At 47.1% G+C, this 58,898-nt stretch overlaps 7 protein-coding genes across 7 annotated transcripts; 5 read left to right on the top strand and 2 right to left on the bottom strand.

Moving 5' to 3' along the window:
- Positions 1–9,533: 9,533 nt before the first annotated feature.
- Positions 9,534–11,640, top strand: F5J12DRAFT_787658 (uncharacterized protein; the record flags this gene model as incomplete). The annotated part of the gene is made up of 11 exons (XM_051743681.1): positions 9,534–9,576; positions 9,624–9,714; positions 9,748–9,791; positions 9,846–9,923; positions 9,974–10,453; positions 10,657–10,782; positions 10,875–11,035; positions 11,089–11,190; positions 11,215–11,406; positions 11,438–11,514; positions 11,598–11,640. 11 exons carry the CDS (start codon positions 9,534–9,536, stop codon positions 11,638–11,640), a joined length of 1,437 nt encoding a protein of 478 aa, XP_051594185.1.
- Positions 11,641–25,875: 14,235 nt separating this feature from the next.
- Positions 25,876–27,266, bottom strand: F5J12DRAFT_92363 (uncharacterized protein). Its single transcript, XM_051749342.1, has 2 exons — positions 26,667–27,266; positions 25,876–26,610 (listed from the first exon to the last, which is right to left on the bottom strand). Exons 1-2 carry the CDS (start codon positions 27,117–27,119, stop codon positions 26,257–26,259), a joined length of 807 nt encoding a protein of 268 aa, XP_051594184.1. The 5' UTR covers positions 27,120–27,266; the 3' UTR covers positions 25,876–26,256.
- Positions 27,267–30,058: 2,792 nt separating this feature from the next.
- On the top strand, positions 30,059–30,654 carry F5J12DRAFT_92332 (uncharacterized protein). Its single transcript, XM_051749340.1, has 2 exons — positions 30,059–30,151; positions 30,391–30,654. The coding sequence occupies exon 2, from the start codon at positions 30,402–30,404 to the stop codon at positions 30,618–30,620; it is 219 nt and encodes a 72-aa protein (XP_051594183.1). The 5' UTR covers positions 30,059–30,151; positions 30,391–30,401; the 3' UTR covers positions 30,621–30,654.
- A 25-nt stretch (positions 30,655–30,679) lies between these two features.
- On the top strand, positions 30,680–31,145 carry F5J12DRAFT_787655 (uncharacterized protein; the record flags this gene model as incomplete). Its single annotated transcript, XM_051743680.1, has 3 exons — positions 30,680–30,723; positions 30,775–30,841; positions 30,921–31,145. 3 exons carry the CDS (start codon positions 30,680–30,682, stop codon positions 31,143–31,145), a joined length of 336 nt encoding a protein of 111 aa, XP_051594182.1.
- A 6,142-nt stretch (positions 31,146–37,287) lies between these two features.
- F5J12DRAFT_787652 (uncharacterized protein) lies at positions 37,288–39,270 on the bottom strand (the record flags this gene model as incomplete). Its single annotated transcript, XM_051743679.1, has 10 exons — positions 37,288–37,308; positions 37,361–37,427; positions 37,476–37,491; positions 37,567–37,672; positions 37,697–37,725; positions 37,979–38,208; positions 38,306–38,492; positions 38,606–38,723; positions 38,973–39,140; positions 39,205–39,270. The coding sequence occupies 10 exons, from the start codon at positions 39,268–39,270 to the stop codon at positions 37,288–37,290; spliced, it is 1,008 nt and encodes a 335-aa protein (XP_051594181.1).
- Positions 39,271–40,109: 839 nt separating this feature from the next.
- On the top strand, positions 40,110–41,762 carry F5J12DRAFT_92216 (uncharacterized protein). Its single transcript, XM_051749310.1, has 10 exons — positions 40,110–40,200; positions 40,273–40,436; positions 40,486–40,509; positions 40,562–40,734; positions 40,794–40,813; positions 40,926–41,114; positions 41,165–41,303; positions 41,349–41,415; positions 41,483–41,485; positions 41,553–41,762. Exons 2-10 carry the CDS (start codon positions 40,278–40,280, stop codon positions 41,631–41,633), a joined length of 855 nt encoding a protein of 284 aa, XP_051594180.1. The 5' UTR covers positions 40,110–40,200; positions 40,273–40,277; the 3' UTR covers positions 41,634–41,762.
- A 3,924-nt stretch (positions 41,763–45,686) lies between these two features.
- On the top strand, positions 45,687–46,733 carry F5J12DRAFT_871364 (uncharacterized protein). The gene is made up of 5 exons (XM_051747119.1): positions 45,687–45,756; positions 45,821–45,940; positions 45,989–46,037; positions 46,086–46,274; positions 46,324–46,733. The coding sequence occupies exons 3-5, from the start codon at positions 46,034–46,036 to the stop codon at positions 46,365–46,367; spliced, it is 237 nt and encodes a 78-aa protein (XP_051594179.1). The 5' UTR covers positions 45,687–45,756; positions 45,821–45,940; positions 45,989–46,033; the 3' UTR covers positions 46,368–46,733.
- Positions 46,734–58,898: the final 12,165 nt, after the last annotated feature.

Raw genomic sequence — 58,898 nt, 5'->3', positions numbered from 1 at the left:
GAAGTGCAAAGCTGCCACAAAAATGACATCCCATCAATCCAGACATCGATCCCATGCTAGGAAGGCAACAGCAGAAACTGACAATGATGAAGACATTCCCACTCAAGGCCAATCGAAACACAAGCCTCATCCACCATCAGATGGACTATATGGTCACACTGCCATAGCTGCCAGAAGGATGCCTTCCCCCAACCCCCATTCCTGCGACTTGTGCTGCAGATGCAAGGTCTGATGCTACAAGAACCCCAGGAAGTCCTGCTTCCCATGTGATGGTCGCAAAATTTGATGTAGCCATGCCAAAGGCAGGATTGCTGCTCCAACTTGACAGAATCCATCACAAGCCAGGGGAAAAAAGCAAGCTCAAAGTCTGTCCCTGACAATGGAGGCCCGAAGAATCCCAAAGTCCAAAGGAACATCCCCCAAAGTGACATGTTTCAATGGCTTTCCAAAGCCATCAATGCTGGGGTTGGGCCCTCCAACCAGGGAGAGACAATCCCTGAGGGATCTTCACTCAGTATGTTCACAATTTCATGTATTTATGCTGACTCAAATTTTATTTAGAGATTTATATTCCTGCATTCAAATGCAGGGATTCCCACCCAATCCCAGCCACTGTATGAGCAGGATTCAATCATTGAGGCTGGTCCATCCATTGCACAGGAGGTAGAGGGATCTATGGCAGCAGGTACATTTAATCAATCTACATTTATGCTAATTATCATGGTTAACCCTTGTATTCAAAGCAGACACCCACCCATCGAACAACAGCAGCACCCATCCAACTCACAACCACTGCAACTCCCAGTGCACTGTCACCTGTCTGTGCCCCAATCACCAAGGTGTCACAAATGTCCAACACAATCAAAGAGTGAATCGAAGATTTGGAACATTGACTCTGTGATGCTGAGGCCCACTGCCAATACTACAAGGATTGAATGTATGATTTCCAAATACAACAGGACAAAACCATGCAGATGCTGGACAGGATGGCTCACAAGCTAGAGGCTCTGCATATTCGGGTATATGGACAAGCATTGGGTGACAATCTCATCAATCTCTTAGGGCCTCTGGCAGATGAGACAAGGGTGGATAGGACAGCAGGGTGAACTGAGGCCATCTATCATTTTACTCCTCCATGGCACATACAATGTCATTTTGTATTTCCATTTTAATTGACCACTCATGTGCCACATCACATATTCAACCTTTATTTAAGAGTGAGAAAAAGACAATAATGGCTAGACAGCCAACAGAATTGCAAGGATAATCTCATTCTACTAAAACAACTGCTAATGTATCCTGATAGGTGGAAGCTTAGCAAATGCATGGCTTTTTGACATAGAATAGTTAACTTGAAACTTAAAAAATGAGATAGCAGGATGGTCTCATTCTGCTAAAACTGGAGCTGATGGAACCTGATAGACAGAACCTTTGCAAATGAATGGACTGTGTGCAATATGCAATAGCAACCTGCCATTTGACACAAATGCAATTAATAGTCTGATTTGGCCAACACATCTGAGTCTGCTAATACAGCTGCTGATGAATCCAAATAGATGGACACCTGGTGAATGAGCAGGCTATGCTATTTACAGTGCTTCACTTGAGAGTTACAAAACAAGATAATGGCTAATAATAGGATAACAATGCAAAGAAAGATGTCAGCCTGCTGAAAACAGCATTCTGTGGATCCCAATAGATGGAACCCTTCCAAATGAGTGGCCTGGGCAATATGCAAGGTTGATATGGACTGTCTTGACCTGCTAACATGGCATTCGATGGATCCTGATAGATGGAACCCTTCAAAATGAGTAGGACTGTGCAAGATGCAAGGCTGAGAGCAATTGGTCATTCAGATGCAAATGCAAAGCAATATTCTCATTGTGCTAATGTAGGATCCAAGGTATGCCCACAGGTGGGACATGTGCAAATGAGCAGATTGTGAGATTTGCAAGGTTCAATTCAGGGAAAATGTTGCATTCTGCTATTGCAGGAGCCAATGTATTTCAATAGGCAGAAGCTTGGCAAATGAGCAGATAAATATTTCTCTGCAGATGGAAATACAACCAAGGGCATTCAGCCAGTCACTAGTGACCAATTCACCCTCTGTAGTGAGAAATGAGTATTCTGTTTCCCAACAATGGTTTGTTGCTGTTCATCTCAGCCCATGGACACATGAGCCTTTCAAGACAAACAACATACATACTCATGTCATACCAGACATATCCACAATGGAAATAAAACATGCAAAGGTGAATGAATGGGCTAGCTTGCCACTGGACATCTCCTGCAAAGTACCCACTGACCTGCCCATCAGCTACAGGGTGGAATGCAAGGGCAGGGAATGGAAACTGCAGGTTCACATTAAGCTAACATTTAACTACAAATCTTCCTCCAGAACAAACTGAATATCAGTCACATTCATGGCCTGCCATTTGCATTCGGCATGCTCAGCCAACCTCAAATACATCATCCTCTGCCTCACTGCATAACTCTGCACCCCAGGAGCTCCAATAGTGCTGCTTCCCATCTGTATCTTATGCCATTCTTTTGCTTGAAATCTGAAGAAACTTGTAGCCCATTGAAATTCTGATATTACGAGCTCTTCCTCTTCTTCACAATGATCTTTGATGGATTTTGCTTGCAGCCAATGAATGCAATAAACTAATTGAAGAAAGTTCATCAACCTTAAAGCACTGTTGAACAGTAAGGTCAACATACATTCAGACATCCAACTCTTTGATTCTGTGTCCTGTGGGACATTGATCGACCAAAACCATGGAAGATAGGTTCCATGGTGCTCCTGTGCATTTTGGGAGAAGGCTGCTGTCTGCACAGCCAGGTCTTCTTTATGAAGCTCTTGATAACATCCTAAGATATCTGCACCCATGCCAAGTACAAGCATGGCATCTCTGCATTGATTATAAATTGTGGCCTGTTGTTTGACTGAGACATTGATAGTGTGGATCATATCCCAGGCCCAAGTTTTCACAGAATAGCTCTTAGCTGTGTGCACCACCCCCCAAAAGACAGCCACCTTGTCTGCCAATGTAAGATGGAGGCCCATGTAGTGCATCATTAGCTTGACCTGTGTGAAGCTTCAGCTCCATTTCTGCAAGATTTTGAAGCCCTCAAGCTTGACATGTGTCAATGCCAAGAGTGGATGGAAGTGGCAATTTGTCCTGCAGTCCTGCCAGGGTTCCACCTGAAGTGGGCAACTCATCCCCCACATTGTCCAGCCAACCTTCATCTGAAGCATAATCCTGCTCTGAATCTGCATCAAGAAACATGGTCTGCTGTACAGATTTGCTGGTGGAAGTGTTGGAGCCCACTTCAAGGTGCAGCTTCAAGTAAATCGTGGCATCTGCAATAAAACCTGATTGTTCAGATGCAATGCAATCAGCATGGCATGCCATAGCCAATTTTTTCAATTCCAATGCCCATTCCCTGACATCCTTTCTGTCCATGTGAAGTGAGGTTATGGCCTCTTCTAAGCATAAACTGCATGCTAGCCAACTAGCTGCTCCATGTAGGCTTCCACTGGGTCCCAGTTCCTCCAATAATGCTAGTTTGATGGCATGCACTGTTGGTGCTTCTCATGATATGTCAGTATCTTGCATTTATCCAAAAAGGTGGATGCTATACCTGCCCTTAATTGAACTTTGAAGATGTCCATGACAGATGGGTCATTGATGCAATCATGCAGTGCATGAATCTCTTGCATTGCACTAGCTGTTTCACTGCTCTGCAGTCAAGGCTTCATCTAGCTTTATATATGCCTGCCTCACCAATGGTGCCTGCTGCTTGAGCTGCTTTGAGCTTCCATGATAGGCTATCCACTTAATCTTGGATGTCAGAGAGTGTGCTGCAAGTGGATCCTCAGACTAACCAATCTGAATCATCTTCATGAAGTTGGAATCATTCATCTGGAAATCCAGCAGTTCTTGGCAGTGTGGTGAGGTCATCCCATGTGCAGATGTGGATGCCATATTAAGGATGGACCACAATGTTTCAATGATTTCTCATGTCTACCCATCTGGCCCCCTTGATGAACAGCAGGGCATACCATGCATAACATTCCTTCTTGTGCCCATGCACATGCCATATGCCAATTCCAGGGATAATCTGAAGTGACAACAGGATATCAATCATCTCACTTCAACCCACACACTTCTGCAGATTTGTCATGTAGGAGCAGTTAATGTCATAGAAGCAAACCACTTGTTTGATCCCTTCCATATTGTATCCCAATGCATTTGCCAAAGAGTAGTCCATGTTCAACTGTCTGCAGTGCCATCAGTGGGTGTCAAAATTGACGATTCAACCTCATACCTTTCTCCTTTTTGGAAGTCAACAACACAATGTGGATAAAAGCATCTGTGCCATGTGCATGCAGTTGCCCCAATTCCAGTCACATGAAGCTTTCCCTGGGCTGTGTTTGCCTGACTGATAGCTCTGTGGTTGTTGCAGGTGGATTTCTGTGCCTGAGCTCAGATCATGTTTTGCATGGGTTGAATGAATTCATACCTCTGCAATATGTGGAGTGGCCTTCAAATAGTGTGCATAGTGTGGATTGGTCACCATATAACCTAGTCTGTCCATCAACCACACCTGATCTTCAGATTTCCACTCATGCATGTGTTCTGCTTTAAAGTTTCCATCCATTACTACTGTGCAGGTGAACCACCAGCTGGAGAAGGTCAGCATATGAGGATTGCATTATTGGAGCCGCTTACTGGTCCAAATCCTCATTAGTATCAACATTTATTCCAGGCTGGGGGCATGCTGCACAAAATAATGCCAGTCCACCTTTCTCTGCTGACCTGGTTGTCCTGCAGGAATCCATTCCATTTAAGTAGCTTGAGGTATCACCATTTCTGCACAACCCATAGAAGCTCACAGTATCTATCCTGATTGACCCTTCAGACATTCCAACACTTGGAACCAAAATACCAAATCTTACTGGAACTAAGGTGTGGAAACACACTGGATGTGATCTGATGCAACTTGCTGTAATAGTTCATACTGGATGTTCCACATTCCAGGTTGTCCCTCAGGAAGTCATCCAGAACATGCAAATGTGAATGCAGTGCTTGGCTTCTTGAATGTTGAGGGAAATGGTTTGGCTCTGAGTAACTGTATGTATTGGGTTTCTGCAGTCTCACATTCACACCAATTCACTACAATGAAATGAACACCTGTGACATCCATGATGGTGAGATATCTTGACCCCACTGGAGGATGGAGGTGCTTTGGGTTTTCTTCAATATCTTCCACATCTTCCCATTCTTGATCATCCATGGGCAGAGGTTCACCTGCTGCTTGCTGGGCTTGTGCAATCACATGGGGACAGGGTGCTCTGCCATGTCCTAGGTGCATCTGAATGCCAGTCTGCAGGTCTTGATGTGAATGTAATTCTGGGCAACCAACTGATCTCTCACCATGTGGAGGGCAGATTCCTTGTAGAAGTCCCCTGTCCACTGTTGGATCCTAGTGGAAAGGCAGGCTCTCATGACTCTTCTGGCAACATTCTGTGCAGAATAGATAGGGGCTGATGCAAGCAATCCAGGACATCTGTATACCCCATGTCATTGCCACACCAGGTGCAGTTCCTTGGCTCTGGGGAGGCTTCCAGCTCCAGGAGTATCTTCAAGAACTCCCCCTTCTGTGGAACCCATTCATGGATGTAATCATTCTGCATCTGACACACCATGTGAAGTCCACTTTCAGGTTGGTGAACTGCTGCATACCTTTTTCTGCAGTAACATCAGTTGCTGGACCAGTGGGCTCATGCTTTCATGTCCATTGAAGGCTGAATCCACCCATGCATCAAAGTACTTGTGGGAGTGAGACCTTGAATGCTTGGATGGTGAGGATCAGGGAGAATGGACAGGGGTTGTTGGATCTGGCTGTTTGATCACAACTTCTACCAATCATGATCTATATCTACCTCCAGTTCTCTGAGTCTTGACTTCCAGCTGCTTCACCCGATGGCCTGGGGTAGGACCAATCATTCTCATACCATTTTGAGTGCTTCCCTTGGCCATCTGGAGGTTGCTGGTTTCACAGTATGAGGTCAGTTGTTAGAAATGCTACTGCTAGTGCAAGTCACTTTATCATTTAGCTCTATTGATGTCAGTACCTTAACACATGTCAGGGCATAAATACAAATGCAACTACACTGGGCCTTGCACAATGCATGGTGCTGCCTTCTTATTACTGCTCAATCCCTGCCCGCACATTCCCTTCCTGCTGCAACATTACCTGGGTGCTTTGCCTGGATTATGATGGTGAATTTGGATGCTATATTAGCTGATGAAGGTGAAATGAGATGTTTGGTATCAATATAAGTATGGATATGATTGAGGAAGCCAACTGACAGCCTGGATGCAAACCAGGAGCTAATCCACCTTTGGGTGGGATCCTGTCAAAGAGATCAGCCTGATCAGATATTTCAGTCACTTCACAGAGGTCCAAACAAATTCCTTGGCATGACTGCACTAGTACTGAAATGCATTGAGACCAAACAAGGGTGCAAAAAAACTTAGTAGCCAACCATCTATTGTACACCATTATATATCATACCACATCATACTCCATGGAGTCCCAGTATGAATCAGATGCCTGGGATCAGATGGAAAGAGATGATGCTGATGGTGAGCAAGACATAAAACCATCAGATGTGGGGGAAAGGGAGGAAGAAACATTTGAAGTGGAAGAGTTGGAGATCCTTGGGCACTGACACCAGGAATGGAGGCAAGCAGGGAAGAAGAAGAAGCCTGCAGTTCTGCTATCCATATGGGAGGAGATGCAGTGATTGGACAGGATCACAGAGTTGAGAGGGAGCAAAGTCCAGACCAAGTGCAAGGTATGCTCTAAAAGTTCTGATTTGGATGCTCACAATTCAAAGCACCCTTGTAGCTAATACAAGATTGGTTGAAAAAGCCCCTCCAGTCAAAGAAGCCCCACATTACCCTTAGATCCAGTTACAAATACTCTGTGCAGGCAGTGGTCTGTGAATTGTACCAAGAGCAAATACAGGAGAAGCTTGCAAAAATGAAAGTAGAAGAAGGTGATACCCATGGAAGCAAGCAGATCCAACAGTATCAGAATGCATTGACAGCTTTTATTCAGGATGACCTGATGGAGGAACAATTGGCTGCAGCTGAAGATATAGTGGAAAGGTGGAATGGGCAGGAAGGCCCCATGCCAGAGACAAAAGCAAGGTGTGATTGTATGAGGTCAACTTCCCAGTCTTCAATTTATCCTGGTTCCAAGGAATGCAGCCAAGTATGGGTACAAGTATGTCTGAAACTTTGCGATGGAGATGTGGAGGTATTGCAGAATGTGCATAGTGTGTATGGCTGGGTGGAAAAATGAGGAGGGAACTATACAGGTATGCACGTGAGTCCACCATATTCTCCTCTAGGCCTAGGTAAGACTCATGCAATGACAGTATGGACTTCAATAATGAAATCGTGGATGGAATCCCCTTCAATGATGTCTGCACACTGGAAGGAAGCTGGAAAGAGTACCTTGGGGAAACATTTGAGGAACCAGGAACACTGCCCGAGCATGATGGCAAGTCAAGTCCCAAAAGTGCTCAGAAAAAGACAGTGGCCAAGGCAACAAGGACCAGCAAGGTTGACTCCATGAAATTGGTGAAAAATGCTGATGGAGAGATTTGGATAGGAGAAATTGCAGGCCTTAGCCAGGACCAACTAAAAAAAATGGTTTGCAGATTTGTGACTGCTCACTACTGTGAGTGGCCAGAGTATTTAGTGTCCTCAATCTCTGATGAGTGCTATCAGGATTAGCATGCAGAAATCCCTCATCAGCAGTGCCATTCAAGAATTTTGGTCATCATCAAGCAGAAATGATAGCAGCCCACCATCTTCCTGAAGGATTTACCTTCAACTGCAACCCAAGTCACATGTGGATGACAACAGCTACCCAGCTGCTGTCCTTTTGGCACAAGTGACAGGAATCCCATCCAAATGATGTGTTTGGATTTCAGGAATGGATCAATTGATCTGGTGAGCTGCAGCCACTGGTGGATAGAACTTTGGTACCCCTCCAGGTTGTGAGGCAGCAGAAATACTGAAAGACACCTGCCCCAAAATGCAAAAAGAATCCTGGAAGGAAAAATGTCAAGGGCAAGGGTAAAGTGCAGGAAGAGGGAGTGGCAGATGATAGCATGGATGATAGTGTGGACAACAGCATGGATGACAGTTTGGATGATCACAGCAAGGCTGAGGCAAGCGATGTTGGAACAGATGGTCCCTCCACTAAAAAGGTGCACCATGTGTGATTTTCATGCATGACAGATCAGCACTAATGTGATTCTGGTCTTCAGGTATCTGGCAGGAGGCAAAACTGTGCCAAGACACCATTCCCTTCTCATTCCTGCTCAAATCCCCCACCAGCTGATGGTTCCCATAGTGAGTGGCTCTCTGCACCTCCAGCCCATGCAAAGACCCTGGTGCATTGTCTGCAGAATAAAGTGCTAACTGACTATAACGGGCAGGAAAGAAACAGCCATGATTCCGATGATGAAGCTGATGAAGACACTTATTTGCCCACCCTATCCAATTCAAAGAAAACAGCAACATCCCTGAATAGTGAGCTTCCCACTGTAACTTGTATTCGCAGCAAACCCCGATCTGCACTCAGGGAATGAGTACACAACTGAACTACAGGACCACTCAGAATACACAGATGAAGATGGATTGGAGAGCATTCCTTTCACTGACCACCCAACTGAGGATGGGGTCAACAAGCAGAAAAAAAGGTGGAAAGCTGAAATCTGCCCTGAAGCACACACACCAGGCAAGTTCGGTCATGTTGAATCAGCTGTTATGGCTAACAAGTTTGCACTGTATATTAAGCAGGCTCTGTCAGAATCAAGTGAGCCAGACATGAATCAATGTTGACCTGGGGCCAAATACTTGTCCAAGTCTGACCATAATGGATCTGTGACCACCAATGCAGCATCTGCAAATGTGAAACAGGGCATCCCTGGGAGCACCTGGAAGTCACCTCGTGTCAGAAAGGCCCCTGCAAGGCCAGATGCAGATGTTCCATCTCCTGATGCAAAGAGATCATACAAGCAAACAGGCAGCAATCAGAAGTGGAAGTAGTTGTTGAATCCCTCAAACAGTCAGAGCAGAAACCTTTTTTGGAACTCATGTATGGTCTATAGAGGGCTTAGCCTAGTGTGACACATTAGAATACAAGTGTATGGCATGTACAGTAGCTCATGACACCATGGTGGTTGTGAGAGGCATCTTTGATATCAGAGAGAGGGATAGTTAAGCAGGACGGTTGAGCACGACAATTGAACAGAGAGCTGAGCAGGACAGATCTACATATTGGCCATGTGGAAGTGACTGGTAGCTATCTATGTAGGGAGATATTGCTGCTCATCTCCCATGTATTGCTGTTACCCAAAATTTGGCTCTGTCTGCCATTGTTCCTACAAGTTTAAATCTTGATTGATCATCAACCTATCAGTGAACCCATCATTGTCAAATATGTCCACCGAACAGTCCTGCCAAGTTTATTTCCATCATCAAGGTGAGGTTGTCTTCATTGTTGGATCCAGCAACCTATGCCATCCACAGCTAATGTAAGACCAATTGAGCCAAGGCAATCTAGCTCCCATGTGAAGCAGTCCAAAAATCTGGAGGAGATGCTAGTACAACTGTGTGAGTTGTGAGAGCCAGCCCCTCTGCCAATTGTCTCAAGTGGAAGGGTGGATACGGTGGGGTCGAACATGGATATTGTGGCCAGTGAGTGAACATGATCTCTCTCCAAGCTAAACAACAAACATTCTTTCACTATAGATTCATGTGAAAGCTTGGTGGATCAGTTCCTGCAGGAAAGGGAGCCAACTGCTCTGGCAGAGGGCAGAATCACAGCTGGTGAGTTGGCACAATTGCCCTTCAAGCTAACAAACAAACTAATTTTCTAGTAATAGATCCACATGACAACTTGATGAATTGGTTCCTGAATGAATGGGAACCAACTGCTCCCCCAGTGGATGGTATGAACATGGATCTACTCAAGCAATTGCTGAATGTGTGGGAACCAGTGGCACTGCCAGTCATGCCCAAGAAATTAAACAGGATGGACAGGTCTTCAACACCTGCACAAGATGTTACTATGCAGGTCGATTTTCTGGAAGACTTGCAGAATGTGCAGGAACCATCTCCTCTGCCTATCACCTGCAAATCATCATATCTGAGGGACCAATCTCCTCAACCTGATTCTCTGACTAACCTGCTTGCTCAATTGCAGGATATGAGGGAACCAACACCTCCCCCACTCATTTCAAATGTGCCCATCAAATCTTTTGACTTGGCAGCAGATGAGGACAATGGCACAAACCATTTGACTTTTGGCATGCCTGAACAATCAGAGATGAGGGATCTTTTTGAGGAAATATGCAATGGTGAGCATTTATTTGGTTCTATTCATGTGATCAGTGATATCCATCGATTATGTAGGTGAACTTCCATCTGCACAGCAATCTCTTCAAATGGAACAATGAGGATTGGCACCTGTTCTGCATTGTGATCAAGGTATGGGCATGAGCTTAATCTGATACACCTTTGACATTGATAATTTTAGTCCTGCACACCTTACATGCCACAGTATCTCACTATTGTGGAAACACCACTCCCAGTGACATGCCGTTTGATCCCACCCTCGATAGGCACCTTGTGCAGGCTGTGAATGCCATTGCGAGAGAATTGGGCACAGCTGCAAGGGACCAGTATGGTGCAGCCTCTCAGGGCCTTTGACTTGTCAATATGCTCAATTTGATGGAAGTCATTCATTATCTGTGTTCTGCCTTTGAAAATTGTCCCAAGCCATTCATCACCAGCCAATCACACCCATCTTGCCAGTCTGTGGTAGAGATGGGTATCCTCTACTTGGCATTCTGGATCGAGGTGGCCTCTGTACATCTGAAGCAGACTGCCCATATCATGGGATGGCTGTGCATTGGTTTGCAAACCTAGCAATGGACTTGGTAGGTTTTACATCAATTTTTCACAATGTGGGACTGATACATAATTCCTTCAGAATCAGCTTAATAGCTTGATTCTGGTGACAGTGTTGCATGCCAGTTATACTCCTCCCCTCCCAGCATGCTACCATGTGTACCTCAGACACCAAGATGATGAGGTTAGCTTCCACAATCAAATGCAGCTAATTCCCCTTAGTGCATTTAGCATAATCGACAATATCAGCACCATCATCCCACATTGGACCCCACATGCAGCTGATCCCAATTCTGGCTTTGCATTCCCTTGGTGGCTATATCATTCAGAGGAATATGCAGTGGATTCCCAAAGATTGCAAGGCAAGGGATTGTTTTCCATGGCCTGGGATTTTTTTAAGGTATGCCATGTATTCTCATTGCTGCAAATAGTTGATGATGGCCCAGGGCTTATGGCCATTGCCTGAGGTGCAATCACAGACTGTCTCAATGGACATATTGAGGAGCAGGTAAACTACTGCATTGAAAATATTTGGAAATATGCTGATGTTGTCAATGGTTGGGGTCAACAAATTGACCATTTCTACACTAGGTGGTGCACATTGTGTGGGTTGTTGGGCATGCTGCTTCAATAGTTTACATGTTTTTGACTGTGGAGTTGGTTGAATATACATTGCTGTGAATGTCAATCATTTATGAGATGCTGCCCATTCACATGATGTCTGAACCCCTGCCCATCCCCACAATGTCTGACAATCCACCCATCTGCATGATGGCCTGAGTAGGTTTATTTTTTTTGCAGTTTATGATGCACAACCTTTAGCTCTGAGTACCTGCCCAATCTATGATGTCAAAGCACCTGCCCATTTGCAAAATCTTGGAAACACCACCCATCCAAAGTTCAAAAGCCAGCATATCCTAATAAAATATGAGATCCACATTGCCTACTAAATCTTACATTAAATTTTGCAGCTTCAAATCAACAGTTCCCCAGTTGCAACTGGTCTAGGTAGTAGGTCATCCATCCACAGTGATTGACACACGGGAATGTGCACTGACTGATGTACATTGGCACACATGTAGTATGCCAGGCATGCTCTGTCACCATCTACAGCTCCCACCCCATGCTCCAATGCTGAACCTGAAAATGCAATGATCATCCCTGGGTTGTAGTGCAGCCACAGATTCAATGTTGGAATGACAAAGTCCAAGGGCAGGTAGTCACCCACAGTTACCAGCATGTCATACCATGGATCCCATCCATTGATATCCCTGTGGTAACAAGTTGCCTGATTCACCATCATGGACATGCTGCTATATGTGGAGATCCATATCAGCAGTATGGAGCTCATATCTGAATCTGCCTGCTGTTCTGCCTGTTTTCCAAGGCAGATCAATGCTTCCCTGCCATCTGCATACATTTGCAGATGGATGACATGCAGGATCACAGATAACAGGGCATTGGTGTCAGACATTTGGTCAACCCATTCCCTTGTAGAAGTGTTTTCCATCCTGGATTTGAGCAGCTGTGAGGCTTCTGGGAAGCCATTTTGGGGCTTCAAGACAGATGAGCGCTCTATTCACAAGGAAATAAATGATCACCCACCCCATGACCCTGTTGAAACCATGCAGGTGACAGGTTGATGGCACCTTTCAACTCAGCATTATTGCAGAAATATGACTCATCCATCTGCCATGCATGTGGGGAAGCCTTTATGCCCTCCCACAGTGGTTCCCTCAGAAGATGAAGGCAGTTCCATATGTTGGCCTGCCAGTGCATCAAGTCAGTAGAATATGAGATTCTCCATTCCCTTACCCTTCTTTTTGGGCTGAGAGCATCTGGCAAATACCAAATGTGGATGGTGTTTGAGTCAGTCACCAGAATGGATGGCTCAGTCACTTCCACATATCTCTCAGCAGCTTCTGCATCACAGGTTTTTCCACCCTGATTTTTCCCAATGTTGACTGTGGAAAGATGAAAACTTCCATCACACCATTATGATGGACTTACTTGGGCAACAATAGGCCTGTGAGATTACTGATGATATGCAATCCACTTCACATAACACTGGAAATGGAATTGATATATCTGGAAGGGTGCAAGGTCCACTAAATACCTCCTCTTGAAATCTGGCTTTCATGTATGACACAATGCAGTCTGTTAGTTCCATTCACCATCTGTGGGGGGTTTAAGACATGTCTTGCATAGTATTCATGCTTGGGGTGGATCAGGTCAGAGTTGTATAGTGGGCGAGCCACTTGCAGCTTGTTGGAAAATTATGGCATGTCAGGATGCTTGCCTCAATATTTTGCTGTGATCTGATCAATATGTTGTGACACTATACATGCTATTGGTGTTGGGCCTGTCTTATGTTGCAACAGGGGTGGATCTTACTAGATGGACCTGTCCTTGTTTTATGGTGATATAAAAGATATTACTGAAGGGCCTGTCCATACATTATGACCATATAAATAATACTGCTGAAGGGCCCATCCTTATGTTGTGACTGCATAAATGACACTCTGAAGGGCCCTTCCATATTTTGTGATGCTATAAATGATATTACTGATGGGCCTGTCTTTATGTTGTGACAGGGGTGCATCTTACTAGATGGGCCTGTCTATGTGCTGTGATGCTGTAAATGATATTACTGACAGGCCTGTCTTTATGTTGCGACAGGCATACATGTTGCTATTGATGGGCCCATCCATGTGTTGTGACTGTGTAATTGATATTACTGACAGGCCCATCTCATGTTGTGACAGGGGCATATCTTACTAGATGGGCCCTTCCATATGTTGTGATGCTATAAATGATATTACTGATGGGCCCATCTTTATGTTGTGACAGGGGTGCATCTTACTAGATGGGCCCATCTATGTGTTGTGACACTGTAAATGATATTACTGATGGGCCTGTCTTTATGTTGCAACAGGGGTGTATCTTACTAGATGGGCCTGTCCATCTGTTGTGACAATGTAATTGATAATACTGACTGGCCTGTCTTTATGTTGTGACATGGGTGCATCTTACTAGATGGGCCCATCCATGTGTGGTGACCCTGTAAATGATATATATTGAAGGGCCTGTCTTTATGTTGTGACAGGTACATCTTACTATGGACAGGCCCACCCATGTGTTGTGATGGTATAAATGATATTACTGATGGGCCTGTCTTTATGTTGTGACAGGGGTGCATCTTCCTGGACATGCCTGTCTATGTGTTGTGACACTGTAAATGATATTACTGACAGGCCCTTCCATATGTTTTGATGCTATAAATGATATTACTGATGGGCCCATCTTTATGTTGTGACCATGTGATTGATATTACTGATGGGCCCATCTATGTGTTGTGACACTGTAAGTGATATTACTGACAGGCCTGTTGTGAGTCAAAGTGTGGTTCAGTGGTGAAAACCAACCAAAACCAACACAAAAGACAAAAAGAGTGAGTGGTGGTGTTCCTATGCAGTACCTAGATAGTATAACCTGTTCTTTGGGAGGGTTTTTGTGAGCTACAACACTCAAAGACGAGTGCTGAGGGTTGGGGGTGCTCTTGATGATGAAGAAGCAGGAATGTGAGAGAATGCAATAGGGTAGACTTCTGTCAGCCTACAGAAGGATGGATGATGACTTAATTCGATATCCTAAGCTGCACTGAGCTCAGGGAGGGCTTGGAGTGAAGTATATTGATGATAGACAAGGATAAGCAAAGTAGATGATAGTTAGACCCTTAATAAAGTCTCAACTATTGAAGCTGCTGAATGAATTACTGAGTGATGATAAAATGTGAGCAAGAGGGGCTCTCTGATGTCTTTTTTTTTTGCTATCTAAGTACAGTGATTTATATACAGTACAGGGGTGTTGCCCTTGGAAAACAAGGTGCAAACACTTGGTAAGTGATTGGTAACTGATGAGTAAGGAATGTAAGTGATGGGTAATTGTCTTGGAAAGCATTGGAAAGCATTGGTAAGGATTAACAAGCCAAAAAGCGAAGAATCAGTAAGCAAAGTCAAAAGATTGGTAAGTATTGGCAATAGGTGAGTCAAAGACAGTCAGAATGTCAAAGTATGAGTCAAGTAATGTCAGGAACTGGGAAAGCACACTGGAATCATATTAGGGGGAGGCTGTGCATGTCACATCTCAAAGAGATCACTTCTAGGCCAAGGTGGGATGACAGAGAGGCAGTGCTGACCTGATGCTGATATAGTACATCCAAAAGTGGACAGGGTGAGTCAGATGTCAACAGGGGTCAAGCTTTGGGGGTCTGTGGGGTGACAGGAGCATAGGGGATCACAACTTTCCCCCCCAAACCATCCTCTCAGGGAAGTAAATAAAAACATCATGAATGAGGCTCTGTTGGAAGAGAGGATGAAGGGGGAGTGTCCTCTGCTGTATCTTGCAACAAGGAGGCAAGATGTGCATCATACTCATCATGGATGCAATCAGGGAGAGTGGAGAACAGTAGATTATACTGTAGCTGTCACAATCTTGGAAGAATGATGGACAAGACTGATATGAAGACATTGCAAGGAGCAGGGAGGAAGGATCCATATGCTTCTTGTACTGGAGAGACTGAAATGACCACATAAGACCTTTCCAAGTGAATGACAGACCTGAGGTGACCAAAGAACATCCTCCTAGAGGTCATACTGACAAAAAGAACATGCTGTCCAAGCTGGATGGGCTGAGAGGGCACAGACGAGGGTGGGATGTACCTGGATGCTTCAGTATGGAAGCTGGTAGGAACTCCTGGTAGATATATGTAGCCATGGTCCCTAGCAAAGGGGACAGGCAAAATGATTGATGTAGAGGCAGCCATATCAGAAGAATTTAGCAAAATGAGTGTCTTTTTGGAGGGAGTGCTGTAGAAATGTGTGGAGTGTGCAAATCCTTTCCAATTTTGGAAGGTAAGATTGCATGGCTGAGCACTACAAGCAAGTGTGGGAATGGTCTTGGTATCTGCAGAAATGGCAGAGATATGTCGAAAACTGGAATGCTGTACACAGGTGCTTAAGAATTTTAGCCAGCACTTAACTTGCTCCCATTCTTTTTCTCTGGCACTGATGACTTGTTCTTGTGTGAGGGATGACTGCTGACATTCCTGGCTGTCCTGCTTTGTGTGAGGGCTATGGTCTCAATCTCCATTCATCAGCTGTATCCATGTCCACCTCACCAAACACCTTTGGTGTGTGACACTGTCTTTATGTTGCAACAGGCATATGTGTTGCTATTGACAGGCCCACCCATGTGTTGTGACCATGTAATTGATATTGCTGAAAGGCCCATCTTTATGTTGTGACATGGGTGCATCTTACTAGATGGGCCCATCCATGTGTTGTGACCCTGTAAATGATATATATTGAAGGGCCTGTCTTTATGTTGTGACAGGTACATCTTACTATGGATGGGCCTGCCCATGTGTTGTGATGGTATAAATGGTATTGCAGAAGGGCTCATCCATATGTTGTGATGCTATAAATGACATTACTGACAGGCCCATCTTTATGTTGTGGCAGGGATGCATCTCACTAGATGGGCCTGTCTATGTGTTGTGATGCTGTCAATGATATCACTGATGGACCCATCCTTATGTTGCAACAGGCATACATCTTGCTATGGATGGGCCCATCTATATGTTGTGACAGGGGTATATTATCTCAAAGATGGGCCCTTCCATATGTTGCCAACTCTGTAATCTATCATAGATGGGCCCCTCTTTATGTTGTGACCCTATAAAGCATATGACAGGTGGGCCTGTCCATATGTTGTGACCTTCTTCATGATACAATAGGCAGGCCCATCCATGTCTTACAGTAGCTTAGCATACTTACTTGGTCACAGGCCCATCTATATGTTGCAGCATCTTACCCTCCACAGGCCCATACATATGTTGCTCTCACTATAGGCCCTCAGGCCTGTCCATGTGTCATGGCTAATCTATTTAGATGGGCCCATTGCAGGGTCTATATAAGTGTTGGCATTTTGGCATGCAGGCTACCTATATGTTGTGACTAAATGGACTACATGGGGTCCCAGGATGGCCTGCATGGCATTGGTGGTGGGCCAGCCCACATGGCAGTGTTGCTGGGATGGCTAGCATGGCATTAGTGTTGGGCAGGCTTGCATGACAGTGTTGCCAGGGGTGAACTCAGGGGCTGAGCCCATCCATACCTTCTGGGGACACCCAACTCTGGGCTTACCTGGGACTACTCATATTGCAGTGGCAACACCCTAATCCCACAGCTGGCTTGTACCCCATGATGACAATTCTGACCTCTGCCCAGCCATTCTCCATAATGACTCCTACTCTTGGGCTCAGCTGTATGCTATGGTGACATGCATTTATTGGGCTCTCCCATAGTCCATGATGACACTTACTCCCCAGCCTGCTTGTAACTGACAATGACAATTCAAACCACAGCTGCACCATTCCTCATGACAACATTTCCTCTCAGGCTCAGCTGTACTACATGGTGACACTCATCAGTTGGGCTCTCCCATACTACAAGGTGACAATAGGTTCATGGCTCTCATGTAACACACATGCACAAGCCATACATGGGCTCAACCTCCACTGGCCCATCACTGATGACCAATTGTCAGCCTCTGCTGACCATCTCATATGGCCTAACCAGGTGCATGGGCTCATCATGGGACATCCCACTGCTTTCCAGAGGGGGGGAGGGATGTCCCAATGTAGCCTTAGAAGCTATTGTGGGACATCCCTCTACTTGCCAGATGGGGGGGAGGGATGTCCCAATGTAGCTTTAGAGGCTGTTGTGGGACATCCCACTGCTTGCCAGAGGGGGGGGAGGGATGTCCCAAAGTAGCCTTATGAGGAAAATGTGACCAGTCCTAAGATTGAACCAGTGACCTCCCAGGTGTTTACCAGGTACTGCAACCACTGAGCCATATGGTCTGGGTACTAGTGTCAGTAGCTTGGGGGCTTAGACTAGCACTGTGGGAACAAATCTCCTTGAAGTTAATGCACAGAATGCACCATCTCCAATGTGGTCCCTTCATCTGGCCACTTTTGGAGTGCAAAAGCAGTGCACACCCCCTAGGGTCATGCAAATGGTCTGATTGCCTTTTGACCTTGTGTCATGTGATGGATCAGGATTTACTGCTGTGTTTCCAGGAGGCCTACTATCAGTCACCTTGTGTCCATGTAACTCACATGATCTGGACTTACTAAGGATGCTGCATGACCCATTGTACTGAGCATGCATGGGTTCCAGCTGCAGCTCCTAACCTGATGAAAATGTGACCAGAGCTAGCATTGAGCCAGGGCCCTCTCAGTGTCAAGCAGCTGCTCTGACCATGGAGCTACCTTGCATTGGATTCTCTATGGTGCTTGTAGGATTAGTGCAGATTACTACTTCAACACCTTAGAGGCTGCTTTGGGACATCCTTCTGGTTGCCAGAGGGGGGTGGGATGTCCCATCCCAGCTTCAGGGGGCTATGATGGCACATCCTCCTAAGTTACCTTTGCATACCAGCACAATGCCCCATGACAACCTCAGAGGCTCATCTGGGACATTCTGCCCTCTGCAGATGGTGTTGCAAAGGTGACCAACACCATGTTCTATGTGGGGGACTTTGAGATATTGGCTTGTCACACAAGTGTTCAAAAACCATTTACTTCTTCCTTCATACAGTACAAATTGCTTGAGGTATAGACACAAATTGATTGAATTTATTATTGCAATTTTCATGGCAAATGTGGAGGCCCAGGTGTGTCATCCCCCTGGCAACTAGTGAAATGTCCCAATACAGCAGAATTAACATTGCAAAGATGTACATGAAATGTACTATTGTATACTACTATGCATGGTGGGAGGGGAGGGGATGTAAAGGTTGAAGGATACTTTGTGGATTAAACCTGTCAGAGGAGCAAGGGGGCTAGGATTTCTGCAGCTATTTCAATGCTAATATAAGCTGCACTTTCAGGAGTAGGGACCCCTGTCACCCAAGGCAGTCTTGGGATATCCCAAGTAATTGCATTTGAATGGATGGTTATGTGGGAAACCCCATCTGTCCCAGGGCCTAAAATCTGCATAGCCCTGGGACATGACCAGATGTCCCTGGGCAGACCTTGGTCTGGGAGGCTATTAGGCTGGATGGTTTGGAGAAACTATTCAGCCTAAATGCTGATGAAAAATGGTTACCTGAAGTGCCAATGGGTTTACAAGTAACTTATAATCTATGTCAGTGTCACACTTCTGACATGGCAGCAGCCTGTTCAGGCTTGTCTGGCCATTGTCTGGTGTCAACCAAAGAGTCAGGTAGCCAGACCACTCCCAGTTTCCAGAAATGGATCATTCAATGACAATGTTCATCCTGTTCCCATGTTAGCCTATGTCAAATCTGGAATGTTAGCTTTGTGATTTGCTCAATTATTCTGCCTACAAAATTTTGTGCCAGACTGATAGCATGTGGGCCCTCTTAACCAGTAAAACCAGGCATCAACAATGACTCTGATTTCTGCAGCCCTACATCTCTGGGAAAACCTAGGAGTCAGACCTTGGGTGGAAATGACCACCTTTATTGTGAGTAATCAGTTTCCTTTGTTGTTATTATGGAACCAGTGGGAGCTTTCCAGCCAGAAGTGCAGGGGTGACAATTCAACATTGCCACCAGCTGGCTGTATACCATCATGGCACCCCTGCACAGATCAAGCTTTTGCACTCTCATGGTAAACCTTACCTTGGATCTCCACCAATTTATATGTAATAATATTATGTATACCCTTATGGGCTCATTGACATTGCACAGGGATGCTGGTGATAGCATTCTTGGGTCAACAAATGCCCATTCTCTGGTGCAGTATGAGCTATAAGAGAAGATGACATGCCTAATTCCTGGACATCAAAGTCCACCAACCTGTCCCAGCCAATGTGTGGGCCATGTGCTCCCCAAATGTTGGAACTCTCAAACTCAGGGCTGGTCCAGACACTGGTGTAGGAATCAGTAATTGAATATACCTAGAATTAGTAATTATCAGTTGATGGCTGAGTATATTGCTCAACCCAAAAGGGAGGTTCTGTTTTGAGAAAAGAAGTGTAGTGAAAAGGTGAAAAATGCGAACTGTAAAGGATACTTAGCTCTGTCTGTCCAATAACTCTTGCCAGTCCTCCTGGCCCTTTGGGTACTCCCCAAAGTAATAATTCTAACTTCGAAAACTCGCCAAATTGCAAGATGAAATCACCCTACTGCTGAGGGCCTCTGACATGAACTGCTTGTCTGGCAAACTGAACTCGTGCGAAAGCACATGTGCTTAATCAGCAACACGGCTGCTCGCCACTAAGTCCAGTGGTACAAACACAAAAACAAGGGCAACAAATAAAACACAAGTCCCCCAACCCCTATTTTCTTCTGACCAAGACAACTTCTCCTAGGGAACTCAAACCTGTTCCCTACACCAGGTATGTTGTCTACACAGTCAAGTACTTGCACTGGCTGACATGTAGATATACTGCATCCTATCTTTCAGTCAATGTCATCAAGCTGTTTCAAGCAAACAATCCAACTGTATGTGGCTTGGATCTGTGTAGATTGGGTGAATGTTGACATCTTTGAAAGAACCAATATAATAATTGTCCACCACAACTCTGCCTCTACCATCAAGGTGATTATGGAAATGAATGCTTAGATTTTGTCACATGTGGCACCATGCCCAAACATTGCAGTGCTGTCCATGACATCAGACATATGGTCACATAATGTCAAGATCACCTGTCACTGGCAAAACTGTGGATGTCGGGTGCAGTGGCACAATTTCCTCTGTCATATATGCACAGTCCACTTGGGCCATGGGCAGAGAGTAAACCACAACTGAAATTCCAGTACCTCTTTTGGGGGTGAGTTGTTGCAGCAGTTGTGTAGATTCAGACTTGACAACAATACCCATATAGACAGGTGGATGCAAGGGCTGTGGTGCAGATAGTAATGTAGGAATGCATATTTTAGGCTTCACCATAAAGGCTGAGAAGTAAAGGTATAACAGGTACATTTTTTGACAGCAGTGCCATGCAGCATTGTATAGTACCAACATCAGTAGACCACTTTGTGAGCTGGTAGTCCTAGGGAATCTGTCCAGTGCTGGACAGCTCTGGACAGCTCTGGCCAGCAAAAGTGATTTACTGATGAATGGTAAATGTTTGTAACTATATGCAAGGAAAGTGGATGAAAATAGCCTTGTTGTCAAACAATATAACATATATTAGTGGTGCTCAAGGTGGCTTTGGAAGTGCTCTGGAATTGCACTCTGACAGGCCACTGCTGCTATAAAATTTGACTCTGATGTGCCATGCCCTGTGGCACTGCTTGACTAGCAATACATGGTAGTTACTTATCCTGGAAGATACATGTCAAATAACATATCAAACTCATATTAATGCATTGTACATGATCAATAAACATCTACCCATCATCCAAGAGCTACCAGATGCCCCAGAAATCTGTCTGCCAAGATCTGCTCAAACAGCTGGATGAGACTAGCCTTCATGTTGTGATAGCAAGGCTTGAAAATGCATGATGTGGAGTTGATGGTAGCAGCTCGGAATCTATGTCAACATTGCTGAGTTCAGGCTCCAGCTCCCCCACAACTCTCTTCTTCATCACTCCACCATCACCAGTCACTCCAATCCTGTCAGATTTCGAATCCAGCGCCTCTGATGACACAGACTCCACAGCTGAGTGTGATGGCATTATGCTCAGCTGCTAAATGCAATCACAGCTCTCAGAGATGAAGTAGAGCATGTGTGTATCCTTGAGAGACCTAAGATGCCAATGATGTGGGCATCTCAGCTGTGCCTCCTCAAACATTTTGTGGATCATCAGCCCCACCTGTTTCAAAAGTGCCTTCATGTAGACCCACCAATTTTTGATCACATTCTGGATCAGATTAGTGGACACACAATATTCCAAAGCAATTCTGAAAACCATCAGCTGGCAGTCGCAGTCCGGTTGGCAATCTTCCTTTTCTGCACAGGGCATTATGGAAATGTGGCATTGCCTGAGGATGTAGTGCAGTGGGCCAGTGTTAGCATTGGCTCAGTTGTCAATTGTACAAACTGTGTGATGGTAGCTATACTGGATGAGCACAATAGATTCATCAATATTCTGTCTGAAGACTTGCAGGAGATGGAAAGAGCACAGGTTTTCACTGAGTCATGCACCTGTTCAGCCTGGAGGAATGGCATGTTTGCCACTGATGGTTTGAGTATTCCCCTCTTTGAGAAACCACATATCTTCAGGGAAATGTTCTATGATAGAAAATCTAGGTACTTGTTGAACTGCCAAGTGTGTACTCAAACACTGAGTGTGAACAGCAGAAGAAACTTACCGAGATAGCTTATTGTTTTGCTGCACAATCTTCTTGTCATGGACTATGGACTTGGACATCTGGGAAGTGTCCATGATGTGTGGGCCTTCCAGGGGACTCGCATCACTTCAAACCCTATGCAGTTGATTCCACATGATCATTGGACATGGGCAGACAGTGCATACCCATTGGAGATGTGGTGTGTTGTCCCCTTCAAAAAACCTAAAGGTGGGAGATTATCTCGAGATCAGAATGTGTATAACAAGTGCCTTTCAAAGGTATGCACCTAGTTTTGCCACAGTACATGGGCTAACAGCTTTGGAAGATCCACATATGAGTTGAACATGCATTTGCCACCTTGAAAGGGCGCTTTCAAAGCCTCTGTGAAGTGTGCCTGAAAATCTGGACAGAGAATGATATGAAAGTCACAATTTACTGGGTGCTTTGTTGCATCATCCTACACAACTGACTGGGTGGTCAACGAAGGAAGCAGCCTTGATGATGGGGACAGAATTGCTGCAGTGGAGGCTGTGGAGACTATTGGTCAGCAATTTTGAGCAAAGCTATTGGATCAGTTGTTTCAACATCTTGGACAGGAACAAACCCATTAATGGCAGTTGTGGGAGATGGTAGTATTAGCAAGATGAAAAAAATACATTCACCATATGTACATCTTGTGAGAGAATAGCAGAAACATGAATATGACATGAGTACATAGTGGGAACATGCTGGAGATGGATACAGTGGGGAAGTGTGGGTAAAAACTTGGCCACAACAAGATAAACCTATGCAGCAGGAGGGGTTGTGTCCAAATCGGCCTTCATGAGTTTTGCAAGCTCGATTTTGAGGCAAAGCATCTCTGCCTCACTGTTGAAGGTGATTTCTTGGGCCTTCATCAGCTGGATGTTGAGTTTCTTTGCCTCCAACTCCAATTCAATCTTAGTTGCCATTTCCACCTGCTCTTTCATCAATTCCTCCTTCCTACAAAGATATTCCATCTTGATCATATAGTGTTTAGTCTTCCCAGAAGAAGAAGCCACTAGCAACTCAGCTTCATGACTCAAGTTGATGACCTGGTCTTGAAACTGAGACTTGCCATGTTTAGTTAGTGTCAAACTTGGCTTCATCGAACTTGTCTTTGATGATGAGTCCCAGAGGGACTGGCTAGGTTTTTGGGAAGAGCTACCAGAGGAGTCAGATGTTGTCATAGAGGTGATACTTGCAGATGAAGGAGGAGGGCAAAGATATGGTGAAGACCAAGAGAAGGCAATTCAGCTATCTGATGAGGGCATACAACCCCTTCACAGGAGGGAGAACCTAGAGGGGAAATGAGTGTCACTTGGCATTGAAGGCCATTGTAACTATCAATAACTTATCAGTAAAATTTCATTAACATTGCTCTGAATGAACATGAACATACCTTGTCACCCTGCACAGATGTGGAGTCCATGTTGACATCAGGGTACTCATCACCACCAGTCTGCTCATCCCCAAACCCTGGCATTGCCTCATCAAACCCAGCTCCACCATCTTCTTCACCCTCATTAGTGACTTCACCACCAGCTTGAGATGGCATGTCCTCCTCAGCTTCCTCAAGTTCCCCCACTGTCCCCCCCACACCCATGCAATCACCTGCAATCTCAGCCCCAGAACCCAAAACATTCTTCATACCAAGTGTCTTGTTTTGGATAACCACTAAGAAGCCCTCTGCATGGTTTTTGTTTGGCTCAGAGTTGAAGGGCTCAGGATCAAACAATGGGTTCCCCTGCCAAATGGAATGTAAGTTGTCATACCAAGGAAAACTGTTGAGAATGACATCTGTATGTACACATAAGCCCCTGCATTCTTGTACATCAGTCATGTAACATACCATGAAGATTGGCAAATTTTGGATGGCCAGGTATGATGCCTTCCCCTGACTGTTTCAATCATGCATGGCACTTTCAATAGCTCACTTTCAGCCTAGATGATCATTAGTGAATCCTGGGTTTATCAGATGATCAGAGACTCACATATTGAGATGGTTGCCCACACTGACTCAAAACTTGGCAGCACTCACTGTGTACATGTCCTTGTAGACACTGTCATCCTCAAAAACAGCTTGGGCAATCATCGCTTGGACCTCCTTCTTGTTGTGGCCCACCAGTCTCTCAGTTGAAGTAGATGATAATGATGGGGGTAAGTTGCCTGAGTTTTTGTCACTGAAAAGAATCCTGCAGTTAGCAGGATGGCTAAGAAGCCACTGGACAACTATTTCAGTATGAGGAGTATCCCAATTGATGTTTTTTGGCTGGGTACTTTCCATTGAGGAGTCAGCCACTGGCTACTTGTTGGATGTTGGGCCCTCCCCTTTACTCCCACTCCCAGGTACTTGTGAGGACAATCCACCACCAGTAGTTGCAGTTACAGAAGGCCTTCCTCAGCAAGCTTGTCCACTCAATGAAGCCATGGGTTTTGATAAGAGTGACTGCAGGCAAGCAGACTGTCGAGGGTGTCATCAATAGGGAGGCATAATTTTCAAACTCCATCATGGCATTGCTCTTGAATTTGCCACTTCCAGAGTGCTTCCAGAGTGCTTCCAAAGCCACCTTGAGCACCACTGTTTTCTTGGGTGTACTGCAACAGGGGTTAGTAATTGCAAATGTGTGCACCACCAAGGACAGTGGACACATTTTTTGATAGTCCACGCAATTGATCAATTGCGAGATCCGACATGGTGATTTAGTGTGTATAGAATATCAGTGGCTGTAAATCTTCTTTATCGTATACACCCAACGTTCACTCCCTTGATGTCGGCCTTGCGTTCGTTGGTATTGTGGTTTTCGCGCAACACACTCGGTATTACCGAGCCACCCCGAGTGGCGAAACCTCGTTTATTAGGAATATCGATGTCTTTGAAAGGTAAGGAAGCAGTTTAATGATTGCCCGTTTCGACTTTTGCATTACAATCGAAATGGCAATGAGTGCTGGGAGGATATTACATGCGGGACAGTGCCGGAATGGCATTAGGCGTAAGGTCCGTGGCATCAAGATTTTCCGTGGATGGAAAAGCTGTGGATGTGAGGTTGATGGGAAAGGTTTCACGCGTCACATTTGCGGAATCCACTCAGGACACAAGTGGCGACGAAGGAAACAAAACCGAGTATGTATGTACTGAATTATATTGCGTTGTAGAGTGGGATAGTTGATAGAAAGTTTGTAATCGTGCCTACTCTTGCAGACACTCGGACTTGATGCGAATCCGCATGATGTATTGATGCATGATGCCTGATGATGGTTAAGAGGTCACACAAAATGTACATTTCCGAGATTCATGTTGCAACAGGGGTAGCTATGGTCGTGCGATCAGCGGATCGATCGGATTATGAATATGTATGTCGCTACCGAGTCGCGGAGATAATTAACGTCCAGTTCTGTTTGGCTTACAGACGCTCGGCCTTGTCTGTTATCCGTGGTGCGCTGCTTGACCCCAGTGTCTCGAGCGAATAAAATACAGCTGGAATAAGAAAAATACGTGGTGTACTACCGTTGCCTGATCAACGATACAACGCCATGCTGTGCCCTGATGGTGCAATGAAGGTACTCACGAATGGGTGCTAGGTAACGTTTGCTATCATGCCCCCTTTCCCTCTTCTCCCAAAACGGGGCACCTGCAACTTACACACTCGCAGTTCCATCACGATGCTCTCTCCCCTCACCACTCTCTAGACTACCTTCTTCTTCATAGACGACATCACGAGCCACATCTCGAGTACGCTCCTGCTCACGTCCCTGCTCATCCGACGCGGGTGGACTCTCTAGACCGCGCAACCCGAGACCCGGAAGGACGTCCAAAGCGGATGAACTGCGATCGTCATTACCACCACCGTGGTTGTACGTCCGAGAAGTTGGCTCTGGTTCGCTTGCTGTCCATCATCTTCATGTGAGGTGCGTTTCCAGTCTTTTTCGCGGTCGTTTACTCTGCCTTGCCCGGGCCGTCTTTCGTGTCCTCTCCCCCTCTCGCTCCTTCTCTTCATCCCTCCCTTCCCTGATGGCGTCTCCCGTTTCCCTCGCCGTTTCTGTGTCCCTCGTCGTGCCGCTCACCCTACCATACCCCTGTAACGTCTTCACGATCGCGCCAAAATAAACAAAGCCCAAGAAGAAAAAGGCTGAGATGAGCACCCGGGGGCCAATTGCTGCGTTGGGGCTGAGTGGGGAAGGTGTGACTGGATCGGCTGTGGAACCAGAGTGCCATACAAAGGCGAGGATAGAGGCGGTAAAGATATCATGAACCTGCGTGTATGCGTAATGAGAAAGGAGGCAGGGGAAGAGAGAGGGGGGAGTCGCACCAAGCCAACCATATCCTGGGCAACGCCAACATTACCGAGACGTTCAACAAAATGAGTGTTGTGGTTCTCTGTGTCTCCTGTGCCCAACTCGTGGCCTTGTGGATGCTTTTCATAGTGGCGAATCGGATGATGTATACGCATCCGCACAAGAGGGACATGAGTACGCAGGTGAGTGAGAGGAGTGCGGTCGTGCATACGAGGGTCGTAAGCCATTTCTTGGTTTTTGGAATATAGATAAGATGGCTCTAAGAAATCATGTGATGAAATGGGTGTGGGACGTATTGATGACCACTTATGAGAGTAGTAGTGCGGAGATGATGTTGAGCGTCTTCCATTCTCAGAGGGAATCGATGAACGACTCCTCGGGTTCAGTTTTCGATGGTCACTTTTCTTTTCGGTCGTTGTTCCGTTTCCTCTCTGATGCGTGGTTCTTTCCGCACGTGGAACTCTCATATGCAAACGCCCTCTTTCGGTCACGGATGTTTTTCGTGTTTTCTTTTCACTCTCTGCCTTTCTTCGCCCTCTTCGCACGTATTCAGTTGAGGCGGCGGGTTGGAGTCAACGGTCATGTGCTTGATGCTCATGTACTTATACCTCAGTCATCGTGTCTACGACGCTGAGGTGAGTACAGTAATCCCCTGAGGGCGCGTACACTCACTTACGTCGTATGGCGTGCCCGATAACGTACTGTTAATACAGTCGTTGTGTCTGAGTGGGAGGCCATGTTCAATGCCTGGGCCATTATCCTGCGTAGTCACCTGCTCAAGAGGTCTACTGGTACAAACGGTGTGTCGCGTTCACAATCTTGGCGGTGAAATTCTCACTGGATATTCCTGCGCATGGCCAAGATGGGTCGAGAGCGGGATTAAGAGTGCTGTGATCTCGACGAGACGATCACGCCGCAAGATGAGATAGTAGTGGATACGTTGACGCATAGAACTGAGGAGGGGGGATAGAGGGGATCGGGCAAACGTGGGTCTTAAAGGAATGGGTGGTGGACTTGGGATTAGGACGTGCGCTAGGGGTGTCGATGGGGTGTCTTTCATTGAGTGAGTCTGCTCTTGTGGGTGAATCGGTCACCGGGTCTCCCAGCAACCGTATTTGTCTTGCCAGCGCTTCCCTGGCATTATCCTTCTACACCGGTCTCCTTTGCTTTTTGCATTCTCGTAGTTTAGCTCGTCGAGTCACAAACTGCCCGCATCGACTCACGTGGCCCTGCGAAGCTTTTACCTAATAACATGCTCTACGGCAGTATTTGCAACTGCTGTCTACAACTAGTATAGCTGTACACCAACGCCCCGGTAGTCTGGATACCAGATCCGTCTAATGAGGCAAAGCAACTCCATAGGCAGGCTGGTATCCAGACTATGTCAGTGGTTTGTGGGAGTGCCTCTCTGCTCGAGGGGCTTGACCTCGGAAAACACGTTGAATAGAGTGGCTCGACAAATGGCAGTTTACACGACGGTGGCATCTGCATTTCAACTTTTGCTCAGCCCCATGATGGCCCACGTACTCCATCTGAAGTAATTATCATCAACAATCTTCCAGACAGTGATGGACTGTGAAGTGGAGGGCTACCTGAAAGTCTCGAAGGGTAGGAAGTTATAATCGTTTAGTCGTTTGTCACATCCACGTCCGTGTAGGTGCAAGTACCATATTGATATAAGCAACAGGTATCACACCCTATTCACCCGGAAGACGCTTCGTCGTACCGCTGGCATCTCCGAGTGGCCAGCGTTGCCAGTTCAACCGCACTCCAATGGTACAGGCCTCTTGTTATATTATCGCGATACACTTAGGATGGGCGGTATGTACGACGACACAAAATTCTCTGGTGCGAAGGAATCAGATTGCCGCGAGATGTGTGGGTCACACCGTCGAAGGACCATTTCCTCCCAGTGCATCTCGTCGTGCTCCTGCGTAAATAGGTCAGAAACTTGTTCCGCTCATAGCATTTATGAACTTGAGTGCATGTCGCTTGGTGCTCAAATAGTCATTGAACCTGAGCGGAAATACACGATTAACAACAACCTTCGCAGTGAACGTCTTCCTGCGGAAATATCCAGGCCTGCAGTCTAGCTTTGCCCTCGGTTGCTCACATATTGACATTGACCGGTGACGCCTATGAGGACACTACTTAGGCGAACTGACTGAGGGACTCAGAAAATTACCTGATCATGTGATGCGTTGGAGATTGCTGCGATCGCCTGCATACAATCTCACCGAGATCTAGATCTTTCAGGAAGTTTCTTTTCCGCCATGTGGCGTGACCACTACTCCGGATCCGTTGTTTCTCGCTTTTTTATCATTACTGTCGAGCCTTCCCATGGTAACAGGGTCGTACACGTGCGTGATAGGTCTCCCTAAATTTTATCGTATTTGATCCAATTTCCAGCACCGATCTGTGGGGACGCTGTGTTTTACGATACTCGAGCCCTCCAAAGAGCCAAACATGCGCCTGGCAAGGTGCAGGGCAACGCGCTTCGCATCAAATGGGTCACATTTCAGTTCCCCGAGTGGATTCTTCGAGACTCATACTCTCAAGGGACAATCAATATCCTCATGGAGCGTAAGCCCGTGTATTGCTTGACACTAATAGTATCGAGGAGATGCGGCAAGTGTAGTAATATCAAGTACTGCCCGTTTGTAGGGGGAGGATTGATGAACAACTCTTACGTATTCATCTTACACCTGGACCCATATTGACGGCGATTCGTTCTTCAGAGACAGGTAGACTCCAAATGTCATAATCTACATCTGGAGTAAGATCCATCCGTTTGCCAGTTCCTGCCTAGATTATTATGTTCATACCTGTCTAACTGACATCTAGATCCTTGAATCACCCTGCAACGGTCGAAGAGCAAGAGAAAATTATTCGCACGCGATTAGAGCAGTGACAATATATGAGGAGTCTAAGGCTGCAGCTTGCTGTGAGCGACCTGTCAGAAGCGGAGGCCGAGAATGACTATCCTGTTGCGTTGTCAGGTAATGGTTCTGTTCTTAATGGCTGTGCTCCTTGTGACAGCTTCCACGACCTACTGACCCTAATAGATGTCGAACTCCCCTTGCCATCATATCTGCGTCGCAACCGAGGAATCTGGTACTCGGACCACTCCCAGTTCCCCGTAATGGATCATTCGAGATTTGATGCTTACGTTGTTCACCTTGTTCCAGGATGATGTCAATATAGAAGGTAGGCTGGGGTAACCTTCGCGATTTGCTCAATCGTTCTGTTAAGACACTTATGCGACTCACCACCAGTGGCTGGGCCTCATAAGCGTACGGCATCTAGTGAAACCAGGCATGATGGCTCCATTTTCTGCAGCTGTGCAGTCGCAGGGAATCACCACCAGTGGCGGGCCTCATAAGCATTCAGCATCCGGCGATACCAGGCATGATGGTCCCATGTTCTGCAGCTGTGCACTCGCAGGAAAACCCAGGGTCAGGATTCAGATGGAATGAGTAATAGACGTTCCATGTCTATCGTAAGTTTACCCTTAGTTATTGTCATGCAGCCACTTTCCATGGTAGGAGGGATGCTCGGCTAGGTCGGCGGCCTCGGAATGTAGCCTGGTGACTGACCTGTTGATTCGAGGTCCTTTTTTTTGGTGTCTCGTGGCAGGCTTGTCATTAGGCTACTTTGAACGCGGCTACATGATGGAGGATGTCGTCGCCAACGTCTAGTGTTTGCATTCATTTCGAACTCAAACCTCTTTTTTTATAGCCCGTAGCTCGATGAGATCGATCCTGCCTGCCTGCTGGTTGTATAACATCATGGCACTGCATGGGTCTTGCACTCTCACGATAAGTCCCAACACGATAGACATATTAGTCACTAGCAATAGTGTGGCTAGGATTGGAAATCTTATTCAACCCTCGCGCACCAAACTACCTATCACCCCGCCCTCCAATGCCCCAAAATTTCAGTGGTGTAGTGGATATAAGAGAAGATAGCTCGCTTAATTCCTGGTCGTTGAAGTCCGCCGTCCTGTCTTCCAGTCAACGTGCAGGCCATGTCCTCCCTAGACGACGGAAAACATGATGGTCCAGAAACCAGGTGCGTTGCCTGCACGGTGCAGTACTTTTTCTAGCTGACGTGGTGATGTAGTGTGTCCTACCCTTGGGTCGGTGCCCTCGGTCCCCCCCAAACTTCGGCAAATAATCACAATCCAATTGTACGTGTCATTGGAGCTGCGAATATCGGGTGAATGTTGACATTTTCAAACGAACCGGTATAACGATTGCCCACCTCAGCTTTGCTTGTACGATCTGGGTGATGGAAATGAATGCTTGGATTTCATCACATGCGGGACCGCGCCCGGACATTTCAGCGCTGTCCATGGTGTCAAGGGCATGGCGCGTAACGTTGAGATCACTTGCGGTTGGCAAGATTGTGGGTCTCTGGTGAAGCGGCACAACTTCATGCGCCACGTCCGTGAGATCCACTTGGGCCATGGGCGGAGAGCAAACCAAAACTGAAGTACCGGTAACTCTTGGGAGCGAGCCGCTGCTGCAGAAGTTCCCTGTGCACTCAGACTACATGGTAATGCCATATAGACGGATGCGGGGGAGGGCCATGGCGCGAACAAAAATGCATGTTTTAATACATACAATAGAGTCTGAGAAAATAGAAGAATACATGCAGGTCTTGTTTTTTTTGTTTTTTTTTTTGACAAGGGTGCTGTGCAGTGTTGTATTAATCGATGAACACCGAACCGTTACTCCATGTGACTAAAAAGGACAGATCGAAGTGGCCTTGTTATCGATTGACTACAGTATATATTTTCCTGGATAGACAGATCCATCAATTCACGATTGGAGCACAGTTGCAATAGGGGTTACTGACTGCGGCTCGGAAAATGTGTGGACTTAGTGGACACGGTTTCCGATAGACCGCAAAAATTAACCAATCTTGAGCACTTGAGCCCCAGAATGGTGTTAGTGTGTATAGAATATCAGTGAGTGAAGATATAAACTATGATTCCCCTCTTTTTTTATTGGGATATACCTAACGTCCCCTACCCCCACCCGTCCCCCTCCCCCCCCTTCACGATGGCTATGGTTGGTAGGTTTTCACGCGCCACATTAGTCCCCATCAGCATCGGTACACCACCAACTTGGCGGCCAATCTCGAGTCACCAAGCAAGGTTAATAAATGTCCTAGTGTTTGCCTGCAGTCTGGATCTAAACCTATTTCATACTAGAAGCCGGTGACATCGCAGGCGCCGGGCAGCCACCTCGTTGACAGCGTGCTACGTGTATGGGGCTCTGTCCTATAGACATGCATGCCGCCGCACTCGGCTATTTCCCGAGTCAATAAAATCCCCCTTGAATAAGAAAAACAATAAACGATGTACTATACAAGGTATCTCGACAACCGTTCCCTGAGTATACAATGTCATGCCATGCTCTGATGGTATAAAAAAAGTATTCACGAGGTGGTGAATAAGGGTGCTTGGCAATGTATAGCATAGCCCCCGAGACATACATGCCCACAGTGCCATCATGATGACCTCTTCCCTCGCCGTTCTCCAGGCTACCTTCTTCATACATGACATTACGAGCCACAACCCGAGTATACCACTTCTCCTGTCCCAGCTCATTCGATGGCTAGCCACTCACTACTCCATCTCACACAAAGTCCAATGAAGATACATCGTGGTTGTATGTCCAACAAGCAAGGTCCAGTTCGTTTTCATGCCCATCATCGAATTCACAAGTGCATTTCTTGTCTTTTTTCGCAGTCAATCGCTCTGCCTCATCAGGTCCATCCTTTGCGTTCTCTCCCCCTCTCGTCCATTCCCTCCATCCCCTGTTTTCCTTGCTGCTGGCTTTGTATCCCCTGTTACCGCATTGACCCTCCCGTTTCCCTGCAGCGTCTGCACAATTGCACCAAAACTGCGGCTAGTCGTTACAAGTCGTTGCATTGCCGTTTAGTGAATTGATCGACAGTGGATCCGGAGTGCCATACGAAGGCCAGGATAGAGGAAATTTAAAAAAAAAACGCGGTCCTGGGTGTATGATGAGATGGGGGAAAAACGACACAGACCAAGCCAACCACACCTCCTGCAAAGAATGTAGTTTCAACATCATGTATAAATGTATTGGGGCCGTATCTGTGAGAGAACCCCTTGCACATTGTCATGGTCATTCTTCAGAGCAGCCATGTTAGGAGCTCGACAGCAAGGGGAGGGATGGGGTGGTGCAAAAGAGGTCACCGGAATGGACCAACCAAAGTGCATCTCAGAAGATTTGGGAGTGAGGCGTGCATCCGAGAATGTTGACGGGGTTGGTACCCACCTAGATAATAGGGCTAAGGGTACCGACAACGAAGTCACTCGGTACCGAGGATGTTATCCAGGAGTAGTCCTGCCAGTGTTACCTGGTGACTTATCTTCACCTGTTCACCGGACTCTTTCACTTCGCATACTCGAACCATTTACTTGGAGGTGTCTGAAGATGGGCCCATGCCAATAATCTATGAGGCAGCGCAACAGTCTGGTCACCTAACTACGGTCAGTAGGTATGGTAGTTCGATCGGCAGATCGCTCTCTACCAAGTCGTGGAGATAATTTACACCCAGTTTCAACCCAGCTCGGCTTTGTTTATAGACCTAAATATTACTTGGCCTCGGATGTTATTCATATTCAAGTGCCTCGGGCGAACAAAATGTCGTCCGGATAACAAACAATACTGTACAAGGTATGTCGACAACCATCCACTAGATACCTCATACAAACACCATATGCTAGTATAATAAAAGTACGGGGAATAAACTTGCTTAGTAATGTAAGATTCTATGCCCCTCCCCCTTTTACTGGCACTCGGTGCCTGCGACTACACGCTTGCAGTACCATCACGATGATTTTTTCCCCCCACCATTCTCCAGATCACCTTCATCATACATGACATCCCGGGCATGATATACATATAACAGCCACGTACAAGAGTAGCAGTGTGAAGACAATGTTGAAAATCTTCCCGGCCTCAAAGAGAATTGATGAATGGCTGCCAGGATTTCTGGAATCTGACGAGCACAGCATCTACGTTCGCTGTGGTAAAAAGTAGACCATGATCGTGATGATGTACATTGGGCGTCTATGGGATGGGATGGGATGGGATGGAGGTCATGCTCGCCGTCGATATCTGGTTGATTAACCTTGGCTTCTTCAAAGAACCTGGTGACCCTGAGAAATGCAAGGAAGGGTCAGCATGGGGTATGGATATACCTGTCTTGGAAGTGTGTCTGTGAGAAAATCCCTAGCACTGAGCGTGTTTATGAATGTGGTCTTCAGGATTGGAAGTCGAAAGGAGGGATTATTCGCACGTGACGCGACTGACAAGTGGTTGTTGACCCTGTCGTCACAATGTCTAACACAGAAACCCTGTCCTTGTTGTCGTTGCTCGTACGACACTCTGGTTCGCTTTTGTAACTGCCTTCTTGCCTACTTTCTAGGGCCGGTTTTTTATTTTGTCGTTCCACGGTCTGCCTTGGTCCTTAATATCAACACCCAGGAGAGTGGGGATGGGTTGGATGGACCTGGAGCTCAAGGCAAGGTTGGAGGCGACAAAGAAGATCATGGATCTGCATTATACAGGATGAGAAAGGAGAGCACAGCAGGCACTAGGCTGACTATGCCCCATCTGGCAATGCCATTATTATCAGGTTAACTGACTTCAGCACACACAGAATAGCCCTGTGATAATAGCCAAGAAGTGCAAGGAAGGTATCAAACGTCTTTTCATGACAATCTTCCATTCCACTCTGCCACAGATGATATACTTCATTGGGGCTGTGCTCTGATTGGGCAGGACCATAGGAGCATACATCAATGGACACTGACCTCTTCCCGACTCGCTTCATTATGCTTCAACCTATCAAAGTCAGGCTCAATTGGTCCATTGTTCTGGCTTGGTTTAGCTTAAATCACCTCACGGAAACGCTAGTAAGTGTAACTTTTCATGCTGCACTGCTGAGGAAGATATTTGATGTATTACCTCAGTACTTACTTATTTTGTTGGACTTACCACAATACTGTTCCCTACTGCACTGTTCCAAGCATTGCTGACCCTAGATGTGAAATGCCTGATGTAACAGCAGCCTGCTCAGGTATTCCCGGCTATCATCTGTGTCACAAGTCACAACCGAAGAATCCAATAGCCAGACCCCTCCCTGTTCTCAGAAATCATTCCACGCCATCGTTGTTTATTTTTTTTTCCAGGTAAGAAGGTAAGTTAGGGTGAGCTTCGTGACATTTTCAGCCATTCTATTGAAAAGTTTATGTGCCAGATCACCAGTGACTGCCCCCTCTTAAGTGTGTGGCATCCATGATGCCAGGCATGATGATTCCGATTTCTGCAGCCCTGCAGGCTCAGGGAGACCAGGTAGTGTCGCTTCAGATGGAAGGAGTGATGGACCTTCCATGTTTGTTATGAGTATGTCCTTTTCTGTTATTATGTAGCTGTCTGTGGTGGGGGAGATGATCGATGATCGGTGATACATATCATCGGTGGCCTCCAGATGTAACTTGGCAGCTGGCCTGTTAATTCGAATGCCTTTTTTTAGTGGCCATAGGGGGGAGGGCCTCTAACGTCTTCCCTGAACGCCACTTGCCTGGGAATACCTGTCATTTTGCCGCTGTTCTGATTCATTTCTAATAATTCAAAGGTTTGTTTGTTTGGTTCATACCTCAATCACAATGAATCTGTCTCATTGGGCTGTGTACTAGTACTACCAGTGCAACCCATTCACCAACCAGAAGATATGGAGGTGATGTTTTGCCTTGTCCAACAGCTGGTTGCATAACATCAAGGTGCCTCCACTGATCCAGCTGGAGGGCTTTTGCACTCTTGCGCTAAGCCCGCTCTCGGAATATGACACAATGTTGGATATATTTATGACATTATTATATGTAGCCTGCCGGCGATGCCAATGATAACCTGACTTAGGTGGGCAATCCCATTCAACCTTCATTGTGCCGACTCGCCTATCCCTGACCTGCCCCCAATCTACTCCATGCATTGTGTGGTAGCTATAAGAGAAAAATGACATGTCTATTTCCTGGATATTGAAGTCCACCACTGTCCCCCCCCCTCCCCTGCTAACCTGATGGACATGTCCTTCCTAGATGATGGAACTCACGAACATGGCAGTGACACAGAAACCAGGTGTGTTGACCACATGGTCAGGTACTTGCTCTGGCTGACATGTAGCAGTGTCTCCTATGCTTTAGCCAACATCATAGAGCTGCTTCAAATGACAAACAACTCAACAGTATGTGTCTTCGGAGCCATGTATAATTGGTGAATGTTGACATCTTTGAAAGAACTGGTATAGTAATTGTGCACTCCAGCTGTGCCTCTACCTTCGAGATGATGAAAATGAGTGTTTGGAGTTCATCACCTGTGGTTCAGTGCCCGAACATTTCAGGGATTTCCATGCCATCAGGAACATGGCGCGTGATGTCGAGATCACTTGTCGCTGGCCAAACTGTGGATGTTGGGTACAGCGGCACAATTTCTTGCAACACATACATGAGGTCCATTTGGGTCATGGGCAGAGAGTAAACTAAAACTGGAGTTCCAGTGGTGCATAGGGAGTGAGCTGCTGCTGCAATTTTTGCTGTGGACAGATGGGTGTGAGGGCTTTTTTGTGGATAAAAAAATTATCTCTAGGATTCACAATAATAGGGCACTTTTTTTTGACAGGGTGCTGTGCAGTCTTTGTAGTGTCGCTTCTTTTTTAACCGTAAGAAAGGATGACAGCAACCTTATTATCAGTTGATATATCATATATTTTCTTGGATAGATGTCGATTTACAAACGGAGTTGCAACAAGGGTAGCACATTGTATTTGGGAAAGTGCATGGAGTGTTTCGATAGTCCACACAATTGATCATTTTCCAGCCTCGGCATGGTAACTTAGTGTATAGCATATCGGTGTCTGTTATGACGCTGCATCTGTAACATTAAACAAACAAAATAAAACAGGTGATTGTGCGACTTTTGCAGTACTGCGCAGAAAGTTTGCAGGTGGCTGTTCTCACAGCCACTGCAAATGCCCGCACAGCCGCTGACTAAGCAGGGCACGTGCACGGGGAGCGAGCGCGTTGGGTGAGTCAGGGCTACACACACCCCTCACCCATTCCTCAGGACTCGTTTCAATGCTACTACTAGCCACTGTACATAACCCATGTAATAATGGGTATTTTGCCAGGAAACAGGCCCAAATTCGCTAGGCCAGTGATGTTGTGGTGCAGAATGCAGTCACATATGCCCTCGTAGGTGACACTTCGTTCGAAAAATTGGCAGTGGCAGTGCCATGGGAATTTCCTGAAGGGGCAATCCTGCCACCGCCATGGGGCGGGGGAGGGGGTCGAGCATTCGAGTGGGCCCTGTGGGGCATCATGGCCTCGTGGATTGGGCAGGATGACTGGGGAGGGTGCTGACGATCTGTGTTCATGTCCTGTCTATGTTTATCTATGTTTATCTGCCCTCCTATCTAGTGCAAAGTGGTCCAAAGTGGCTATGTTAAAAATTATGCAGGGGTAGTATAAAAAGTTGTGCAGAAGCAGTACTGCAAAAGTCGCGCAATAACCTGTTTTATTTTGTTTGTTTAATGTTACAGATGCAGCGCCATAGTCTGTAGATGTAGACTGGGATTTTATTATTCTTTTTTATTGGTATATACCTACCATTTCCCCATTTCCTCCCCTCCCCCCACCGATGATGACCACGATTGGTATTGTAGTTGTCACACGCCTTATTGGTTCCGGTCAAGAGCATGTTGCAAATTCATATGCCACATACTGTTGGCTATCTGAGTCTACATCGAGTCACCAAGCAAGGTTAACAATGCCAATGTTTGCCGGTAGTCTAGATCTAAAACGAACAGGGTTACCTACCCTACCTCGAATTTGCAATGTTAGTACATAACAGAAGACAGGGCCATCCTGGATGACAGTCACCTCCTTGACACGCATGCCATATGCAAGGGGCTCCCTGTCCTATACAACACGAATAAGACACACAAACCTTGTGTTCAACCCAGCACAGTGCCCTTGTAAACATGCAGTAAGCATTATGCTGTATGTGTCTGTTACTTATGCAAATGTCGCTGTTACTGCACATGGCCAGTTCCCAAGTCAATAAAATCCTGTTTTAAGACAAGCAATACATGAAGTATCTCGATAACCATCCCCTGGATATCAATACAATGACATGCTGTGCTCCGATGGTAAAATAAAGGCACTCACGAGCTGGTGAATAAACATATTTGATAACATATGGTATAGCCCCTGTGAGCTACATACTTGTGGCGCCATCAAGATGCTCTGTCCTTCCGCCACACTCTAGGCATTCTTCATACACGACATCATGGACCACATCTCCTGCACACCCCTGCTCCTGCAGGGACTCACCATTCCATCTAACCCACACAACCCAATACCCAGCAGGGCCTCCAATGAAGATAACACCATTTATTGCGATAGTGGTCCTGGTCGTAATCTGAGGAGGAGCTGGCCCCAGTTCACTTTTGTGCCTGTTGTCCTCACATGGGGTGGGTTGTAAGTCTGTTCGCGCTCATTTACTCTGCCTCGCCCAGGCAGTCTTTTGTATTCTCTCCCTTCTATACATACCTCGCCCTCACATCCCTGATAGCATCTCTCATTTCCTTCGCCATTCCCGTGCCCCCTATCATTCGTTCACCCTCCTGTACCCTTGCAACAGCTCTGCAATCACAATTACGCCAAAGCAAAGAAGGCCCAAGAATAGAAAGGCCAATCGTTGTGTTGGAGCTCAGTGGGGAAAGAGTGGATGGATTGGCTGTGGATCCGGAGCGTCGTACCAAGGCAAGGACATAAACGACAAAAAAGATCATGGACCTGCATGTATGCAGAATGAGAACGAGAACCAAGTCAACCACACTCTGGGCATACCAACATTACCCAGACGTCCCACAAATAAAAATGCTATGGTGCTCTGGTCCTCTTGTGCCCACTTTGTGGCAGGAGAAAATGGGTGAGACATATAACAATCACTGACAAGAATGATAGCCTGGATATGAGATTCAGCATCATCCATGCTCGGAGGAGGGAATCGATGAACGACCCTCAGGAATACTTGAATCTGACCAGTACAGGACCCACGTTGGTGGTAGTCCATTCATCGTGGAAGGGCAGACAATAGTTGTGATGATAAATATCAGGCAGTTGCAGGATGGGACTCATCTGTGCATGCAGATTCCTTGCACAGTTGCTGGCTTCACATTTTACGGAGCAACCTGTTGATATCTGGCTGACCGACCTTGACTTTTTCAATGAGCCTCACAATCATCAAGAAGTACAAGGAGGAGAGTTTCATCATGAGGTGTAGATGCCCCATCTCAGGAGCATGTTTATGGAGGTGGTCATCTGGGTCTTGACAGGAGAAAGACTCTTTGCACGCGACCAGATAGACGAGTGGGTGATGACCCTGTTCAATGTTTGGGTTACTATATAACGAGAACATAAACAGTCACCTGCTGAAGGTGACCTACTGGTATAAACAGTCGTTCGCATTCATGTTCTTGGTGGTGAAGCCCACAGTGGGCAATCCCACACATGGGCGAGGTGAGTTGGGAGCAGGGAAGATGAGAATGGTATGACCTCGGCACCGAGTGGATCACATGCAGTGTTCAGTGTTGTGAAGTAGTGGTGGATACATTGATGCATAAGGCTCAGAAGGGGAAGTCTCGCAGTCTCCTCTGAGCAAACTAAGGACTCGACGAAATGCAATCGCTCCTTCAAAGTTGGATGAATGCGTGCCTCAGAGGAATGGGTCCTGGTGGATTTGGGACCTGTGCCGAGGATGCTGATAGGTTTCGGGCATTGGGTGGGTCCAATCTGTGGTCGTTTCGGCGTCCCTGGTATCATCCAGGAGCTGTGTTGTCATTGTCTGTCCACGAGACTCCCTTGTTTTGCTAACCTGGGAATTGTTTACATAACGCCGTATTTGTATCAATCAACAACCCGTGCTATTCCACGTCCTGGGTTGCCCAGAGGGTCAGCGTATCTTATGTAGTACGCTTGCACGGTCCACACTACCGCTCTTTCGACAAGGACAACTTGACATAACCATTCTTTGTGCTGCTCTTGATTTTCGTTCGACACCTACATTGTCACGCACGCTCGCCTCTCCTAGCCGCTTCCTCATTGTCGTGGTATTCTATACGGCCAAAGCATACACGAATATATGTGATCCGATTTTACCTTGCCGCACTGCACTGCGTCTCGAGCCACAACCAAAGTAGCGAAGAAACGTGTGTCAGACACAGTAACGATTCTCCTTTCCCTCCATGTTTCTGAAAACGGCTTGCCCTGATTCAACAGTGGGTGTACTGTCCACGCGCACACAAGCCTCGACATCGACATTGCCCATATCAGGCGATATATATCTTCTTCTAGAACGATCTAGCCCCGGCCCTCAAGGCAGAAGACAGCCATTTCTGCCGTATCGGTCCGATCGGGGAACGAAATTGACGCTGCGATAAGCTGTTTGTCGCCCTTCCACCAGACCTATCCTCTACCCACTCGCTTTTGCATTGACGTTGACCATCTGCCATCAGAAATCATGAGTGACAAGCCACTGCGTGATGCCGTCCGGCGTCTCAAGTTTCGAGTCCTCATCATCGGTAGGGCAAATGCAGGGAAGACATCCATCTTACAAAGAGTCTGCGAAACAACGGAGAGCCCGAAGATTTACAGGGTTAGCGGAGGTCGCCGTGAAGAGGTAGTGTCTTGCCTAGTTTTGAACGCTCCCGACCTTATCATTTGATTAGGTTCACCTCGACCCTACTATTGAGGTCAGTCAACAGTCTGTCGGTGATCGGGATTTTTTGACTATGACACGATTAGCGTGGCAATCACAATATCGAGGACGAGCTCATATTCACGAATCACGAGGGTTATATTTTCCATGACTCTTGTGGTTTTGAGGCTGGCAATGAGGACGAGCTACGAACAGTCCAGGATTTTGTGCACAGAAAGGTGACTGAGCGCCGATTGCGGGACAGGCTGCATGCTATCTGGTGTGTTACAAGTGTTATTGCTAACTCATGAGATTGGCGAGCTCACGAGCCATTTCTAGGTATTGCATTCCAATGGAAAGTGCTCGTCCGGCCTTGGACATGAAATTCATTTGACGCTGTTTGTTCAGATAAAAATGGTATGTCTGAATTGCGAGGTCACACGTTGATCCTGATACATGTGTGATACACAGTGCCTGTGATTGCAGTTTTCACGAAGTATGACCAGTTCAAACTGGATGTTCAGATGGATTTGGAAGACGAATCTGAAGCAAATGCTACTCCGACCTTGGAGGATATCAATGAAGAGGCAGAGAAGATTTTTAAGGATGAATACTGGAATGTAATAAAGGAGAGTTCACCAAAATATGTCAGGTTGGAAAGTAAGATTCATCCATGCTTACATTAAATTTGGTTGATTGGTGTGGGTCAGATATGCACGAACCTGGTGCAAGCTGCAGTGCCTTGATAATAGAAACAGCAAATGCATTGGATGAGGATGTACTAAGACATATGCTAGTGGCTGTACAGAGGGAAAATCTAATGATTAGTGTGGAAATGGCAGTGAAGAGGTAAGTGTCAGGTAATGAAATGGAACATTACCTCACATGCTGCAGGACAAGGTTTGGGAGGGACGGAAGAACCATTGTTGAATCATGCATTGGCTACTTTCCACATCTATGGGTATGTACACAAAGTTTGTGTTGTGTGGCTGATGCCTCATGGCATGTCTTCCACTGCTGCTCTACAGGTGGTAAGTGATCTTGTTTGATTACAATGTGCTGGAGTCACATGGTTTTTATGCCACTGTTGCTTTTCAGCCTGTAAGTGACCTCATAGGACAATGGTGTGCTGAAGACTTATGGTTGCCTTGCCATTGCTGCTCTTCAGCTTGTAAGTGATCTCATGTGATGGCAGTGTGCTGGAGTCTCATGGTTGCCTTGCCATTGCTGCTCTTCAGAGGGTAAGTGATCTCATGTGATGGCAGTGTGCTGGAGTCTCATGGTTGCCTTGCCATTGCTGCTCTTCAGCTTGTAAGTGATCTCATGTGATGGCAGTGTGCTGGAGTCTCATGGTTGCCTTGTCATTGCTGCCCTCCAGGGTGTAAGTGATCTCATGTGATGGCATTGTGCTGGAGTCTCATGGTTGCCTTGCCATTGCTGCTCTTCAGTGGGTAAGTGATCTCATGTGATGGCAGTGTGCTGGAGTTCTCATGGTTGCCTTGTCATTGCTGCCCTCCAGGGTGTAAGTGATCTCATGTGATGGCATTGTGCTGGAGTCTCATGGTTGCCTTGCCATTGCTGCTCTTCAGGATGTAAGTGATCTCATGTGATGGCAGTGTGCTGGAGTCTCATGGTTGCCTTGCCATTGCTGCCCTTCAGCTTGTAAGTGATCTCATGTGATGGCAGTGTGCTGGAGTCTCATGGTTGCCCTGCCATTGCTGCCCTCCAGGGTGTAAGTGATCTCATGTGATGGCAGTGTGCTGGAGTCTCATGGTTGCCTTGCCATTGCTGCTCTTCAGACTGTAAGTGATCTCATGTGATGGCAGTGTGCTGGAGTCTCATGGTTGCCTTGCCATTGCTGCTCTTCAGGATGTAAGTGATCTCATGTGATGGCAGTGTGCTGGAGTCTCATGGTTGCCCTGCCATTGCTGCTCTTCAGCTTGTAAGTGATCTCATGTGATGGCAGTGTGCTGGAGTCTCATGGTTGCCTTGCCATTGCTGCTCTTCAGGATGTAAGTGATCTCATGTGATGGCAGTGTGCTGGAGTCTCATGGTTGCCTTGCCATTGCTGCCCTCCAGGGTGTAAGTGATCTCATGTGATGGTGGTGTGCTGGAGTCTCATGGTTGCCTTGTCATTGCTGCCCTCCAGTGTGTAAGTGATCTCATGTGATGGCATTGTGCTGGAGTCTCATGGTTGCCTTGCCATTGCTGCTCTTCAGCTTGTAAGTGATCTCATGTGATGGCAGTGTGCTGGAGTCTCATGGTTGCCTTGCCATTGCTGCTCTTCAGGATGTAAGTGATCTCATGTGATGGCAGTGTGCTGGAGTCTCATGGTTGCCTTGCCATTGCTGCTCTTCAGGATGTAAGTGATCTCATGTGATGGCAGTGTGCTGGAGTCTCATGGTTGCCTTGCCATTGCTGCTCTTCAGGCTGTAAGTGATCTCATGTGATGGTGGTGTGCTGGAGTCTCATGGTTGCCTTGCCATTGCTGCTCTTCAGCTTGTAAGTGATCTCATGTGATGGTGGTGTGCTGGAGTCTCATGGTTGCCTTGCCATTGCTGCTCTTCAGACTGTAAGTGATCTGATGTGATGGCAGTGTGCTGGAGTCTCATGGTTGCCTTGCCATTGCTGCCCTCCAGGGTGTAAGTGATCTGATGTGATGGCAGTGTGCTGGAGTCTCATGGTTGCCTTGCCATTGCTGCCCTCCAGGGTGTAAGTGATCTGATGTGATGGCAGTGTGCTGGAGTCTCATGGTTGCCTTGCCATTGCTGCTCTTCAGCTTGTAAGTGATCTCATGTGATGGCAGTGTGCTGGAGTCTCATGGTTGCCTTGCCATTGCTGCTCTTCAGCTTGTAAGTGATCTCATGTGATGGCAGTGTGCTGGAGTCTCATGGTTGCCTTGCCATTGCTGCTCTTCAGAGGGTAAGTGATCTCATGTGATGGCAGTGTGCTGGAGTCTCATGGTTGCCTTGCCATTGCTGCTCTTCAGAGGGTAAGTGATCTCATGTGATGGCAGTGTGCTGGAGTCTCATGGTTGCCTTGCCATTGCTGCTCTTCAGCTTGTAAGTGATCTCATGTGATGGCAGTGTGCTGGAGTCTCATGGTTGCCTTGCCATTGCTGCCCTTCAGCTTGTAAGTGATCTCATGTGATGGCAGTGTGCTGGAGTCTCATGGTTGCCTTGCCATTGCTGCTCTTCAGCTTGTAAGTGATCTCATGTGATGGCAGTGTGCTGGAGTCTCATGGTTTCCTTGCCATTGCTGCTCTTCAGGATGTAAGTGATCTCATGTGATGGCAGTGTGCTGGAGTCTCATGGTTGCCTTGCCATTGCTGCTCTTCAGACTGTAAGTGATCTCATGTGATGGCAGTGTGCTGGAGTCTCATGGTTGCCTTGCCATTGCTGCTCTTCAGAGGGTAAGTGATCTCATGTGATGGCAGTGTGCTGGAGTCTCATGGTTGCCTTGTCATTGCTGCTCTTCAGACTGTAAGTGGTCTCATGTGATGGCAGTGTGCTGGAGTCTCATGGTTGCCTTGCCATTGCTACTCTTCAGAGGGTAAGTGATCTCATGTGATGGCAGTGTGCTGGAGTCTCATGGTTGCCTTGCCATTGCTGCTCTTCAGAGGGTAAGTGATCTTATGTGATGGCAGTGTGCTGGAGTCTCATGGTTGCCTTGCCATTGCTGCTCTTCAGAGGGTAAGTGATCTCATGTGATGGCAGTGTGCTGGAGTCTCATGGTTGCCTTGCCATTGCTGCTCTTCAGAGGGTAAGTGATCTCATGTGATGGCAGTGTGCTGGAGTCTCATGGTTGCCTTGCCATTGCTGCTCTTCAGGATGTAAGTGATCTCATTTGATGGCAGTGTGCTGGAGTCTCATGGTTGCCTTGCCATTGCTGCTCTTCAGGATGTAAGTGATCTCATGTGATGGCAGTGTGCTGGAGTCTCATGGTTGCCTTGTCATTGCTGCCCTCCAGGGTGTAAGTGATCTCATGTGATGGCAGTGTGCTGGAGTCTCATGGTTGCCTTGTCATTGCTGCCCTCCAGGGTGTAAGTGATCTCATGTGATGGCAGTGTGCTGGAGTCTCATGGTTGCCTTGCCATTGCTGCCCTTCAGCTTGTAAGTGATCTCATGTGATGGCAGTGTGCTGGAGTCTCATGGTTGCCTTGCCATTGCTGCTCTTCAGGATGTAAGTGATCTCATGTGATGGCAGTGTGCTGGAGTCTCATGGTTGCCTTGCCATTGCTGCTCTTCAGACTGTAAGTGATCTCATGTGATGGCAGTGTGCTGGAGTCTCATGGTTGCCTTGCCATTGCTGCTCTTCAGAGGGTAAGTGATCTCATGTGATGGCAGTGTGCTGGAGTCTCATGGTTGCCTTGTCATTGCTGCTCTTCAGACTGTAAGTGGTCTCATGTGATGGCAGTGTGCTGGAGTCTCATGGTTGCCTTGCCATTGCTACTCTTCAGAGGGTAAGTGATCTCATGTGATGGCAGTGTGCTGGAGTCTCATGGTTGCCTTGCCATTGCTGCTCTTCAGAGGGTAAGTGATCTTATGTGATGGCAGTGTGCTGGAGTCTCATGGTTGCCTTGCCATTGCTGCTCTTCAGAGGGTAAGTGATCTCATGTGATGGCAGTGTGCTGGAGTCTCATGGTTGCCTTGCCATTGCTGCTCTTCAGAGGGTAAGTGATCTCATGTGATGGCAGTGTGCTGGAGTCTCATGGTTGCCTTGCCATTGCTGCTCTTCAGGATGTAAGTGATCTCATTTGATGGCAGTGTGCTGGAGTCTCATGGTTGCCTTGCCATTGCTGCTCTTCAGGATGTAAGTGATCTCATGTGATGGCAGTGTGCTGGAGTCTCATGGTTGCCTTGTCATTGCTGCCCTCCAGGGTGTAAGTGATCTCATGTGATGGCAGTGTGCTGGAGTCTCATGGTTGCCTTGTCATTGCTGCCCTCCAGGGTGTAAGTGATCTCATGTGATGGCAGTGTGCTGGAGTCTCATGGTTGCCTTGCCATTGCTGCCCTTCAGCTTGTAAGTGATCTCATGTGATGGCAGTGTGCTGGAGTCTCATGGTTGCCTTGCCATTGCTGCTCTTCAGGATGTAAGTGATCTCATGTGATGGCAGTGTGCTGGAGTCTCATGGTTGCCTTGTCATTGCTGCTCTTCAGACTGTAAGTGGTCTGATGTGATGGCAGTGTGCTGGAGTCTCATGGTTGCCTTGCCATTGCTACTCTTCAGAGGGTAAGTGATCTCATGTGATGGCAGTGTGCTGGAGTCTCATGGTTGCCTTGCCATTGCTGCTCTTCAGGCTGTAAGTTCTCTCTTGTGATGACAGTGTGTGGATAACTCATGGTTGCTCTGCCATTGTTCTTCAGATTGTAAGTGGTCTCATGTGATCACAGCCTGCCTGGTGCTGTTCTGCCATCTCTCATGCACTTTTTAATCATGTTTAATAGCTCTCCATTTTTGACATCCTCAGGCCATTCTTTGTCCAGGTATCTTAAATGTTGTTCATTGTGACCTTGGCTTCACATATGTGTTAGATTGATTTGGACCTGAATGATCCTCACAAACTACATCATGTTTTGATGGGTATACATCTCTCATTTATTTATTCTGTTGAGTCTCATTGATTTATAGTTTCCACACTGATTTTGGAATCTGCTTCTATCCTCTTTCTATCTTCAGCTGTCTCCATTTGTGAAGCTTTACAACAATCATGCTGCAGGTTTAACAGTCTATATTCCAACATCAAATCTGTGTTCCCTCTTTCTGCTGATCAAGCTCATACCAATGATTATCTGGCCTTTGTGCTTGAGCATAGACTTGGTAGGTCTTCCTGTTCCTTATTGCTTCTCATGTCATAATTGCTTTCTAGTTCCTTTTTCAGGCCAAGTTCAAAGGCCATACACAGATTGTTGATGAATTTTGCCAACATCACAGCATTGCAATCACTGGTGGGAAAATTTGTTGGCCATTGCCATCAGTGTGGAAATCAAATAAATAAATAAATTTACAAACTGGGAACTCCTGTCTGTCAGGTAGACCCATGCCTGGGGCTCCCTCTGCTAGCATCTGCCTGTTTCATTGCATAACACTAGGTTGTCAACTTTGCACCTTCTACATAGTTGACCAGCTTTAACCATGACAACATGTTTTGTGTGGTTGTTTCCAAGTAGGGACAGACTAACAAAAGTGAAGATACTCAGGCTTCTATTGAGAGAAGAGTGAGGTGCACAAAGGAAAAATAATGTGCCACAATGACTGTGCTTATGTAAGATATTACCGGTGTAGGAAATATAATTAATGTGCATCAACATGCCCACTCAATGGTGAATATCTCAATAAGTAACACCTAAGCCAATAGAATAACAAATGTGCTTACATATCTCTAGAAAGTCCCTTGGTCAAGATGTCTGCCAGCTGCTCATTTGTAGACATGTACACCACAGAGACATCCCCTGACTTGATCTTCTCTTGAATGAAGTGATGATGAATGGAGATGTGTTTCATACAATCATGAAACATTGCATTTCTCACCCGTGAGATTGCTGATTGATTGTCAACATGGAGAGGGGTGGGGTCAGCTCATGCAGCCATGTCTATTTCACCAAGCAGTGTGCAGATCCAAATAGCTTCTTTTGTGGCTGCCCAAACAGCCATATACTCAGCCTCAGTGCTCAAAAGAGCAACAGAGGTTTTCTTTTTCAATGACCAGCTCACTGCACCACCACATAAGATGAATGCATAGCCAGTGATAGAATGTTGATCATTAACATTGGACACCCAATCTACATCCACATACCCAGCCAGAGTGGGTCCTGATGCTGCAGAGTAGTGGAGATGCAAGGTAGTGGTCCCTCAGAGATAGCAATAGACTCTTTTGAGGGCCACCCAGTGGTGCTCACCTGGAGTTGCTGCATGCCTGCTAAGGATGCCCACTGCATAGGCAAGGTCAGGGCAAGTAGCCAACATAGTGTACATCAAGGCTCTGAAAGCACTCTGATAGCATGCAACATCTGACTTGGCCTGTTCAAGTTTTTTGAGTTTGAGACTGGGTTCAGTAGGTGTACCAACAGTACACATATCCTGTGACCCAAAGCACCAGAGTATAGACTTGACATATCTTTCCTGTGAGAGTTCAATTTCTCCTTTATCATGGTGTGGGGAGCAGGTATCCACTACTCAGTATGAGGGTGTGGGCTCCAGCCTAGGGATAGGTGATCTGAGGGGGTGAGTTTGACCCAAGGGGAGTTGCTCTAGCTGTAGGAGGATGGCAGGGAGTGAATGCAACAGAGTCATGCAAGTTGATTGACCTGTAAATGAAGAGTGTGATTGATTAAGGGGGAGACTAGCCTTGAGCTGGCCTTGAAAGTGTTGCAAATATGCCTGCTACTCAGTGCTAGGCAAGGGAAAGGGAAGGGGTTGTGTTGACATTGTTACTTCTGCTCTCTCTCTCTGTCTCTAACTTGGGGGCTTCAAAGTTGTTATTTTTCCTGTCAATGATGACAGATATATGAGGTGCTACATGTGGATTATGTAACTATGAAGTAAGCAGCATCAGAAGTCAAAAGAGTGACAAGAAAGGATGGTAATTAGTTGAGATTGACATAATGATTGACATAATAATGGCCGTGAGGCTGGTATAGTATTGGCAATCAAAAGAGTGACTAAGGTAAGGGAAGTGCAAGTGGTCTGAAGGGAAGTGAACAAGAAGACAATGAGAGTGAACAAGAAGAAAATGGAAGTGACAAGAAAGTGCTTATGCAGTTGACAGTGCAAACCTGAAAAGTGTCATGGTCATGCATTCATCCTAGGTCCTCACTCACTCTGCACCCCTTTCTGCTGGTCATTCACTCACTAATGCACCAACTCTGCCCAACTTCTGTCAGTTGCAAGCCATTCTCCGCTCCAGCTGCTGTCAGAGTTACACTGCTCCCCTACCGGACTGAGCGGACCATTCTCTGAGGAGTCATGTGACTACCTTTGGACTCCTCCCTGACAGCTTGCAGTCAGGTACTCTGCAGCACACACACTGCATGGTCCAGTGCCTGGACTGTTTCCTTTTCTGGATGTTCTATGTTACCCATTCATATGCCCTCCATCTACCCTTCATTCATCATCTAGGAAGTTTTACTTGAAAATTGCTGGGTCCCTGTATGTCAGTTCCGGTTCCAGTTACTGTACCTCCATGGTAGTATAAAAGCATGTATCATACTCCATCATTCCTCAGTACAAATATCAACATAGTTCCTACTCCCTCTGCCTCCATCCTCCACCTATCAGAGTTACCTCTGACTGTCTGTCTGTACTCCCCCTCTGAAATATGAGGGCTGAGATCATGCAAGGGGGTAGTGCACGAGCTAAACCTGATGCCCTCACTTCGCTCTGCCCTTACCTTGGCAGATTTCATTCCTGCCAACACTCCACCAGTTGGAGTTCTACTCTTTCCGTTGGACTTGCTCCTGAACCTCTCCCCAGCCCTCAACAAGCATTGGAGTTTGTCGGAGTAGGCCCAGACTTGGCAGTATATTCATACTTGCACTTGTATGATCTCATTTTCTGTCTTCCAAAAAACTTACACCATTATGAGAACTCGAGCTCAGTCCCAAAGAGAGGTTGCTGAGAACCTCACTGTTGTGCTAGCTAATCTGTGTTGACTCCCTTTCATCATCGAACAGTTCCAGTCATTCTCCGTTTGATGCCATTCTCATGCCGAAGGCAAAAGCGCTTTGCAGGCTGGTCGCTCCGACCTCCATCCAACCACTTTCCATACTCTGTCTCCTCGAGACCGAGATGATGGACCCGACCCTGATGACCCTGATGGTGATCCCAATGGCAGGGGCAGCGGTGATGGGGATATCCCTGAAGACCTGGCTGAGCCACCAGAGGATCCCCTCATGGCTCTTGCTAGAGCTGTCCATGTGCTCATGCAGTCTAGTTCATGCACTGGGGACTCTGCTCCAAAAACCAAAGTCTGCAAGCCTGACACTTTCAATGGCTCCAACCCTAAGAAACTTCATGAGTTCCTTGTACAATGCGAGCTGAACTTCCAGGACTGCCCCCATGCATTCCGCTCTGACAGAGCAAAGGTTACCTTCACTCAGTCTTATCTTAAGGGTATAGCCCTGGCTTGGTTCAAGCCAGACCTACTAAACCCCAACAATTATGACTGCCTGCTTTGGATGGATGACTATCACGAGTTCTTACAAGAGCTCACAACTAATTTTGGTCTGCATGATGCCATAGCAGATGCCATCCAACAACTCAAGAACCTTACTATGAAGGATGGCTCTCAAATTACCAAGTATGTCGTGGAGTTCAATCGCTGGGCTTCACAGGTCAAGGACTACAGTGTCAGTGCACTCCACCACTGCTTTTATAGCAGACTTCCAGACTGCATCAAGGATGAAATTGCTTGCATAGGAAAACCTTCTACCCTTGCACAACTCTGCGAACTTGCTCAGACTGTTGATGCATGCTACTGGGAGCATAAAGCAGATCATCTTGCACACCACCAAGTCTGCCACCGACAGGTTGCAGCCTTCCAGCTCCAACAACAAGTATAAATCGTCATCCTCTGCCTCTGCTCCGAGGTCCGATGCCAAGGGCAAGGGCAGGCAAAAGGATCTGCCCAAGTCCAATATTGCCCATCTTCTGGGCAAGGATGGCAAACTCACCTCTGCTGAATGCCAGCATAGGATGAAGAACAACCTCTGCCTCTTCTGTGGAGAGGTGGGCCACTCCTGCTAAGGACTGTCCCAGGTCTACCTCTCATGCAGCCAAAGCCCATGCAGCTATGGCAGGGACTCTGCCTCCTCCACCCACAGAGAAGGCAGAGCCAAAAAATTAGTCCACTCCTCCAGGGAGCTTCGCACAGCCTGGAGGAAGCATTGATCCCAACTGTGCACAACTGGACATCTGACTCAACGCATTTGCTCTCTCTAGTCCTGGTTCCTTGCTTCCATCTGTAACTCTTCTTGGTTACTCTGTTGATGCTGTTTCTGCATTGATCAACTCTGGCTCTTCTCATTGTTTTGTAGACCTGTCCATAATCAAAAAATATGCTGTTCCTGTTTCCTCCATTTCCCCGCCAGTTCCACTCCACTTGTTTGATGGTAGTACAAATGCTGTCATTTCCCAAGAGGTAGATCTATCCCTCTGCTTTCCTTCCAGTGATGTCAACTCTGTTTCATTTTATGTTACTCCATTGGATTCTTCTTGTTCACTGGTATTAGGACACAACTGGCTCACCCGCTTCAATCCATTGATTGACTGGGTACTGGGCAGTATATCGTTCAAACCATCATTACAGGGAATGCCAACACCCCAGGCACCTTCATCACCTTCCGCTGCAACCTCCGCTCCAGATCCAACACCCCCCACTCTGTCTGCACCTCCAACAGACTCACTGTTCTCTGCTCTGCTTGTCTCACTCATCAATGCTGCTGCATATGTCAGAGCCTGTGCTCTCCCTGGCTCTAGACAGTTCCACTTACAACTCTCCACTGATGATGTGAAGCTTTGTGTGTCCTGCCACTTCCTCTCCACCTCCTGACCTCTCCTTGGTCCCTCCTGAGTATCATGAGTTTGCCGAATGTCTTTAGTAAACACAAGGCTACTGAACTTCCGCCACACCAGTTTGTTCAATCTCAAGATTGACCTTGAGGAAGGAGCTTCTCTGCACCCATTGGCATGATTTACTCTCTGTCTCTGCCAGAGCTTGAAGCTCTCCACACCTTCATTGACTGAGCACCTTGGCTACAGTTTCATCAAGCAGTCCACCTCCACTCATGGTGTCCCCTGTCCTCTTCGTGAAGAAGAAGGATGGCTCACTCCACCTCTGTGTAGACTATCAAGGACTCAATAAAATCACGAAAAAAAGATCACTATCCACTGCTGCTCATCTCCAACCTACTCGACTCCCCAAGCCACACTAAGGTCTATACCAAGATTGATCTCCACCACACCTATCATCTGGTCCACATCGCAGACAGAGATGAATGGAAAACGGCTTTCCACACTTGCTATGGTTCTTACGAGTGGTGGGTAATGCCATTTGGTCTGACTAATGCGCCTGCAGCTTTCCAGTGATTCATTAATAGCATCTTTGCAGACATGCTCGATGTCTGCATCATGGTATACCTTGATGACATCCTGGTTTATTCACAGGACATGGAGTTACACTGCGAACATGTAAAGGAGGTACTCTGCTGCCTTCGAAAGCATGGTCTTTATGCCAAGCCAGAGAAGTGCAAGTTTCACTCTGACTCCATTGAGTACCTTGGTTATGTTCTTTCTCCCTCTGGTCTCACCATGTCTGCTGAGAAGGTTCAGGCAGTCCATGACTGGCCTGAGCTGTGGAAGGTGCAAGACATCCAGTCTTTCCTTGGCTTCGCAAACTTCTACAGATGATTCATTAACAACTACTCTGACATCGTCATTCTGCTTACTCGCCTCACGTGAAAGGGGGCTCCTTGGAACTTTTCCAAGGAGTGCTCACTCTGCCTTCCTCCACCTGAAGGATGCCTTCAGCTCTGCTCCTGTCCTCACACACTGGGTTCCTGACTGCTCCACTCACAGTTGAAACTGATGCCTCCGACTATGCCATTGCCAGCATTTTGTTCGATCACCTGCTCCGATGGATGAACTCTGCCCAGTTGCCTTTCTACTCCCATACCATGGCCATGCCAGAACTCAACTACGATACCCACAACAAGGAGCTGTTGGCTATCTTCAAGGCTTTCTGCCATTGGCAGCATTACCTGGAAGGTTCTGCCTTACCTGTCGACATGGTGACAGACCACAAAAACCTTGAGTATTTCTCCACCTCTAAGGTCCTCACTTGTCGACAGGCCCACTGGTCAGGAGTACCTTTCACAGTTTAACCTTTCTGTCTGCTTCTGACCTGGCCGCCTGGGAGCCAAGCCCAATGCACTCACATGACATTGGGATGTCTACCCAAAAGGGGGGGATAGGGACTATGTGCAGGTAAATCCTCACAATCTCTGCCCTATGTTTACACAGGAGCAACTCACATTGTCCCTCCATACCACTACCCTCGTGGCACCCATGCTCCATGCTGCCATGGTCTTTGATGTTGAGTGCTCGCACTCTGACATCATCTTCGCCCTACCATCCAACCCTGTCTCTGCCAGCCATCTTCCAACCCCAACTAAGCCTTGGTGGTCCCTGGACTCTGATGGTCTACTCTGCCTTGACAGTCACATCTTTGTCCCTGACATTGATGACCTCTGCCTTTGAGTGCTTCAGTTCAAACATGACCATCCTCTAGCAGGCCATTTCAGGCAAAACCACACCCTGGCACTCGTCCACAGGGACTACATGTGGCCTAACCTCTGCTCTGACATGAAAGAATACATCAGGTCCTGCACCACCTGTGGATGGAGTAAAACTCTGCATCACTGCCCTTATGGCCTACTAAAGCAACTCCCTGTCCCAGAGAGACCTTGGAACTCTGTCTCCATGGACTTCATCGAACACCTCCCCAACCCCGATGGCTACTCCACCATACTCGTGGTGGTGGACTGCCTCTCAACGCAAGCAGTGTTTGTCCCCACCCACGATGCCATCACCTCCACCAAACTCACTAAGCTCTTCCTTACCCATGTCTTCTCCAACCATGGAGTACCAGCTAATGTCACCTCTGACAGAGGTCCTGAGTTTGTCTCACACTTCTTCTGCTCTCTAGGAAAGGCCCTTGATATGCATCTTCACTTTACTTCAGGTTACCACCCAGAAGGCAGTGGCCAGACCAAGCAAATGAACCAGACCCTTGAGCAGTACCCTTGTGTCTACTGCAACTACCAACAAGACAACTGGGCTGAGCTGTTACCTCTAGCAGAGTTTGCTTTCAACAATGCACCAAGTGCAACTACTGGAGTTTCTCCCTTCTTCGCTAACAAGGGATACCACCCAAACCTGTCTGTGGTCCCTGACCAAGACTTCACCTCTCCAAGGGCTCATGACTATGTCATTGAGCTCTCTGCCCTTCATGACTTCCTCTGCTCCAAAATGTCTGCCACTCAGCAGCGCTACCAGGGTCCAGTGGATGCCAGACGCATACCTCCACCTGGGTTTAAGGTTGGAGAACAGGCCTACGTCAAAGCCAAGTACTTCAGCTCCACTCATCCTTCAGAAAAACTCTCCAAAAGGTACTTAGGTCCATTCACCATCTTGGCCAGGCTGGGTATGCACTCTGTCACCCTTAAGCTCCCTGATTCTATGTGCTCAGTACATCCAGTCTTCCATGTCTCACAACTGGAAGCTGCAGTGGTTAACCCTTTCCCAAACCGACAACAACCTCCACCTCCACCAGTGGATGTTGATGGCAACCTTGAGTACAAGGTGTCAGAGATACTTGACTCCAAGGTGGACCGCCATCACCACCACTGTCAACTCTTGTATCTAGTCCGCTGGGCTGGTTACAAGAACACTGACAAGGAAACCTCTTGGTTGCTTGCAACCGAGCTGGACCACACTTCCGACATAGTCTCTGCTTTCCACAAATGCTATCTGCACAAACCTGGCCCATGTCAACCTCTGCCATAGTACTCCACCCAGATAACCCTCCTCCATGGGTTGGCTCCGCCCCTTATCAGACTACCTTAAGTACTTTAGAATTTTCTCCACTTGACTGTTTCACTTCTCAGAATCACAAATGAGGTCACAGGTCTATTTTGTGGTAGTACAAAATATACAAAACAAAAAGAAAAAAAAAAAGTCTACTCTACTCTTCCATCACTTGCCCTCCACCACCCTCCTGTCCTTCTCCATCTTCCAGCTCTCTTCCAACTTCTTCCTCTTCCTCGTTGTCCCCCTCCACACCTTTGTCCCTGTCCTCTGGTGCCTCTGACTGAGGTCACTTCCATCCTCCTCCTGCATGCTCGAACTCAGCCATCCTGGCCTCACACATGTCCTCCCTCCACCTCATCTCCACCCATTCTGCCCACTCGCAGTACAGCCCCCACTCATTGGCTGTCTGCTCCACAGCCTCTGCCATCTGCTCCACTGCTCTTGCCATCCTCTTGAAGGCTGTTGCAGCCTTCTTGTGCGCCTCTGCATACCTCTCTGCAGCCTGCAGCTGCTGCTCCTGCTCCCACTCTGCCCACCAGGAAGGGGCCCCTGCTCCTGAGGGTCCCTCTGTGCAGTGTCTCTGGCTCCTCCTTGTCCACACCACCTACCTCCCACTCGTCATCCACTTCCTCCGTCTCTGTCGCTCTCTCCTTCCCCTTCCCTTGCAACCTTTTCTTCTTCTCCCCTCAGGAACTTCCTGTCCCCACCCTCTTCTGCAAGGGCCCTGCCACCACATCCTCTTTTGTCCAACTACACACCTTTTTCTTGTTTTGGCAGGGCACACAGGCCCTGGTCTTGCCTTGTCCTGGCTCACACTGCCCCACTGTCAGACTCACTGCACAGTGAGTACAGGGGGGCTGCCTGGTCGTGGTGACCACCACAGAGGTCCCAGGGACCCTCTGGACAGTGTTGATGTCATACACCATGCCACATAGTCTAATGAAGGTGGAACTGTGAGTCATCTCCGCCTGACTCATAATGCTCTGCCACTCACCTTTGTGCAGCCTTGTCCTGTCTGGCCCATGCCCTCTCCTCAGAGGCCCTCTGCCTCTGCTTTTCTGCCTCCTTCTCTGCCTCCTTCTTCCTTTGGGCCTCCTCTTCCTCCTCTGCTCTCTTCCTCTGCTCTGCCTCCAACCTCTCCTCCTCTGCCTTCTGCCTTTTGGCCTCCTCACACTTGGCCTTGCACTCTGCCTCATGCTCTCTCTCTCTCTGCTCAGTCTCCTCTCATCAGTGCACCTTCTCTATGGACTTCTCCCATTTGGTGTCAGTGGAGTTGTCAGTAAGGACAACCAGTTCATCATCCATGACTTGGGAGTAGTTGTGGACATGACTGGGGGTTGGCTGGGGGGTTTTGCTCTGGTGCCTGGGAGGACATGATGATGTGGAGAAAGGACAAAGGTTCGGTACCCTAACATGTGTTTTTAAGTGGTTCTTCAGACTCTGACAGAGCTCCACTGTGGCTAAAGCCATTGTCCTCGAGGTGTCAAGGTGGTTTCAAATGATTGACTCGTGTTGATCTCACCTCGTACATGCAGCCTTCAGGGGTTCAGGCCCTAGGAGGGGGGCACTGTCATGGTCATGCATTCATCCTAGGTCCTCACTCACTCTGCACCCCTTTCTGCCAGTCATTCACTCACTAACACACCAACTCTGCCCAACTTCTGTCAGTTGCAAGCCATTCTCCACTCCAGCTGCTGTCAGAGTTGCACTGCTCCCCTACTGGACCTAAGCAGACCATTCTCTGAGGAGTCATGTGACTACCTTCGGACTCCTCCCTGACAGGTCGCAGTCAGGTACTCTGCAGCACATGCACACGCATGGTCCAGTGCCTGGACTGTTTCCTTTTCTGGATGTTCTATGTTACCCATTTGTATGCCCTCCATCTACCCTTCATTCATCATCTAGGAAGTTTTACTTGAAAATTGCTGGGTCCCTGTATATCAGTTCCAGTTCCGGTTACTGTACCTTTGTGGTAGTATAAAAGCATGTATCATACTCCATCATTCCTCAGTATGAATATTGATGTAGTTCCTACTCCCTCTGCCTCCATCTTCCACCTATCAGAGTTACCTCTGACTGTCTGTCTGTACTCCCCCTCTGAAATACAAGGGCTGAGATCGTGCAAGGGGGTAGCACATGAGCTAAACCCGATGCCCCCACTTCGCTCCACCCTTACCTCGGCAGATTTTGTTCCTGCCAACACTCTGCCAGTTGGAGTTCTACTCTTTCTGTTGGAATTTCTCCTGAACCTCTCCCCAGACCTCAACAAGTGTTGGAGTTTGTCAGAGTAGGCCCAGACTTGACAAAAAGCAGAAGTGAGCAAGCACAGGTGACCAGAAAGCTGTCATAAGTGTTGGACCTTCATCACAATGGCCAAGGGGAGTGTCTAGAGGTTATGTGATGGCAGGGGAAGTGATTTGACTGAAAGGATGGAGTGTTGGGCAACCTGGAGTGCAGAGGGTGTCAAAGATGCTTGAGAGGGGTCACATTTGCATTGCTTTTGTTGCAAAGCCTATAGACACTTAGTAGACCTCCTATTGACACCACACACACACTCCTAGTGTGGGGAGATTGCTCTCCCCACAACAGTCTTGGATGATCTCCATTCCTAAGATTCATTGTCCCTTGCCCAAATCTGATAGGTCATACTCTGAGGAGAGTTGAGTCTTGAGCTGGTTAATAGCATCACAGTTCTTTGACAAGATGAGTTTATCATCCACATAGACAGCAACTATAGTCTGAACTCCATTTTTGAATTTGTAGAACAAACTGTGGTCTGCATTGCTGTGCATGAAACCCAGGGCTTTGAAAACTTCCCTCAAGTGGGTATACCAAGCCTTTGGAGCTTGTTTTAGGCCATAAAGGGCATGGTGAAGGTGCCAAACAATGTCTGCAGATTTACAGAACCCAGGAGGAGGTCAAAGGAAGACCTCTTTGTCAAATTTTCCATTCAGGAAGGTTGACTTGACATCAATTTGGTGTAATTCAAGGTCATACTTGGCTTTGAGAGCAAGCAAGATTGAAATAGTAGTAAACTTCACAATGGGGACAAAAGTATCAGTATATTCCACTCCATAAATTTGAAGTGAACCCCCTAGCAATGAGACATGCCTTATACTTCTTGATGTTTGCCCATTGGTCCTCGCTTTACTTTGTATACCCATTTCAAATCAATGATCTTTTGATCTGAGGGCTGTTCAACCTCCTCATACAGCCTGAGCTTCTGAAAACATGTTCAGCTTGTCCACCATTGCTGCATACCAACAATTGCCATCTGGGTGATTTACAGCATCCTCAAACATTGTAGGCTCATCATTGCATGCAGAACTCACTTGGTAAGCTGTGTGGTCTTGTTGATTCAAGTCAATGCTTTGCCTGACTGCTGCATCTCAACCTTGCACTCAGCCACTCCCCCACCATGACCTCTGGTCCTTCCATTGTCTCTCTCAGCATTCCCATGGTCCTTTTCCCTTGTCAATGTTGACCTCTGGTTAGCATTGACAAATATCTTGGGTCATCATCTTGAACTGGAGCCTTCTGGTCCTAGAGGATCTCCTGACCTCAGCAAGTGGTAGTGGCTGTGGATATGGCACTGGAGGACCTCTGGACATTGTAGGATGTCTTGCTGTTGTTCGATTTTCCCTCTGGGAGATTTCTGGGTGAGTTCTAGGCATTTCTACCACAGAACTTGGCTCATCTGACTGATTTGGCTCATTTTCAGCCTCTGTGGGCTTGAGCATTGATTGTCCTTGATAAGGACCCATCAGAGCACCTCCCTGGCTCCCTGTGGTTGTGATGAGACCTAACAACAGGGTTTGTTGTAGGCTCACACCAAGAACCAAAGAAGAAAGAAAGAGAAGAAGAGAGGAGGTGAGTTTAGAAGCAGGAGACTTCAGGACTCATAGACCCAAATGGACTAGCTTGGAGCTAGCCTGGGGATTGAGCAATGGTACTTATAATATAGCACATGTGTCAATGGCAAGGTGTACATGAGGTCTGTGACATCATGGTGATGTCATGATGGTATCATAGTGGAGCAGAACATACTAGAAGGCAGGCATGTGGTGGCAGCAAGGTGAGGTCCAGACCAGAGTCCAGACTGAGTCCAAGCAGATAAGATAAGATGAAAGGAAAAGGAAAGGAAAAAAGGAAAAGAAGAAAAGTGTACATATCATAACACTATCCCCTCCTTAGAAATTGACTTCCAGGTGATTAAAGGTAGGGACAGTGTCCATAAAGTTCTCAAGAGGGTGGAAGAGGGAGGCAAAGAGAGAGGAGTCCATGCCACAGAGTTTATGAGGGGCAGAGGGTTGTGGTGGTAGAAACCTTTGATGGCAGCAGGGGCAGACTTTATGGTGGACTCAGGCTCCCAGGTGCAGTCCTTGTCATGGTACCCCTTCCAATGTACCAAGTACTCAAGCCTGTTCTGTTTGAGGTGAGAGTCAGCAACATACTCAACCTCAAACTCTTCATCACCCTCATGGCTCACTACCAGTCCAGGGCATGTGACAACCTGTCCCTCAAGTGGTCCCTTGTGCAGTTTGACCCATGAAACATTCATCATGGAGTGGATTTTAAGGGTTTTAGGAAGTTTCAGTGCAACTGCATTTGGTTTGAGTGAGACTACCTTATAGGGACCAATCCAATGTTCAGTGAGTTTTCTTGAGGGGTGACCAGAGAGTGAGATATGCAATGTTTCCAACCAGATGATGTCACCACAGAGTAGACTGGGGCTTCTGAATGGTGTGCCTTGGAGTTGAGCCTCATCCAATCTGCAGTCCTCTCCAGGGCCCTTTTGGTATCCTCCAGAACCTTGGCAAAGTCAATGGTGTTGTCAGTGGCTGCCTCTGCCTTTGA

This window comes from Pisolithus orientalis (assembly GCF_024613125.1).
Source record: "Pisolithus orientalis strain OTSU chromosome Unknown F5J12scaffold_134, whole genome shotgun sequence".
NCBI classification, from domain to species: domain Eukaryota; kingdom Fungi; phylum Basidiomycota; class Agaricomycetes; order Boletales; family Pisolithaceae; genus Pisolithus; species Pisolithus orientalis.
The sequence above is the reverse complement of the archived record's forward strand: the minus strand, read 5'-3'. Positions and strand labels throughout refer to the sequence as shown.

Coding starts and splice junctions, on each gene's coding strand:
- F5J12DRAFT_92332 (XM_051749340.1), top strand. CDS start 30,402: ATGAGATCGATCCTGCCTGCCTGCTGGTTGTATAACATCATGGCACTG.
- F5J12DRAFT_92363 (XM_051749342.1), bottom strand. CDS start 27,119: ATGAGAGTTCCACGTGCGGAAAGAACCACGCATCAGAGAGGAAACGGA. Junction 26,611..26,666: donor CCCAGGATATGGTTGGCTTG/GTGCGACTCCCC, acceptor GCATACACGCAG/GTTCATGATATCTTTACCGC.
- F5J12DRAFT_92216 (XM_051749310.1), top strand. CDS start 40,278: ATGAGTGACAAGCCACTGCGTGATGCCGTCCGGCGTCTCAAGTTTCGA. Junction 40,735..40,793: donor GACAGGCTGCATGCTATCTG/GTGTGTTACAAG, acceptor AGCCATTTCTAG/GTATTGCATTCCAATGGAAA. Junction 41,304..41,348: donor GTGGAAATGGCAGTGAAGAG/GTAAGTGTCAGG, acceptor CACATGCTGCAG/GACAAGGTTTGGGAGGGACG.
- F5J12DRAFT_871364 (XM_051747119.1), top strand. Junction 46,275..46,323: donor TGTGCTTGAGCATAGACTTG/GTAGGTCTTCCT, acceptor ATTGCTTTCTAG/TTCCTTTTTCAGGCCAAGTT.